Source organism: Trachurus trachurus, assembly GCF_905171665.1.
Source record: "Trachurus trachurus genome assembly, chromosome: 12".
NCBI lineage: Eukaryota > Metazoa > Chordata > Actinopteri > Carangiformes > Carangidae > Trachurus > Trachurus trachurus.
The window spans coordinates 3,435,738-3,507,006 of NC_139908.1; the positions used below are offsets into that span (position 1 = coordinate 3,435,738).

The following is a 71,269-nucleotide window of genomic DNA, read 5'->3' on the forward strand; positions in this document are numbered from 1 at the left end:
TAACATAAAACAGATGCTGTGACTGTAAAATATTTAGATTTATTCATCTCTTTAGTCGTTTGCTCCCTCTCTCTCTCTTTCTCTCTTTACATCTTCATGCTTCACACGGCGCGGCGGCAAAGAGGAAATGAAGCCAACAACAACACGACTTCCTGTCCTTCGCTGTCAGACGTAGAAACCCGTCTCTCTCATGACATTAAAGTGATGCACAACGGTGTTGAAATAAAAGAACAAATAGAAACTTCCTCCTCCTCTTTGCTCACTCACATCGCTCCGTTCAAACAGAGTCGTGATGAGTTATATTATTATTATATCAGTGTTAAAGTCAACACTGGTGCATGTGCACGTCTGAAACGACCTAATAATCTCCTATACGTCCTCCACCGGCGGCAGCAGGAGATGATTTGTATGTAAATTACAGGATCTCCTCCCCTCTGAGACTCGGCTCTCAGCTCCGTGATAATCTCTCTCCTCTCTCCCTCTCCTCTCTCTCTCTCCTCTCTCTGCCGTTGTTTGTCGGCTGCTGGTTGAGTGACAGTCGGGGACATTTTCCCTCTTGATCCTAAATAAGATTTAACTGAGGGGAACAGATCGTCCTTCACTCGCAGACTAGTCCTCCCAAAACTTTATTTATTTATTTATTTATTTATTTCTCTGAGTCTCTGAGTTCCGCAGCGACTCTTCTCACACTCAAGAGTTTTAAACCTCGTTATAACGTTCACATTGTGTTTTTATATGATGAGTGAAATAATCACCAGCGTCTCGCCACTCAGTAGCTGAAAAAAAACTAATTATGGCCTTGATCCATCTCTAACTGGACAAGTTAAGTGCCTCTAAACGCGTTAGTACAACCAGTGCTTTAATAAAATGAAGAAAAAAAACAAGTGCCAGTAGCCTACTCCTCTTATTCAACAGTTGGCTGGTATATTAGGCGGTGGGCGGTCGGTACCAGCGGATTATTAAGTGATACATTTAAATAGTAGAACACGATGCTGATTCTTTTTTCCTTTAAAAAATAAAAAGTAAAATAATTTTACTGAACTATCCATGGAACAAGTGTTTTCTTGTTTAAATCCATCTGTGAAGACAAATGAAGTTTACCCACTTCATACAAGGTGTCTCTGTCCTTTCTCAGTGTTGTGCACTTGAATACTGGCCCAAGGGAGGTCTTCACTGGGGGGGTCCTCAAGTAGCTGCACTGCAGGAGGCTGATGGACATGGGAACTTGAACTGGCACTAACCATTCATTCCCTGTGGACATGGACACATTAGTAGATGGATAAAAGATGGAGAGCAGACATGGAGAAAATTGGAGAAGTAAGCTGTGCAGTTGGCAAGTAAATCAATCAAATGACTCCTGTGTTTGTTTCTATTGTAACAAAACAGTAGACAATGACTGTCTATTATTTAGTGTAACTTTAAAGGATAGTTAAACATTTTGGCATATTCGCCTATTGCCATAATCCCTATAGTCATAGCAGTCGGTTCATTACCTTTAATCGTCGGTGCATGTTGTTTTGTGATCAGTGGGGCAGAGACGCTAGCTGCATGGTAGGCTATTTCTACGTTTCCCTCATCAAATACACAATCCAATAACTCCAAAACGCTCTGGTGGACAAGTTGTGACCTGCACATTCACCACGCTAGGAGATAGGCCTAATCATGTAGCCTAACATTATGTAACATTATGACACATGAAGCAAATACTCTGAGGTGTACTTGTGCTTTTGAAATCACTCCGCCCAGCAGCCGTGTCTGGAATGTAGTTCTGGCTGCATTTGCCTCGAAAACAACTCTGTCTCGTAATGTTACATAATTATTAGCTAGCTAACGTTAGCTACTAGCTAATGCTTATTCTCCGCCGATCTCCCGTTTCTCATTGTACATTTTCACAAAGAAATGTCCAAAAGACATTAGCAACGGTAACGTTACGTTTGCTAGATGGTTGAAGGTTACCGTAATATAAGTAACCCTATCCAAATGAGACATTTCTCATGTCTTGGGTTTGGGGAATGGGATAAAAATGACTCTGGGAATACGTTCTGGATATGGTGAGTCGCTGTTGCAGGAACCCCAGGCACATCTTAAAAAGTAGTTTTTGCCAAAATAATTACTGTCTACCTAGCTTTTTCCTTCGGCTTCCTCCCAGGGTTTTCCAGCCTTAGAACGTTGCACACCTCGTGACGTGGGGAGAAGCGCTCTGATTGGTGGATCAGCAGACCAATCAGAAGGCCAACAAAGGGTCGATAGCTGCTTATGCTGTGTGTAGGAATAACAAAACAGACAAACTGCTCCTTTTGCATTTAAAACACACACCTGAGGAGGTGAACATGAAGATGAAGATGAGCTGGTGCAGATGAGGGAGATTCAGCAGCAGAGACGCCGCTGCAGCGCCGCATGTGTGATGATGAACCTGTGAAATTAATGATGCGTGTGATAAATCCTCACGCTCGTGTTGTGACTGGACACAAACACAGAGAGGAGGTCGACATGTGGTGTCAGCGGGGGAGGGGGGGGGGGCTGTCAGAAACACATCAACCTCCCCTGCATTAGCCGCCGGAGCTCCACGGCGCCGTGACCCAGAAGAAGATCGGACTGGACGGTTTGATCTGCAGACGGCTCAGCCTGAGGGCGAGAGACACAGAGAGAGACAGAGAGAGAGAGAGGAGGGAGTGAAGGATGCTGGGAGACGAGTGAAGAGGAGGAGCTGGTTAAAGGGGTAGTTCACCCAAAATTCAAATTTCACTCATTATCTATCTATTATCTCTAGGGCTGGGAGAAGTTTCAGAGTCCTCCGTGGCTTCTCTGAGTTACGGGTGGGTCCGTGCAGCAGTATTTGTCCATATCCCAAACAGAATTAAAGATGTTTAGTGCTAGAGCTAAACATTGGCTTAAGCAGCAGCAGAAATGTGAACATTAACTTCTCTCAAGTCACTGTCAATACAGCATTTTACTAATGTTTAATGTATTTAATCTGTGCAATTTCTTAATCTAAATTTTGTAGCTGTGTTTATTTATTCATGTTACCTATTCACTGTATTATTCACTGTATTTGTATTATTGCACTTATTGTATTCAGTATCTTTTATCCTTCTTTAGCCTGACCAGGGACAAAGACTGCAAATTAGCTGAAGCTAGACGTCTTGTATGCATCGCATTTTTCATTCTTTGTGGCAATGTTGTATGTATCGTCCGTTAAATAAACATTAAAATAAATAAAAAATATATAATGGTTGTGAATGGATACCAACTTTCAGACAACAATTTCTCATGTCGGGGCTTCAATACAAGAGGGACACTACATACGAGCAGCATGGAGGTATTTGGATGTTTTTTGGTGTGTCTTTTTGTTACGAAGACAGTTGGTATCCATTTGCAACCGTCCTATGGACATGCACTGCTACGCCGAGACCCCCTGTAACTCAGAGAAGCCACGGAGGACTCTGAAACTTCTCCCAGCCCTTAGTCCACATGAGGGGGAGGAGATAATGAGTTGAGAAATTTCAATTTTGGGTGAACTATCCCTATTAAGGCTGAACTCTGTGTCTCCGTGTGTCGTACCTGTGTCTCTGCAGAGATGTGGAGGTGTTTTATTTTGAAAGGCCGGTGTGTGTGTCTGACGTGAGGCTAATTAAAGCAGCAGCAGCAGCTTGGAGACAGGAAACACTTCTCGCTCCCGTCAGGACAGGAAGTCCCGGGTCACACGTGTTCGGGGCGGTCAGCGTCTTATCAGCTTCGCTCTGTGTTCACAGGAAAAACTCACAAACTCATTTGCACTTCATGCTTTTTTTTTTCTTCTTCTTATTACATTTTGGGAGAAAGCCAGAAGCTCCGTGACTCCGTTAATTAGATGGTTAAACGAGCAGCTGCAGGTCGACTGCTCCCTGGATATTTTCTAATTGGAAAAAGAAAAAAAAAAAGAAGTTTGGTCTCATAGTTTGAAGTTGCAGAACAGAACGATTTAAGATGCAGTTGGAGAAATGAAACCTGATGGGTTTTTTTTTCTTCTTTAGGCCACAACAGTCAGGTCGAAAACATTAAACCTGGACTTAAAGGGATAGTTTCAACATTTTGGCAAATTGGCCCATTGCCATAATAAACCCCTATAGTCATAGCAGTAGGTTTGTTACCTTTAATTGTCGGTGCAAGGTGTTTTTAGAACGGCGAAGCAGAGCCATGAGCTGAGGCTCATGGGATTTCTTGGTTTCAAACTCATCAAATACACAATCCAACAACTCCACAACGCTCTGGTGGACAAGTTGTGACCTGCACATTCACCACGCTATGAGATAATAACACAACGTTACCAGACAGAGTTGTTTTAGAGGGAAATTCAGAGACTGTTGATGAAAAACTGTCCCTGCAGGCAACGTGCATCAGCGGTTTTGCATGAATGTGAGTGGAACTAGTTTAAGTGGCGGAGGGATATGACCACGAGCAGGAGGAGGTAACTCTATTATCTCTTTGTAGCTAATGAGCCTTTACATTACTGATTAATCTGTTGATTATTTTCTTGTTTAAGTGACTGACCAGTGACCTCACTAAACGAAAGACTTAAAACAGAGATAGATAGATAGATAGATAGATAGATAGATAGATAGATAGATAGATAGATAGATAGATAGATAGATAGATAGATAGATAGAACGATAGAACGATAGATAGAAAGATAGATAGAACGATAGAACGATAGGTAGAACGATAGGTAGAATGATAGAACGATAGATAGAACGATAGATAGAACGATAGATAGATAGATAGATAGATAGATAGATAGAACGATAGAACGATAGAACGATAGATAGATAGAACGATAGATAGATAGATAGATAGATAGATAGATAGATAGATAGATAGATAGATAGATAGATAGATAGATAGATAGATAGATAGATAGATAGATAGATGTTTTTTAAAAGGAAAGAAGAGTTGAAACACTTCAAAAGGAGTTCTGTGAAAATATTGATCGCCTGTAACCTGGGAAAATGAAATAAAAACACATGAACACACAAAATGAATAAATAAAGCAGAAAGACGAGTATGATTTTAATAAAACCTCATCATGACCTGTCTGGAACTAGTTTCAGCGGCGGAGGGATACGACGAGGTTGTAGTAGTAGTAGTTCTTCAGCCAAGGCCTCAGCTCTGTGATGGATGTCGCCACCTTGGTCTGACGGCAGCGTAAATTGGGTGGAACAGGAAACTGTTGAGCTCCTCAGGGTCGTCGGGGGGGGGGGGGGGGGGAGGAGGAGGAGGAGGAGGAAGAGGAGGAAGAGGAGGAGGAAGAGGAGGAGGAGGAGGAGGAGGAGGAGGAGGAGGAGGAGGAGGAGGAGGAAGAGGAGGAGGAGGAGGAGGAGGAGGAGGAGGAGGAGGAGGAGGAGGAGGAGGAGGAGGAGGAGGAAGAGGAGGAGGAGGAGGAGGAGGAGGAGGAGGAGGAGGAGGAGGAGGAGGAGGAGGAAGAGGAGGAGGAGGAGGTGTTGTGGTCTGTGATGTGAACTGACCTGCACTGATGTCACACAGCTCAGAGGAGACGAGACCATGTCGCTGTTTTTATCTTTACAGCTTCGTGTTTCCACTGAGACAAAGAGTTTATTTAATAATCATTAATAATTAATAATTAACAGTCAGACATATATAGAGAATAAATGAGCCACTATGGAAGACAAAATATGGCTGAATTTAAAAAAAAAAAAATGTAAAAAATGAATCCAGTATTTCTGTTTTTATACATTTATACTTTTATAAATGAATAAATCCTATAAAAAATAATGCAACCTTTTTTAAGTCCACATTTGTTTCTGTGTTTCTTGGAAAACGTTACACCTGTTTCATTTATTCACTTATTTATTTTCCAATTTGTATTTGTTTATTTATTCACTTCCACATTTCTGCTTTAATTTATTCATGCATTTCTTATTTTTATTGATGAAAATGCTATTACAGTTTTATTTATTCCTATATTTATTTATTTGTGTGTGTGTTTATGTATTTATTTTCCGATTCCTGGTTTTAAATATTTATTTAGTTATTCATTTTCATATTTCTGCTTTCATTCATTTCTGTACTTCTGTGTCTGTGGGGTAATTAGCAGAAATGTGAAAATGTTTATTTCTTCATGTATTTAAACTCTTGTCATGTTTTATCTTCCGTACGGTGTTCGACTTTTTATTGAAACCTGAATCCTCTCAGTTTTATTTTTTTGTTTTTTTTTGTTTCACGACTTTGAGCTGCTGCAACTTAAGAGCTTCCTGAAACACTGAGGTCCCTGCTGAGGCTGCGTTTCTATGGCGACCAAGAGGACAGTGATGTTCGATTACCCGTGTTGCCAAAACCAACCTCCCCTCTTCCTCCTCCTCCTCCTCCTCCTCCTCCTCCTCCTCCTCCTCCTCCTCCTCCTCCATGCATTAGTGTTTCTTGTGATCTCACATGTTTGTGTTTAACTACCCAGAATGCCGTTCTGCTCCAGCCCGGTGGCGTGCGCTCACCTGCAGCAGCGAGAGCAGAGACTGAGGTTTGAACCTTCAGTAGATAATGTAACTGCACTTTCCTAATCGCACCAGTACCACACACACACACACACACACACACACACACACACACACAGTCGATCACTAAACACAACTGAGACAGTGAAGAGGCTCCGACTGACAGATCAACTACAGATAGAAGAACTTGTCACTGTTAGAGCGGAGGAAGAGGAGGAGGAGAAAGAAGAGGGGAAGGGGAGGAGGAAGAGGGAAGAAGAAAGTAGAGGAGTAGAAGGGGAAGGAGGAGGACAAGGAAGAGGGGGAAGAAGAGGAGGAGAGGGAGGAATAGGGGGAGGAGGAAGAGTTGAAGGAGGAGGAGTAAGGAGAGGAGGGGGAGAAGAGAAACAAGAGGAAGAGGAGACGGAGGCAGAAGAAGAAGAGGAGGAGAATGAAGAGAATGAGAGGGAGGAGGAGGAGGGAGAGGAGCGGTGAGAAGGAGGAGGGGGAGAAAGAAGAGGAAGAGGGAAGGAGAGGAGGAAGAGGGGGATGAGGAGGACAAGAAAGAGGAGGAAGAAGAAGAGGAGGAGGAAGAGGAAGAAAAAAAGGAGGAGGACAAGGAAGAGGATGAAGAGAAAGAAGAAGAGAAGAAGGAATAAGGAGAGAAGGAGGAGGAAGAAGAGGAAGAGGAGGAAGAAGAAGGAGAGGGGGGAGAAGAGAAACAAGAGGAGGAGGAGAAGGAAGAGGAAGAAAAAGAGGAGGAGGGGGAGGAAGAGGGGAAGGAAGAGGAGGAGGGGGAGAAAGAAGAGGGGAAGGGGAGGAGGAGGAGGGAAGAAGAAAGTAGAGGAGGAGAAGGGGAAGGAGGAGGACAAGGAAGAAGAGGAAAAAGAGGAGGAAAAGGAGGAGAGGGAGGAAGAGGGGGAGGGGGAGGAGGAGGAGGAAGAAGAGGAAGAGGGGGAAGAGGAAGAAAAAGAGGATGAAAAGGAGGAGGAAGAGGGGGAGGAGGAGGAGAAGGAAGAGGAGGAAGAAAAAGAGGAGGAAAAGGAGGAGGAGAAGGAAGAGGAGGAAGAGGAAGAAAAAGAGGAGGAAAAGGAGGAGGAGAAGGAAGAGGAGGAAGAGGAAGAAAAAGAGGAGGAAAAGGAGGAGAGGGAGGAAGGAGGAGAGGATGGGGAGAAGATAAACAAGAGGAAGAGGAGGAGGAGGCAGAAGAGAATGAAAGGGAGGAAGAGGAGGAGGAGGAAAGAGAAAAAGGAAGAAGAAGAGGAGGAGAAGGAAGAGAATGAGAGGGAGGAGGAGGGAAAGGAGTGAGGAGGAGGAGGAAAAGAAGAGGAGGAGGAGGAGGAGGAAGTAGAGGAGAACGAGCTGTGAAGTGAAGCAGCAGCGTCAGAGGAACTAAACTGATCCGTCGTCTGTTTTTACTTTACCTGACAACTGATGATGTCACACACCTGTTGTCATGGGAGACGACGACATCAGGAGTTCACTCAGCTTCTGTTTCTAGTTTTACATCACACCTCCACTAAAACATCTGGCTGGTTGTAGACACGGCCAGATGTTCACGATGTTTCTTCCTCTTCTCCTTCCTCTTCATCCCTCCCTCTTCTCCTTCTCCTCCTTTTTTATTCTTCTTTTCTTTTAATGAACAGAGAGAAAAGTTTAAGTTTTCTTTCCTGAAGACAAAGAAGACGGTGGCGATGTCCCTGAACGCCTCGCCGTCTGCACAAAGGAGGAGGAGAAAGAAAAGAAAAGAGAAGAGAAGAGAAGAGAAGGAAAGAAAAGAAAAGAAAAGAAAAGAGAAGAGAAGAGAAGAGAAGGAAAGAAAAGAAAAGAAAAGAGAAGAGAAGAGAAGAGAAGGAAAGAAAAGAAAAGAAAAGAAAAGAAAAGAAAAGAGAAGAGAAGAGAAGAGAAGGAAAGAAAAGAAAAGAAAAGAAAAGAGAAGAGAAGAGAAGAGAAGAGGAAGAAGAGACCCGGTCGTCTGATCTCAGATCAGTTCACAGACAGAAAATTAATTGGCCACAGTTAATTATATTAATGAGTGTTTCCATGGAGATAAGAGCGGAGACGTCTGTGAGGATGAAGGAGATAAGAGACAAAGAGACGCTACACAAACCTGGACACACACACACACACACACACACACACAGAGAGAGACACACACACACACACACTCTGGATGTTGTGTTTGTTTGTGTTTGTTGTTGTTGTTAACAAGCTGATGTGTGAAGCTTCAGTCAATGATTCATTAAACATCAATACAACCATTTATTACACACACACACACACACACACACACACACACACACACACACACACACACACACACACACACACACACACACACACACACACACACACACACACACACACACACACACACACACACACACACACCTTCAGGCTGCAGCTTCACTGAGCTCAGATCAGCTGGTCACGACCTCCACCAGGACGCCTCCTCCTCCTTTTCTCCTCTTTCTCTACCTCCTACTCCCTCTTTTCTTCTTCCTTCTCCTCTTCCTGTTCTTCTTTTCCCTCCTCATCTCTTCTTCCGCCTCTTCCTCCCTCTTTTCCTCTTCTTTTTCCTCCTTCTCTCTCTTCTCCTCCTCCTCATCTTCCTCCATTTTCTCTACCTCCTCCTGCTTATTCTTCCTTCTCTTCCTCCCTCTTCTTCTCCCTCCTCCTCCGTTTTCTCTACCTCCTCCTCTTCTCCTCCCACTACTCTTCCTTCCTCTTCTCCTCCTGCTCCTTTTTCCTCCTCCTCTCTCTTCTCTTCCTTCCCTCTTTTCCTCCTCCTCTTCATCTTTCTCCCTTTTCTCTACCTACTCCTCTTCTCCTGCTTATTCTTCCTCCCTCTTCTCCTCCTCATCCTGCTCTTCTTCCACCTCCTCTCTTCTCTTCCTTCCCTCTCCTCCTCCTCTCTCTTCTCCCCCTCCTCACTTCTACTCCTGCTTCATCCTCCTCCTCCTCTCCATCTGTTCCGGTCTTTTATTCTGAAAGGACGTCACATTTAGAACCTGTTTTATATAAAACATTAAAGCAGGAAACAGTTTATTGTCTCAGACTCACAAGAGTTTAACTGAGTTCATGAGAGAGTGTGTGAGCGGCCGGCGCCCCCTGCTGTTCAACACCGACACACACTCACACACACTTTCATCTATGAACATTAAATCCACAACTTCAGTTCCCTTTCAAATTAAGAGTTTAGGAACTAAGACCTCGAACTAAGACATGAATGAAACCAAACAGTTTAAACAAGTCGATCTGAACCATTAAACTTCACTGACTTTCATATAAAAACGTTTTATTATTCAGATTCTTCACTGTGAAGATTTCCTGCTTTTCCTTTTTAAGTGTTACTGTTTTTTTTTTTACAGTGCTAAAGTTTTACTGTTTCTTGAAGCTTCATAAATTATTCAATCATTTCCAGATTATAGTTTATATTCTATATAATATAGAGAGGAGTGGGATTTAATAAGCTTCAGCTTCTTCCCACTTCTTTTGAACATAAATAAGTGTTACGTTTTGTTTTATTTCGCATCGTTGTTGTCTTATATCTATTTGTTTTTATTTTGTTATTTTATTCTGTTTAAATAAACTTGTATTCACATTCATTCATTCATATCAATCCAGACTGGTGATCATTGGTTTCAGTGTTAAATGCAACCACTATATAATGCTCTTAATACATTTGTTTGTATTTGTTTAATTAACTTTTTTTTTTTTCCAACTGAGCAGCTGTTTCACTATTTTTTAACCAACTGCATGTGTTTGATTTATTTATTGGCAGATCGATTAATTTTTAGATGATTAATGGGTTTTCTGAGCACAGCAGCTTTACAGGAAGTCAGAAACTTTGTATTTGTGATCACTTGTCAACTTAAAAACATTTGATTTATATTAATTTTTGTACAATATATGAATTAAAACACTTTAAATGATCCATTTATGTCCATTTTTGTATGTTTCACCGTAGATAACATAACAGAGGCAGCAGCAGCTTTAGGTTGAAGACTTTATTGTTCAGTAAGAGCAGTAATGGACCGAGTGTAACATGGTACAGTACATGTGTGGATGTAAACTGCAGTTCAATGGAAATGTTTGAAAAGAAAAAGTCGTTGTTGTGTCCCAAACCAGATCTGATCCCTGTGTGAGGTCACGTAACATCATGTAAAGCAAAAGACTGACGAGGTTTGCAAGGTGGGGTCAAGTACTCAGAGTCAGAACGAGCCCGAGGACCAATCAGACCGCGACGGGAACTCGATTAAGACCAGGACGTAGACTGATCCTCCTGGAGACTGGAGACGTCGCGGTCTGATTCTCCTCCGACTCGTTCTGATGGAATATTTCACAAAAAGAAGCTAAATGATGCTGCGCCGAGCCGACGTTGAGCCGACGCAGCAGTGAAACGAACGTCTAATAATAATAATGACAACGGTAACTGATATTATTATAAGTTAGTGCGGGATTTCGCAGTGGACCAGTTTGTAGTAGGAGCCGCAGGACGGGCAGCGCTGGGCGTCGCCCTCGTGGATCCAGAACCAGACCACGGCCGTGTTGTCCTCCTCACCTGCAGGCAGGAAGTGGAACACATTCAAAATAAAAGTCAGCTCATCATCGTCAGAGAGGAAAAATGTTGCAGTGATGATGAAGTGGCTGAAACAACTTGTTTCCAATGTTTTTTTTTGTCATGTGCAACAAAATTACCAATACAAACTAGGTCTTTTATTGTGAAAATCTATTTAACTCATTGAGTGCCGCGCTCCTTTCCAAAGTTTTAGTCGAGTGTACCGGCAATTTAGACCATTTTTGATTTCGATTTTTGTAGAGCCATAGTGTATTCTATATTATTGCCACCAACACATACTGTGGCTCAATTGAAAGGTTTAACTTTATGCTTCAAATGACCACAAACCGTTTGTTTCTACGTGCCTCCGTTCCTGAGAAAAGTCAAGCTAAACATGGCTGGGTTTCACCAAAATCCCTCCTTTTTTTCTAGAAAAGGAGATAGAGCGTCTTTTATGAAAGGTGCTCTGTTTGTGTCTGTCGCTCTTCTGACACTCGCATTTCTGGATCAAAGGGCTCGTATAAGATAAATATACACAATAATGGTTGTTCTATTCACAAAAGCCACAAACAACAATAACACAGACGCACCGTGCCGTAAAAAATGCACTTTTTAAATTATTAGTGTCTCTTGATTGTGTGTTTATTGTTTGATTTGTTTTTTAGCTACTTCCCGTTCTTTTAAATTGCCCCTTTGGGAGAAATAAAGTGATTTGAAATTCAAAACTGAGCTGTTTGGTTGAAAGTTTTATTCTGTGAAAAACTGTTCACCTCTTTTTAATTAATTCAGATTTCATTCTGTTGGATCCTGCTTTTTGTTTGTAAGTTATTTCCTGTGTGATTGAAGCACGAACTGTGCACAACCACAGTCTCATTTGTGTAAAAAATCCTTCTAATGTCAGTCCTTTTAAAGTTTGTCCTTTAATTACAGTAGTTTTAGCTAATTTTAATAAAAAAAGATAAAGAAATAAATCCGATTTGATCTTTTCAGCACCATTTAAACATCTGATCAATAAAAACTTTATCAAACCTGTTCAGCATCGAACTTCTGACACTTGTAGATGATTAAAAGTCAAACACAGAGGTTTAAATCTGACCTAACCTTTAACTTTAATGTCCTGAAGGTTCTGGTTCATATTGGTTCATGTGATTCAACCTGGAAAATCACACTGTTGGTTTTGTTTCATTTTCACAGAATAAAACTTCATTTAACAAAGTTTTCTGTTGGCGAGTTGAGAAATCTGAACTCAGAATCACTTGAACGCATCGTAACCGGCTGCTGTGAGACTGAACCGATCCGGTTACGTCAGATAAGAGGTTTAAACCCGGAGCGTCGTCATTGATCAGCAGCAGATAAATAATCACAATCACACTCACAGATACATCCCACAACCCTCTTGTTGGTGATGGAGGGGACGATGTTGGGGTCGTCCTTGGTGCCGCTGTACGCCTTGGGCTTCAGCATGTTGTAGGGGTCCTGGAACAAGACGTAGAGGCAGTTAATTACACACTCAGTTTAATTACCTGTCCCCCCACACACACACACACACACACACCTGACACTGAGCGATGGGGAAACACCCCGACGGTGAGTAAACAGCTCGTGTGTGTGAGATAAGTGAGCCTCGTCACACAGCTGCTGGGCTCAGATAACGAGCCGGCGACTCGTTATCTCCTCGTTGCCGTGTCGACTCAGAACCGGAACGGACCGCTCGGAGCAAAAACTCTGATTCTGATCGATGTTCTGATCGTTGGTCCATGTCCGAGGCCCGGGTGACGTATTGATCCGTCCACCTGCTGCGATCGTTATCACCTGATGAGCTCCCGCTGAGACGAGATCAACTCACTCTGTGTGTGTGTGTGGTTTAAATCACTGAGCTTCATCTCATCGGTTTAATTTAACTTTTCTCTTTTCAGATCATTACTCTCTTTAATAAGTAATTTACAACTCGAGTCAATCTACGAGTCGTTGAATAAAACAACAGAATAATAAAACACTTGATGCTTCAGCCTCATGTGAAGTTTTCCTTTAGAGTCTCAGTGACTGATCAATTAACTGGTTTCATTTAATTTTCATTTACTCGTTTATTTGTAATGGGACTCTGCATATTCATGAACATACAAAAAATAATTATAAAATAATATGCCAGATTTAGCTCAAGGGCTAATTTCCATCTGTATTGCCATGGTAAATGAATTGATAGTTTCAGACTCTAATTTATTTTCTTGGTGGGTTCTGTTGAGTTTCTGTGAATTCGAACACAGTCTCTATTTGTAAGGTATGTTATGTTAATAGCAATAATGAAACTATGAAATAACGTTGACTTGACTTTATCTGTATTTTCTGCTGCCTTGTAAAGCGTTTAAAAAGTGCTCTATAAATAAAGATTATTATCATTATTTTATACTTTAGTTTCCTCTATTTGAATTGTCATTCTTTCCCTTACAGGGTTTATAAATTACATTTTATTGTTATTTTGTTTCTTCACTGTTTATATGTGTACCGTCTTTTTTAATAACTGTGAGCTGCATTCATCTGTACGACTGAGAGTGTGATTAACTAACAGACAGACGTACCTTTCCCTCTTTCAAGTTATCCATGATGATCTTCTCCAGACCGGTGGCCTGCTCCTCATCGGTGGGGATTCCTGCAAAACATCAGCAAAAACACGTCTCAGGAGGAGGCAGTAGGGATGGGTACCTTTCGCATTTGAATCGATACGGTATCGATACTCGGTACCTGGGAACCGATATCGGTACCAATCGGTACCTGTTTTCGGTACTTTTTATGTGTGTGGTAATTAAAAAAATTAAAAAAAAATAAAAATGTCAAAAAAATGTATATTTACCTCTTAAAAACATCAAAACTCCTCAGCCTTTAAGAGTATTTTATGTTTCAGGGATGGGCAATGATTTTCATATAATGGAATAGTCATTCAATGAAAAAAAAAAAAAAGCTTATGAGACTATAGTCTTGTCTGAAAAAATGTCCGTTTTTACTGTGGGAAAAGGAGAAACATGGAGAGACTCCTACAGCCATCAGAAAGCTCTGTGTGAAACTTTGTCAAATAAAAAAAAAACACTGAAACTGCAGTGCAAACTCTGCAACATGTGGACTTCACGTTTTGACGAGAGGAGAGTGGGAGACTTCATCCTCGTTTAGATGTTTAGATGTGCTCTCACTACGTGACGAGGACTTGAATGGCGCCGCTGTGATGAGAAGCGGGACTCGGGACCGGACCGCTTCGGTACGGATTGTCACAACAGTCCGTTCTTCATTGTTAAATGACGGACGGCTGTTTTTCAGGTAATGATTTAAAACGACGGGCTGGTGCTACCGCTTCTCCGCCTCTCATTTCAGAGAGAGAGAGAGAGGGAGAGAGAGAGAGAGAGAGAGAGAGGGATAGAGAGGAGGGGGGCGGGCGCGAGTGTGCGGGGCTCATGCAGACTGCACTCTCTCGCTGACGCACGGCGAAGGTGCGTTCAGGTACCGAAATGTGGGACCGATTGACTTTATGTGAATCGATACTCGGTACTTTGGTGGGAATTCGGTCGGTACCAAAAAAGTACCGAATTTCGGTACCCATCCCTAGGAGGCAGTGAAGGCAACACCACAATCAATAACCGTCTGTTAAAGCAGAAGTAAGCGATCCGGTCGTTTTGGCTAATGCTGCGTTCCAGGCAGGCTTTTGAAACCGTAAATTACAGCTTCAAGTCACAACTTTGTAGCGTTCCAGGCAACCCACTCGTGTTTTTCCGACCTGTTTTACCTGTGAAAGTCACTATAACGGCCACTTGTAACTTCTGACCTGTGAACTCGTACCAGATCGAACTGGTACGACTTCACAGGTCGGAAAAACACGAGTTACGAGTTGCCTTGAACGCACCATAACAGTCCTCGTCCCTACGTCTCCACATTCACGCGCATCCCTTGGCTGCACACACAGCCCTGCATGCCGTTCTCTCTCCTCATTGGATAAAAACTGTAGGATACGATAAATGTTTTCTCTTCGGCTCAGAGCAGAGCAGAGTGACTGACAGACCCGTGTTTCGGTCCAAACACTCTATGCAAGTGATTGCTGTCGGAAGATATAACTATTTAAGACTTATATTAACACAAATATATCACTTATTTCTGCTTTAACAACTTATCAGGCGACGACATAACTTCTTCTTTTTTTTTTTTACTTTATGGTTCATGTTGAGTTTCTGTTTTTGATCACAGTTCTGTTGATGAAACTTGCTGCTTCTACCATTATATTTTCTAACATACTACAGGTCGACTGTTTCCTGAATCTACTGAGATTTACTTGCATCTATTCTGAGTCTATTCTTCCCTCTGTCTGACCTCAGTGACACATTCACTGCCCCATTTTCAACAACTAGGTCAGTAATAAGAACTGATTTATTTAGATTCCACAGTTACTGGTGATATTCAGTGGGTATTATTGATGAATTAGAAATACAACTCAACATTAATATAAAGAAAAGCTCATAATCTCAGTGTTTCATTTTCAAAAGTCACACATATGAAAAGACTTTTAATCCCTGAACTTCTCACGTTGTTTTCCTCCTTATCACCCTCCGTGTGTCCGTGAACTCAGCACCAGTTCATGACCTTGTTGTAGTGTGAAGGTCTGGGACAACTAAACCCACCTGATACAACTTCAATAGTCTGTAAATTTAATAAAAACAAACCAAAACAGCTTCAGTTTCCTGATCTAAAGGCACATTGTTATCTGCTTTAACACCGCCGTTAGCCCAGTGTAGCTAATGTTAGTTAGCTAAGACAGGTTCAGTTAATATGACTGAAGGTTAACGCGGGTTTCTTCCTGATAAACCTCTGAACACACACACATAACACACTCTAAACTGTGTATCTGCCACTGAAATTGTTAATTAACGTAATTTGTTTATTAAAAATCCCGTTTGACCTTTCGCCAAGATAGCGCTGCTGCTGCTAACGATGCTAATGCTAACCGGCGGCGTCTTCCGCCTGTGACAAACCGCCGTTTTAAAACCTGATTTCTCTGCTTTTTCCCCGGTTCTAGTTTCTCGGTACCGGTTCGGTCCTCACCTCCTGCCGCCATGCCGCGGGTCAGAGCCGGGGCTCGGACAACCGCCCTGCAGGCTGTGGTGGCTCTGACAGCGGAGCGGAGTAGTAACCTTGCAGCCATGTTTCCTTCTTCTCTGACACCGCAGTCTGGGCGCTGCGTGATGACGTCGGGGATTTTATCCATAGAGCGTCGCCACGTATACACGTCACGTCCAACGTAGAGCGTTTAACATGGGAATCCAGTGTAGGCTAAAGCAATCCCTAATGGTCTTTCTCTCCTTATGAGAAACCTTTGTCAATATCAAGAAACACTAAGAATAAAACCCCTTCTGATGTTAAATGGACTTGATGTAATGCATTCAAAATGCAACAACAAACATATACGTAATATTTTTTATGAAAAGAGGAAAATTACTCCACGAGGGAAATCATTTTGGGATAACATCTGACTGGAAGAAGGCCTGGACTTTGCCTTATAAGTTTTGTATTTCCAATAAAATAAAAGAGGTTCACATCAAAATTTTACACACTATATATCCAACAAATTTATATTTCTCTAAATTTTTAGATATTGAAAACAAATGCAGTTTTTGCAATACGGAACCAGAATCCTTAACACATTTGTTCTTCCACTGTGCTCAATCCATCAATTTCTGGACTCAACTTGAACAATATATAGTGTGTAAAATCAAGATAAACATTATAATTGACTGTAAAAGTGTGATTATGTTTTTTGCCCATGAAGAAAATGACATCACCTTTATTACAAACCTACTCATTTTGTATGGCAAATTTCACATACATAAATGCAAATACTCCAAAACTTCACCCAACTTTAGAGGTTTCTTGCATGAGTTCAAAGAATACATGAAATCCCTTACACTAATTGACACTAAACAAAGCATCACATCCATAGATATTTACGAGAGATTTTTCAAAGAATAAAGCTTTTACATTCTGTCCCCTTTTCTTTCCTTTTTCTATTTTTTTATTTATTTTTCGTCTGTGATATTATTTGTTCATTTATTTATTATCCTTCCTTTGATTGAATGTTTACTAACATTGCTAATAATTACCTTATTTTATTGTGATTTATTTATTATTTATGATTACTGATAGATATTGGAGCACCTGTCTGATGTTCTATTGTATAATTGTACGTGCAACCCTGTTCTTTGTACATCTGTTTATATGTACAGCTGTTTTCAATAAAGCTCATTGGAAAAAAAAAAAAAAAAAAGGGAATCCAATGTAGGAAGTGAAAAAATATAAAATATAAATAAATAGAGTACAAAATATTACAGGAATAGTTGTGTCCTAGTTATATTTTACATTTTGAACATTTATTCAATTTAAATGTGTTTTATTTACCATATATATGTTAAAACTGCAGGACTAATTTCACTGTAAAAATTCTCTGATTGTGAGTTTAACTTGTGATTTAAAGCAACACTATGTAGTTTTTCGACCTTAAAATAATGTTTCTAAATGCATTTAAGTGGCAGAAAAACAGTAAATAGGATTAGTCGTACCGGCAACGGCACTCTCAACAATCCCATGCGACCCCACTCAGACTGCAGCAGTGGCACGATTCATCCTATTAACTGTTTTTCTACCACTTTAATGAGTTCAGAAACATTAGGCTACCTTAAGGCTGAAAAACTACACATTATTGCTTTAATTAACGTTCATTTGTACTGAAATTTCTCCTCTTTTCTTGAATTAATTAAAAGATAACAGATGATTTTTTTTGTACGGTGTCAGTTGAAGTATTGTATTTTATCACCACTAGTAACATAAACTATAAAATGTGTTTGTCAAGAGATAATTCATTTACTAACATTTGATATTAACAGACATTCTGAACCCAGACATGATGTTACACAGTATTTGAACTAAGACATGAGAAACAAGTTTATTCCATGGAAAACCTTCCCTTCCCACTTCCTCCTGAGCTTTGAGATGTAATGTGACATCATGACATAAGAAGATGAACATTAAAGAAGCTCCACGTAATTGGCGGGAAACATGCCGTAGTGTCCGTCAGGTCCGTAGCCTCTCCACCAGCCCTCGTCCAGCATCTCTATCTCCGTGATGATGTCATCGGGGTCGAAGGTGATCTCAGAGTCGTCGGCTGTGGAGTGGAAAAGAAAAACAAAATATAAAATACAAATTATATAAACTAACAATAACAGATGCATGTGCACATCTGCAATCTGCACATGCACATCTGTCTTGTTGTCACTATAGTCTATGACTATATCCTCCATTCCTTTACACGTCCACCAGGTGGTGCTTATGACAAACCTGACATTGCCACAGATCGGTGGTTCGATTCCCTGCTCTCCTAGTCCCCATAACACCCCAAATAAGTGTGTGTGTTTACAACATACCAGCCTGGTAGTCATAGAGAGCTTTGGCGCGGATGTTCTCTCCGTTGGTCTCGGCCGGCTGCTCCTCATGTTTGACACAAATCAAAATATTTCACATCATCACCACTTTTTTTAAATTTAAAGTTGATAATTATTAAACTGTGAACTTTTGTGCTCAGACTCACTGTGTTCTGCTGCTGCTGCTGCTGCTCCTCGTAAATGTTCTCATACAGGCTCATGTCCGTCTCCGCTGGCTCCTCGGCCTGATACAGGTCGGTGTGAGGCCGATACTCCGCTGTGGAGCAGCATCAGGTCCATAGTGACGTTAATGATGCGACAGAGAGAGAACAAACGGTAACACTTCATAATAAGTAGTTAAGCATTAAATACTGAATTCATTTATAACACATGAATATTCATTAGTTTGTAGGCTAGTTTATAAACACAGAAAAAATGTTTTAGGCTACTCATCATTGATCAGCAGTAACTGTGTTTATAAACTACATACTAATGAGTATTCATGTGTTATAAATGAAGAATTCAGTATTTATTAATGCTTAACTAATGATTAATAGTGTGTACTTATTATAAAGTGTTACCAAAACAAACAGATCCTCTGATTTCAGGAGGTGAATCAATGAAATGTTCAACATCTGTCACATAGTTCAGTTCAGCACCTAAAAGCCTTAAAGGAGACATACTCTGCCCCTTTTACACAAATTAAAATAGTTCCCAGGTGTCTTAAAGACATATCTGAGACATGCTTCGGTCAAAATACACCAAGGATCAAACATCACAGCTGTTTTCATCCACTCATAACAGCCCTGTTCAGAACGGCTGGTTTCAGTGCCTGTCCCTTTAAATGCAAATTAACCACTGCTCACCAGGCCACGCCCCCTCTACAGGTACCTGTACTCACAGGTAGGGGTGGGATTATGCAAATTTGAAAACTAATGACATCATTGTGAGACAACAGCAGGAACGGCTCATAAAACCACATGGATTTCAACCTAGGGAGCCTGAAAATGACTGATTTTTTCGTCATTTCTCACATTTTTGGGGCCAGAAGGCAAAACAAACATCCACATATATGTTAATGAGCCTTCAAAAAGTGATATTTACATAATACGTCCCCTTTAATCAGGTTAAGTAATTGATTGATTGACAGATCAGGTGTCGTACCAGGAGCCGCCTCCTCTGCGTCGTCCTCGAACTCGTCAGACCACTCCCCCTCCTCGTCCTCCACCTCGTCTGTGGAGAAACAACAGAGACACTGAGTCACGGTGACGATGATTCACCTGATCAGGCTGCAGCTGTGAGTCAGAAACTGTTGTTGTGAAAGTCAAAACCGCCGAGTCTTGTGTGTGTGTGTGTGAGGCCGAGGTTGGGCTCGACGAACAAGTAACAACCAGAGAGAGGTGGCTCAGAGGTTGTTGTTTTTAGTTCAGTAGCCACATGAAGTGGGCTGAACCGGTAAAATAAAAGCATTATGTCCTAATAAGAACCTGAAACTTTTCCCTTTGTTTTAGTGCAAAGAAGTGCATGAGCTATCCTTTTACAAAACCTATCATGACCAACCAGAAATTTCTTGAGAAAAAAAAACATGCAATTTCAACAACTTCTGCCTTCTATGTAATTTCTTTGAATGTATGTTTTCTTTTTCTTGCTAGTTTAGTTTTATATGCCTCTATATATTCTACATTTATAGACTGTTTATTGTCTGCACTGAGGGTCTGAGAGAAATATAATTTTAATCACCTGTATGTCCTGTACACGTTGTAGAATAGACAATAAAGTTGACTTTAACTTCATCACTTTTTAGGTTTAGCTACTCTAGCTATTCTTCAAACAAGGAGGATTCTGGGAGGAAAGCTTCCTCTCATTGGGAGTGAATGAATATCATATAAGTGAAGGGAATTATATTGATGTGCCATTCCCAAGTCAGGAGGCTAAAAGAAGTTCAATATGTAAATCCATTGTGATGTCATCAAGTCATGACGCTGTGTTGGAGGTTTTGTCGTTGTGTGTCTGACCTGCTTCATGGTGAACAGGCGAGTCTGTGGTCACCGGGGGCAACAGGGCCGCAGCAGGCGAGTACGACACCACAGGTGAGGCAGGCGCGACCGGAGAGGGCGGTGCCACGGCGACCGGAGAGAGCGGAGCCACGGCGACCGGAGAGGGCGGAGCCACGGCGGGTGTTGCCACGGCAACCGGAGCTGCAGGACGCTGGTGATGCTCAGCTGGCGTTTCTGTCTGGAAGGACTTCTGGGACATGAAGGGACTCTTCAGCTTCCCTAGATAGATAGATAGATAGATAGATGATAGATAGATAGATAGATAGATAGATAGATAGATAGATAGATAGATAGATAGATAGATAGATAGATAGATAGATAGATAGATAGATAGATAGATAGATAGATAGATAGATAGATAGATAGATAGATAGATAGATAGATTTAAAACACAAAAAAGCCATCGGCTTATTTTCATTGTGGTCCCTGAGTGTGTGTGTCCGTGCGAGTTGTTTACCTGGTCGCTGCGCGGCGGGCGGTGCTCTGTCGCCGCCGTCGAAGCTCTGCTCCTTCTGCTTGAAGACGTCTCGAGGGTTGAACGACCTCTGGGAGATGAGCGACCGCGCCTCCTGTTGAACACACACGTTGAACAAAATACGTTAAATTTACGTAAAGTTTATTTTCATGGGGATTAGTTATTTGTTTCAGACATTTTTGTAACAAAGACAGTTCATTTTTATAGGAGCAAGACATGAGGGTGGAGGTTTAGAATATTGACACTTGTCTAGGTATATATTTTTTAAATAATAATGAGATAATTAGCTTAAAAGGATAGTTCAACATTTTGGCAAATTGGCCCATTGCCATAATCCCTACAGTCATAGCAGTAGGTTCGTTACCTTTAATTGTCGGTGCAAGCTGTTTTTAGAACAGCGGAGCAGAGTCGTGAGCTGCTCAGAGCTACGCTACGGAGGCTCATGGGATTTCTTGGTTTCCCTCATCAAACTCATCAAATACACAATCCAACAACTCCACAACGCTCTGGTGGACAAGTTGTGAGCTGCACATTCACCACGCTATGAGATAATAACACAACGTTACCACACAGAGTTGTTTTAGAGGTAAATACATGCAAAACCACTGATGCACGTTGCCTTCAGGGACAGTTTTTCATCAAGCAGTCTCTGAATTTACCTCTAAAACAACTCCGTCTGGTAATGTTCTGTTTGATGAGGGAAACCAAGAAATCCCATAATGAGCCTCCGTAGCGTAGCTCTGAGCAGCTCGCGGCTCTGCTCCGCCGTTCTAAAAATAGCTTGCACCGACAATTAAAGGTAACGAATCTACTGCTATGACTATAGAGATTATGGCAATGGGTCAATTTGCCAAAATGTTGAACTATCCCTTTAAAAATTCTTCTTTTTCTAAAAAATCTTTGAGGATTACTCCTATTTGCATGTTTTGAAAGGACCAGAAGTCGATGTTTCTGGAACTGGATGATACAAAGTCGTGGAGAGATTTCCACTTTTGTAAAACAGCTGCTCTGTCGCCTCCACGTTCGTTTTTCAAATGTAACAGTTTTCTACAACAAATTTAAATCTTCTTTTTATTAATTAACTTGAGGGATCTTTACACTTTGGGGGAATTGTGAATTTTAAGTATTTTGTTCGAATAGTTGATATTTCAGATTTGTCATAATCTATAATCGTTTACTAGGAAACACCTCAACATGATGACATCATTCTTAACTCACTAGTGTGACCTTTGACCTTACGTTAGCTTTCTGCACCGACGCAGCAGCGTTGATTCCCGTCTTCCTGTTATCTGACTGCATCTCGTTCTGGAACAGACACATGAGGTTTGACACAGTGAAGGCTGCTGCTGCTGCGTTTAGGGACTATTTACAGCGGCGGATTGATACACGTTAGACGTTACGATACACGTTATTGATATACTCTCACCCTCCTCTGCTGCTCCCGCTCTCGTTCCTCCTCCTCCTTCTGCTTCTGAGTGATCCTAACACACAATAAATAATACAATCCTTTTGACTCTTTAGTTCATTTATGGATCGGTTGAGTCAATTGGGAACACATTTGGTAATTTGCCAATCAACTAAATAATTGTTATGCAAAAATAATAAAGGAGAGATCTGAACACTGATGCAATTTTTAAAAAATTGTTTATGTGATAATAAACTGAACATCTTTGTGTCTTTGACCAGAATTAGGCTTAATTACGTAACATGGGCTCCAGTGGCCATGGTACGTTCAGGGACCCCCTTCCCCACCCTGTGATTCTGGACGCTCACCTCTCCTGTTCGATCTGCTGGCCTCTCTCTCTCTCCCTCTTCTCCCTCTCTCGCCTCTGTGTCTCGTCCAGCTCCTTCCTCTCTCTCTCCACCTTCTGTCGCTCCTCCTGCGCTCGTTTCTGCTCCTCCCGTCGACGGACCTCCTCGTCCCTCTGACCAGGAGGAGGAGGAGGAGGAGAGGAAGATGTCCCATGTTAGTGAACTACACATACTCGGGTTTGATGAAGAAGACGAAGGAGAAGAATAGGAAGAGGATGAAGATGAAGGAGAGAAAGAAGGAGAAGAAGTCGCTATCTCTCGTGATGATGTCACTTTTGGTATGATCTTACAAAACAAATATGATGAACTCTGTTGCAATTTAATTCTTTGTCTAGCAAAATTTTTCATCCACAAGAATAGAGTTATGAAGTCATCCCCCAAATGTATTGTCTTCATGTATGAATTTAAATTGTACACGAAATCACTAAAATTGATTTGAATCCCCCTTATGAAATCAATGTTTATTCTATTTTATATTTACTTTATTTTTGACTATTTATTTTGAGATGTTTATTTTAATTTTATTTTTTTACTGCTCTAAATGTATTCTTTTGAAGCACTAATGTGTATGTTCCTATTGTGAGTTAACTTTCACTAATGTTGAATGATGTTCATCTGGCATTCCCTTGACACTTATGGTACTATGCACTATGAAAAATGCCAGTATTGTTTATTTTTGTACTTTTTCACTAAAAAATTTGAAAAAACAAAACAAAGGAGAAGACGAAGACGAAGGAGAAGAAGAAAGAGATGAAGAAGGAGAAGACGAAGAAGAACATAAAGAAGAACCTGAGTCTGGTTCCAGAAGTCGTCCTTCTGTGTTTGTTGAATCTCCTCCACGGCGTTGACCTTCCTGTAGACTGAACCCTGAGGACCAGAGGACCAGTCAGACACCACACTCATCAGTGTGTGTGTGTGTGTGTGTGTGTGTGTGTGTGTGTGTGTGTGTGTGTGTGTGTGTGTGTGTGTGTGTGTGTGTGTGTGTGTGTGTCCTCACCACCGGTCCTCGGGGAACGTCTCTGAACTCGTTCTGTTGTTTGTGGAAGTTGAAGTTCGCTCCGGACGTTTTGGCCACTTTGGACAGGACGGCGTCCGGCTCCACGTCCTGGTCGCCGCGGGCGTTGATGGTCACGTGGGCGCCCTGGCAACACAACGTTTAACATTATCAACATTTATTTAACCTACATACGTTTTGTTGAATCTGCAAAACTCGTTTTACTGTAAATATTCTATAACCAATTACCAATATGTGTTATTTATTCTGTGCTTTTATTTTACATAGGCTATCTTATAAAAATGGGTTAATCATTTATTTTGTCATGTATTATTTGCCATACAGGGTTTAATTTTGCATTTATTTATTTATTTATTTTTATTAGTTTATTTGAAATGGGACTCCACATATTCATGAACATACAAAAACAATTATTTGATGTAAATATGCCAGATTTAGCTAGAAAGCTAGTTTCCATCCGTGGTCCCATGGTACAAATTGCAATTGAATGGGTTCATGTATAATAAAGTTCCATTTGAATAAAGCAGCAGGTTCGTCCATTATTAAAATATCACTTTAATGTTCATTTAGACATGATTAGTTTGCAATTATCCACCACGACAAGATATTTTCATTGATCGACAGCCCTGTATGATATAAAACATGATAAAAAGAAACACACACGTTGAACAAAAGGGGGGAGTTAAGCATACCGACACTTGTGTATGTAACATTTTTTAATAATAATGAGATCATTAGCTTAAAAATTCTTCTTTTTTTTAAATATTTTATCTATTTTTTTTTTTTTTTACAATAAACAGGTCAAGAGAGGGTCAAAAGGTCAAATAATAATAAAGTGAGTCTGACCTTCAGGAAGTTGGCCATAGAGCTGACGTGGTTCGCACAGAGTCCTTTACGAGAATCCTTCACTCCTTCACCTGTCTGATGAGCAGGAACACACACACACACACACACACACACACACACACAGGTAAATACAGGCAGAAACGTGTGTGTGTGTGTGTGTGTGTGTGTGTGTGTGTGTGTGTGTGTGTGTGTGTGTGTGTGTGTGTGTGTGTGTGTGCGTGTGTGTGTCTCACCCAGTTGATGAGGACGAACTTGGACAGACCAGAGTTTGGGTCTGGGACTCGACAGAAGGCGTACATCACCTTCCCACTGCTGAGCTCCTCCACCATCTCCTCCAGACCGCCGGCTGCACACACACACACACACACACCAACAAGCCAGTGAGTAAAAACAGAGAGAAACTCCAAGGCTCTGTCTCTTTAAATCAATAAAATGCTTTTATTAATCTGCCATTGTCACAATATATTGAAAATAACTGCAACACGTTTCAGCATCAAGCCTTCATCAGGGAGTCAAACTGATCAAGTCTTGATGCTGAAATGCGTTGCAGTTATTTTCAATATATTGTGACAATGCCAGATAAATAAAGGCATTTTATTGGTTTAAACTTTAAAGAGACAGTGCCTTGGAGTTTCTCTCTGTTTTTATATATATCCCTCTCTAAAGAGCACCTCTGATTGAGTAATGAGTCCATGAAGTGCTGCTTGTTTGAACATTTTTTTTTAAACCAGTGAGTACCTAACACGAATCTACAGCTATGATGTGTTATGTTTTTTACTAGTTGTGACCGGTGTCTTTATGTGAGTTAAAATATGTATTTCAGATCAAACTAAACTCTTTTTATTCCAGCTTCATCTTTCTATTCTACTGTCTGCAGTAAAATCATCATTCATCAGTTCATAAACTGTTGTTGACTTTTGACCTGTTGGTTTGTTCAGCCGTGACACAGTGTTGATGAGAAAAAGACCTGACGGATGCAAATAGTTATTTGCGGTGACCCTTTAATTTACAGGCCGCTAATTACATGATAATGTGAAGAGATAGCCAAGAAATAACAATTAATTACGTGATAATGTCAAGAAATAGCCAAGAAATAACAAACAACTTCATAGTAATGTCATGTTTTCCATAAAAGTAAAAGATTACACGTGCTTTTCATGCTTTTTTCTCCACCAAGTCTTTGCAATTGACCGATATTTCTGGGCTTTTTCTATGCAATCAATCGTTATTTCCTGGCTTATATAAAACTGAACGCCATTTCTAGGCTATTTCTAGACATTTTGACACAATTACTTGTAATTTCTTGACATTATCACGTAGTTATAGCGGCCTGTAAATGAAAGGGTTTCCTTGTTTGTTTGGTTTGCAGAAGGTTTTAACAGAAGCTAATGCTAATGCTAATCAGGAGCACAGTTTTACTGAAGCACTAATGACTCAGGGTCAATAATTATAATATATAACACACATTAAAAGTCATATTATAATCATAATTTAAAGTTGGTAGCAAGTCGTCCATCAGTTTCTATGTGTCTCTCTCCTAATTGGTCGACTTTATCTCTCCACTTCCTGTTTTCTGTGAGTCTGAATGAAGCTGCAGGTGAAACAGCTTCAACTTTAAAACTTAATAACTTAATAACTTTACAACGTCCACCACCTGCTGTCTCAGTCTGATGACATCATCTCTCACCTCCTTTCTCTGCCAGTCGGATGTCGTTGCTGTTTCCCTCGTAGGTGAACAGCACCCTGGGAACAGAGAGGAAAAGGTGATTCAGATAAACAGGAAGTGGAGTGTGCACCTGTTGTTTTCTAAATTAAAAACTCACCAGTTTGTGTCCGACTTGCCGTCCACCACCTCCTTGTAGGCGGCCATGAGAGCAGGACCGTTCTTACTCAGGTTCACCGCCATGTTGGTCCAGCTAGGTCTCCTCACCCACACAGAAAAGTCCAGCTGTGTGTGTGCGTGTGTGTGTGTGTGACGGAGGAGAAGTGAGTGTGAAGTCTGAAGAGTTCAGAACCAGTTGGGGAAGAAAACCCAAACCTGATGAACCACATTCTGACAGAGTTCCTCCCTCCATCGGAGAAAACACACGTATTCATGAGAGTCCTGGGCGTGTCCTCTGATCAGTGTGTGTGTGTGAGAGTGTGTGACTGTGAGTGTGTGTGTGGGATTATTCATGTTTGTTGTGCACAAAAAGCAGAGAAGATAGAGGAAGAAGAGGAGGTATCACCTGATAGTTCATGATGTGTTCAGGTGCAGTCGCTCACATCAGATCTGTTGTGATGTCATGAACACATTTGATTCTATTCTGACTTTGTTCGATTCCCACGATCATGTGTGTGTGTCATATATTTGATCTCTGTCTGACTCAGTGGACGTGTTTTTGCAGGAAGCAGCAAAAAATAAACTCACTTCCCCATTGGACAACAAGCTCCTCCTGCAGCAGGTGGGGTGGAGGAGGGGCCTCTGATGTAACTCTTCACTGCAGGTTTCTGAATGTGCAGGTCACAACTTGTCCACCAGAGCGTTGTGGAGTTGTTGGATTGTGTATTTGATGAGTTTGATGAGGGAAACCAAGAAATCCCATCATGAGCCTCCGTAGCGTAGCTCTGAGCAGCTCACGGCTCTGCTCCACTGTTCTAAAAATAGCTTGCACCGACAATTAAAGGTAACGTACTGCTATGATAGGGATTACCAATTTGCCAAAAATGTTGAACTATGCCTTTAAACATCAGTTATTCATTTATGGAGCAAATCAATCCTTTTAAAAAACAAATTACTACATCTCTGTGCTGTCTCAAATGCAATATGTGTATTTTCAGATTTTTGTCTTGATAACTATTTTTGGTTTCAAATCTGCCTGCATGACAGTGAATGTCTTACTCAATTTATGAAGCCACTGAGTTGCCACTTGCCAATTTGGTTGCAGAAGTTGTGGGTTTGAGCTTCAACTGGTGCAAAATGAACATTATAATGTCAACTGTCTTGTCTTCCTATTCTCTTGTTTGTTGCTCAGTGTAACCCCTTTAATATATTAGGCTATATAAATAAATTAGAAAAGAAAAGAAATGGAAATTAATGTATTATTAATCGTTTAGTTGAATAAGAAAACTGCATAATGTTCTCGTCCAGTATCGAATTTTCCCATGTTTTCTGTCCCCTGAATGCATCAGGTCAGATTGGCCAATCAGAGAACTGTATACACAGTTAAGCCCCGCCCACCGGTTTGTTTCGAGTGTGTTGTGTGTGTGTCAGTCACAGACATATTATATTTAAAATATCCAAGTCCTGTAACATACCTACATGTCTGACGTTTTTAACAAATCAAACCGTTTGGAAATCGATCCAAAATTCAGCAAATTCAAGGTTGAGGAGTTCCTCTTTTCCCCATAGCTGCATGTACTGCTGCCTCTGTCAGTCCTGTTCCAATATGGCGGCGCTGTAGGCACGTCGCTCCACAGCCAATGCGGCATCTATGGTCACAGACACAGACAGCATCAGGTTGGAGCAGAGTTTTGAGAAGTGAGCCAAGTGAGAAAGAAAGGAAGAAAACGACAAATTCAGTGAAAACGGAGTCTACTGAAGGTAAACGAGCTGCCGGCGAGTGTTTGCTGAAAAAAAAAGCAACAGAAAGCGAGTTAATGATACGGTAGGTAACGGCTGTTGTTTTTAGCCGTTACTGCCATTAGCCGTTACTACTGTAGCCCGTTACTGCTGTTGGCTCTTACCGTTAGCTTGTCTGCTAGCGCTTAGCTGTTGTTCCCTTCTTTTTACAGTCTATGGTTGTTCCCAGCTCTCCTCTGTGTGTCTGTGTGTGGACAACTCCTCCCCCTCCTCTGTTACTGCAGCAAGGTAAAGGCATAATCCACAAACTATGTGTTCCCTTGTAATTGTAACCTATCTTTTTGTTGTGGCAGCCCTGAGTAGACTCGTCAGGTATTCATCACACAGGATGGGTAGTTTTATTGTGAAGGGGTCACCGGAAGTATTGTTGTTGTTGCCGAGCGGAAGTTGACATGTGAAGAGAGGAATAAAGTACGGCACTGTTGCCGCTGAAGACGGCCATTCGTGTCCTTTTGTTATTTTATTATTCACCCAGTATAGGCGCCCTAAACACTCGGTTACATTGGTGGCAGCGGTGGGATTTTCCCTACGTGGATAGCAAGCGTTAACGACCGCCGAAACAGTTCGCCGAAGTTTAGCTAAGTGGCTAGCTACCGCTAGCATCGTTAGCTTAGCTGCTCAAGTGTAATTAGCATAACGTGTATGCCGTGTCGTCAGACCTGCACTTCGCGGTTATTAATTAGCTCGGTTCCAAGAAACAAAACGACTGAAGCTGCAAATATGTGGAAGTTTGACCAGGACCCACTGCGTGACAGAGAGCGACGCGGTGAGAGGCCATTAGCCAGCGGAGTGAGGATCGAACTCCCGCCGCCCTTCACCGGAGAAGACAAGCAAAGTTTCCCCTGCTGGGCCCGACAGTATGAAGTGGCTGTGAGGGCGCTCGTGGGAGGCACCAGCGATGACTATGACTTTGAACTGGTGAGACTTTTGCCAACACGGCTGACCAAGGCTGCTTTTCTCTTGTGGGACAGCCTGCCAGCGGTCGTTCAGGCTGATTATCCTGCGGTTAAAGAGAAGCTGCTTGAGGCTTTTGGACAGAGACATTTTCTAGATTGTTTCAGGGCTAACCTCTCTGCTCGCCCCCGCGCTCCAGGGGAGAGCTTGGACGTTTATGCAGCAGACATAAGCCAGCTAGTGCAAGAAGCCTTCCCAGGTTATGGTGACATAGCCCAAAAAGAGGAGAAATTTCGGAGGTTCCTGGCGGGGCTTGACCCAACTCTGCGAGCTAAATGTCACGAGCAGGGCGCTACTGACTTGGAGGAGGCCCTGATCATTGCTGCCCGATGTGAAATGGCCAGAGAGACTTTGAAACTGGACTATGTTAACATCCAAGCACGTCACGCTTCCCCTGGGGGGAGTGCAACTGCCATGGTGCACTCCATTTCGGATGGAGGAGGTGCGTACAAAGCTATAGAGAGACTTACTGAGGACATGAGAGAAATGAGGCTGGAGATGAGACGTATGACGGAAGAAAATAAGCGTCTGAGAGTCAATAGCTGGAGGGATGAGTGGAGAACCTCTTCCCCAGGTTGTCAGTGTGTGTGTGGGGAACAGGGCTGCCAGTCACGTCGCCCTCGGGTCGACCCGAGAGGGCGGTCACCGGACCGTCGCTGGCCTGAGCAGAGAGCAGAGGGGGGCCCCGGGGACAGACCGCCTCCCCGTGCTACCTATGATGATAGAGCGCCCTCTCCAACCTGGCGTGGTCCTCGACCTCCCAGGGGCCCCTTTAATGATGACACACAGAGACGCCGAGGAGTACGGTTCCTCTCGCCCAGAAGGGAAGACACCTCCAATCAGTCGGGAAAAGAGGTGTAGCTGGTGTTGCGGCCCAGACATCAGCTACATCCCCTATGGGCCCCCTGGAGGAAGAAACAGGTACTTCCCCCACAATTAATACACTGACACAGTACACTAAAGGGCAGCAGCACACCTCCTATGTGAGGGGGAGCATTGAAGGGACTGAAGTCAACATCCTGGTGGACTCAGGTGCAACAGAGTCATTTATAAGTGCTGACTTCCGCAAAACAGTTCCAACACTGCACAAGCGCCCCCTAAAAGCTGACTTTGTTGCTGCACGGGCTGTGAATGGACAGATGCTGGATACCTTGGGGACCATAACAGCCACGTTACATCTGGGAAATAATTCTTGGCAGCATGTGTTCCACGTGCTTCGGGGGTCCACACAGACAGCCCTGCTGGGCCTGGACTTTCTGGTTCCAAACCGTGCCCTTCTGGATTATGCTCATGGCACACTGCAGCTATGGGACACGATCGTCCCGCTCCTGTGTGGAAAAGACTTGATTCCAGAGTGTTGCAACGTTTCTATAACCACTGCCACGACACTGCCCCCCCTCAGTGAAATGCTGGTGCCGGTCTGTGTGACACCGACCAGGCCCGTGGACCAGTCTCCTGACTTTGTGGGCTATTTAAAGCCCAACATCCAGAACAAATGTGAGTGTGTGGTGGCTCATGCGGTAACCTCTGTGAAGAAAGGGGTTACACTGGCCCGTGTGTTAAATCCCACACATCAGGACATTACACTGAGAGAGGGGACACATCTGGGGGAGTTTTTTTCTGTGGACGAATCAGAGATTGTGCCACTCACACATGCTCCGGTCAAGACAGTCTCTGCTATTTCATCCACTGAACTGCCCTTGGTGTCCCTGCAAGAGTCTCCTGCCAGCCAGCAGCAAAAAGAAAAAATAGCTGTTCTGCTGGCAGAGCACCAGGAGATATTCAACATGACAAAAGGAGTGGCTGGTAAATGCACCCTCATCAAGCACAGCATCAAAACAGGCGACCATCCTCCTGTAAGACAGCGGGCCTATCGTGCCTCTCCGGACAAGAAGGAGGAAATTGATAGGCAGGTGGAGGCCCTATTGGAGGATGGGGTGATAGAGGGAAGCTTCAGCCCCTGGGCCTCACCTGTCGTTCTTGTTAAGAAGAAGAACGGTGAGTGGAGATTTTGCATTGACTATCGCCGCTTGAACAGTGTAACTGTGAAAGACTGTCATCCTCTCCCCAGAGTGGATGACACGTTAGATGCACTGGCCGGCTCCCTGTGGTTTAGCACCTTAGATTTCTCGAACGGCTATTGGCAAGTGGAGGTCGCAGAAGAAGACCGCGAGAAGACAGCCTTTACCACCGGCCGGGGTCTCTACCAGTGGCGGTCGATGCCGATGGGCCTCACCAACTCACCTGCAACGTTTCAGCGTATGATGGAGCTGGTGCTGAGGGGACTTCCCTGGCAGGTGTGTATGGTGTATCTCGACGATGTCCTGATATACAGCCCTACGTTTGAGGACCATCTTTGCAGCCTCCGCGAGGTTTTCTCCAGGATTCAGGCAGCTGGCCTCAGACTTAACCCTAAAAAGTGCCACCTCGCTAGAGACCATGTAGTGTTCCTGGGACATGTGGTGTCCCGCCATGGCCTGCAGCCTGACCCCCGAAACACAGACAAAGTGAGGAGTTGGCCCACTCCCAAGAATCCAACTGAGGTGAGGGCTTTTGTGGGACTCTGTTCATACTACCGCCGTTTTGTCAGAGACTTTGCACAGCGCGCTGCTCCCCTACACCGCTTAACTTGTAAAGATGTGTCTTTCCAGTGGACGACAGAATGTGATGCAGCCTTTGAGTACTTAAAAGGGGTGCTCTCCGCTGCCCCTGTGGTCACTATGCCGGACTTCAACCTCCCCTTTAAAGTGTACACGGATGCCTCCATGGAAGCGGTGGGGGCTGTGTTAGCTCAGGATAAAGATGGACTTGAACGAGTGGTGGTGTATGCCAGTCAGTCCCTGTCGGCCACTGAGAAACGTTGGTCCACATTTGACAGAGAGCTGTGGGCTGTAGTGTGGGCTGTGCGCCAGTTCAGGCATTACATTGGTGCTGCAGCCTTCACCATTATAACTGACCATAAGCCTCTGTTGGGCCTGCGTGGCATGTCCATTGACAAAGATCCTACAGGAAGGAGAGCAAGATGGATATTGGAAATGGATCCTTTCAACTGGGTCATGAAACACAAACATGGACATCAGCATGCTAATGCTGACGCTCTTTCGCGGAGACCCCCTGAGTATGAGTCTGAGGCCACAGATAGCCATCAACAGGAAATGGCTGCTCATGTCAACACCATAGACTCAGAACAGGAGTCACCTGCTCCCCCCTCACACATCCCTGGGCCGCACCTACCAGCCGGCAGTCTCCAGGCCGCTGAGGCCGCCACTGGAGGGCAGTATAGGGACATGAACAGTGAGCCGGATGACTTGTCTTTCTTGTCTTCACTCTCACAGGATGGAGCTGGCGTCGCAGAGCTGCAGCGGGCTGATCCTGACACTAGCAGAGTACTGGACTGGATTGGAAGTAATGGTTCTCGGCCTCCTCGGGACCAGATGAGAGGTCAGCCTCGGCGGCTGCGTAAATTGTGGACTGAATTTCCTCGTCTTTCTGTTGTGAATGGACTTCTCTGTCGGACGGTGAACTCCCCCACCATGGGGGATGCGATTTGTCAGGTGGTTGTGCCCTCCTCGCTTGTCCCAGAGGTGCTGCAGCATCTGCATGGAGGTCCCATTGCGGCACATTTCTCAGCAGACAGAGTATGGGAAAGAGCGAGACAGACTTATTTCTGGCCATTCATGTTTGGAGATATTCAGCAGTGGTGTGAGCAGTGTATCCCCTGTCAAACCCGCAGGGCCCCGGTGCCCAAGCACAGAGCACCGATGGGGGGGGTTCAAGCAAGCCGACCATTTCAGAGAGTGGCCACAGACATTCTAGAACTGCCAATGACTTCTAAAGGTAACAGATATGTGTTAGTAGTTGAAGACTACTTCACCAAGTTTGTAAATCTGTATGCCCTCCATAACCAGACAGCTCAGTCAGTAGCACAGTGTTTGTTTGATGACTATGTCCTGCTACATGGCATCCCAGAGGCGCTTCACAGCGACCAGGGCCGGCAGTTTGAGTCGGAGATTGTGCAGAGACTATGTCAACTTTTGGGGATCACTAAGACCCGCACAGCCCCTTACAATCCCAAATCAGATGGCATGGTTGAACGTTTTAATCGGACTCTTATTAGTCAGCTGGCCAAGGCTTTGCTTGCCACTGGTGGAGAATGGGACGACTACCTGAAATCTGTGGCTTTTGCCTACAACACGTCTGTTCATGCCAGCACCAGTCACACTCCATACTATCTGGTTCATGGACGCGAAGCCCGAGTCCCAGTGGATGTTTTGGTGCCATCACAGCGGGGGCGCTGGGGGGTCTTTTCATCTCAAGGGGACTACGTGACCTCTTTGGTGGAGAAACTGGAGACAGCCTTCGGTGCTGCCAGACGGTTCAGCACCTGTGCACGGGAGAAACAGAAACTGTATCATGATGGAACAGCTCGTCACAGGCCCTATGCTGTGGGGGATCTGGTCTGGCTCCGTAATCCTACGGAGGACCGGATGAAACTTGCGCCTCATTGGAAGGGCCCGTTCAGGATCCTGGCTGTGTTGGGCTCGCAGGAGGACGCTGGTCTGACCTATCGCATTGGCTATCCTTTGGACTCTGACGGACATGAGCAGGTCGTTCACTACGATCGGCTGAAGCCATACACACTGCCTCTGCCTCCCGGTTCCCCCAGCAGCTCTTCCCCTCCTGCGGTCCTCTCACAGCTGGACGATGGACTGTTACATGTGTCTGAGGAACCACTCATCGCTGGTGGTGTAGGGACAGAGTCTGCTACGGGTTCGAGTGAGCCCCCACTACGGCTGTCTCGGTTTGGGAGAGCTGTGAGGCAGCCTGTTCATTTCAAGGACTTTGTTACTGATCAGTGAATGTCATACTTTAAATGTATGCATAATGTGTGAATCAGTGTTGTGTTTTCTTGGTGGGTTCTCATGCTGTTGGTTTTTTGATTCAAGAGCTAAGGGTTATCTGTATGTGCAGTTTGATTAATGCCTATAGGGATCTATGTTTTTTTGTTTTTATTATGCAGGCTCAAAACAGTACTGTTAGGTTGTGAGGAAGGATGTGCTGCTCTTTACTGTTACGTCTTAAGGGTTTGAAGGTGTATGTGTCTTACATTTGACCTGTTAATTGATGCTGTTCATGTGTGAAACGAGGACGTTTCTTTTTGGAGGGGGGGAGGTATGTAACCTATCTTTTTGTTGTGGCAGCCCTGAGTAGACTCGTCAGGTATTCATCACACAGGATGGGTAGTTTTATTGTGAAGGGGTCACCGGAAGTATTGTTGTTGTTGCCGAGCGGAAGTTGACATGTGAAGAGAGGAATAAAGTACGGCACTGTTGCCGCTGAAGACGGCCATTCGTGTCCTTTTGTTATTTTATTATTCACCCAGTATAGGCGCCCTAAACACTCGGTTACATAATGTTACCGAAAGTACATTTGTTTTATTAGTTTACTTTTTTTTTTAGAACCCCTGTGGCTATACCGGGTACCAGCGCCATTTTGTGCCAGTTGCCTCCGAACACAGAGGTCGGTGAGCATAATTATTGGTTTTTAATTAATTATTTTGTTTTATTTTACACTTAAATAATTTAGGCTAGTTCATGATTGTATCATACTGAATATAGCTGTTAAAAATTGTTATTTAAAAGGAACGGTTTGACCAAGATGTGCAATCATTGCTCATTGTTTTGTTACCATGGTTTGAATGACAAACTGTATTACTGAATAACTGATGCTATTTCTCTGACCCTGTCTTTTGAAAGGTCAGGTTTTCTTTTTTTTTTTAATCTTTTGGATTTTGTTTTGTTTGTTTGGACCTTCCAGTGAAGTGACGCGATGGAGCCACCCACTTGACGTAGAGTGAAGTGAACCCCAGATATCCCGTGGTCACCGGGCAGTGTGGTAGGCCAGCATCTGCCACACCCTCACACTCATCCCTGTCACACAACTCCACCTACCCTCAATTCCCCAGACTTACATTTTCTCCATCCCTGGAACACTGGACCTACACTCACCTTTTGGCTTTTCTTGGACCTTTTGTTGAAAACAATTCAGATTATTAGGGTGCAGTGCACCCAAATCAGAATATTTAGCTAAATTAGATATACTCACCTGATATTATTGTATGTAATATCTATTTAATTGTTTTTGTCAGAGAATTTTGTTTGGATTGTTTTAACTATTTATTTATCTATCTATACGTTTATCTATTTATCTGTTTACTCTACTCTATTCAATTCATTTTTTCTAACTTAAGCCGGCATTACTTTTACATTTTCACCTTTGCCTCCTGAATCTCATTCTCACATTCCACGGTGCTCCAGTAGTCGAACCTATCTGATACACTAATCCACAAGTCCTGGTATTGTGAAATCCCTCATAAGTATGTAAATTTAGAATTGTATAAATTTGCCCGGACCCGACCTATCACTGTGCAGCAGCTACGATCATTAGTAGTTGAGCCTGAATATGAATCCAAGTCAAGACAACATTTTATTATGTTGTTGATAAATGTACATTCAGCTTTTGTGATGAACTGACATGTTGATACATTTTAGATCATTTCATATGAACAGATACAAACTTTTCACGTATGTAATTAAACCAGAATCACTTTTACTGTTTGACATATTTTCATCTGGAGAAGAAGAATCAAATGTTAAGCAATTTTTAAACTCATCACTCCACACAAAGTCATAATAACAAATGTAATGTGAAATGATTCATAAAGATAAAAAGAGTGAAAATATTTTACAAATGAAAAAAAGAAGATCAAAAGGAAAAGTGTAATAATGAGGCAGCAGGAGGACAGGTGCAGTTTAACAGGTTCAATTCAATGACTTTTCCCTTCAAGAAATAAACAACATTATAAAGATGATCGTCCTCTTTATCTCTAACTGCTCTGCTCCACTGTCACTGACACCTTCACTGGTAACAGCTTCAATGGGAGGTTGTTATTATTCTGAATGTATGGAAGCATCTTCTGAGTGAAAGTGTGTGTGAAGGTGTGTATGTGTGTGTTAGTATCAGGATCAGAGAACGACAGTTTTCCTCTGTTCAAGTCCAGATTCACTCTGATCCTCTGGTGCTTCTTCTGCTCTGGGAGATCAGTCCATCCTTGAGTTGATGGTGAAGTTGCTCTGTATTTATCTCCATCGAACCATATCAGCCATAATCCAGACCATATGTTGCCTACCTTCCTCTGCACAGACTCTGCTAACACACCCAGTGTCCAGTATTTATTGTCTCCAACCTGGACATCCCAACTGTGAGTCCCTGAGTTAAAACCCTCAGAGCCCAGGACACAGTAGATAAAACCATCAAATCTCTCTGGATTGTCAGGAAGCTGCTGATCTCCTCCTCTCACACTGGTCAGATCTTCAGACAGGATGAGTTCTGGATGAGCAGTGTTTGGGTCCAGAACCACAGGACTGTAGGAGACCATGTCCTTCATCTTGTTCCAGATGTTGAAGGTCAGGTTGCCCAGGTGTTTGGCCTGGTCTATCAGAGCTCCTGAGTCCAGCTGTGGATCCTCCAGCAGGGGGCGCTGCTGGACTCTTTCCACTGCAGCCTTGTAGTTGAGCAGGAATGAGACGTCTTCAGCTCTCAGCTCGTCCTCTGTGGCTCTGACTGTGTGTGAAAGAGCTGCTATCTCTCTGCTCAGAGCCTCCATCTTCTCCTTCATCCTCTGACTCTTCTGCTCCTCTTCCTCCCTCAGTGCAGCCATCCTGGCCTCCTCTTCCTCTTCTAGAAACTGGTGAAGTTTCTTAAACTGCTCCTTAATCTGCCTCTCTGTGTGTCGGGCCTGGACCTTAATGTGTTCTGCTGTTTGACCAAACTCCACTTGAACTTCTTCAAAACCCTTTAACTTCTTCTTTAAGGGCTCCAGAGTTTCATCAAGTTCCTTCTTGAGTTGTGAAGCAGCTTCATCGATGGGACTGATTCTGTGGTTTTTGTGTGTTTGTGAATGGAGACAGATGAGACACACTGGCTGCTGATGGTCCAGACAGAAGAGTTTGAGTTTCTCAGAGTGCAGACTGCAGAGAGCCCCTGAAGATCTCTGCTCTCTCTGCTGTAAGAAGCTCTCACACAGGTTCTTCAATGCCAGGTTACAAGGTGGTTGGTCTCTTGAAGATCTTCTCTTACAAACTGGACACAGTGGATCTCGTTTCTCCTTCCACCAGCTCTTCAGACAGTCTTTACAGAAGCTGTGGCTGCAGGACAGAACAACAGGATCTCTGAAGACCTCCGTACAGACCGCACAGCAGAGATCCTCCTCTGGTCTGGAAGCCATTTAGTCTGTGAGTGAAGCTGAAAACACAGCAGACAGGAAGTAGAGTCAGTCATGGCTCCCCTCCCTCCTCTACTGACTTCACTGAAGTTTACTGTGACTCTGAGTCCAGGTTTTAGTCCAACTCACCTTCAGTGTGTGGAGTGTCAGCAGGTTGAAGCAGCAGTGTTGTAGCTGGACTCACTCACAGGAAGTTGTTGGTTTGGTCTGAAGCTGAATCTGATCGTCTCTTCTTCAGTCTGCGTCTCTGGGACTGACAAAGTCCAATACAGTTGTTCCTGGGACTTTGTCCTCAGTGTTAATAACTAACCTGGTTTATCTCAGGTGAGTCATGTGAGGGGGCGGAGCTTTGATAAGTGACTGAATGAAGAACAGGTCGGTTCAGGTAAATGTAGAGGAGCAGTTCTAGGCTCGTTCCTCATTGAAAAGGGCCTTTTCATGTGTTTTTTAATAAATAAATAAATAAATTATTGTTGTGCATAGGGATGTAAGAAACAAAGGTTATCTACTGTACACATTTCCTTGTAAAAACCGTATCGTGTGTGTGGGAGTTAAGACATATAAAATCACGTAGATTAATAACACAAGCTCTGACAGCTTTGAAACTTGATATAATTGTGGTCAGAACATTGCTCTACCTTTTAGAAAAACCTGGGTGTGAATACCTTGATGTGTGTAACATATAGAGACCTATAAAGAGATACACATTTTTAGTTACTTTTACTTTACTTTCATGTATTTTTGTGTGGAAAGGAGCAATTGTTTAATAAGCAAAAATAAAGAACTTTTGTGGGGAAAATAAAACCTCAGATTCCAAATGCTCGTGTAATTTTATACATCCATATTATAGGGAAATAAATTACACGCAATAATTGTGTGAAAGCAAAAGCCATTTTTGCTCAGGCAATAATTGTACCATCAAACTCTATCTCTGTATCCGTAAAGGGATATTCCGGCGTAAATTTAACCCATGGTCCAACGCACTGTGACACTGAGCAAGACCCCCCCTTGAGAGATGAAGTCTGCTAACCGCTACCTTCTCTAGTTGTAGCAATTTTAGCAATGACTGCATCATAACAAATAGCGCAGTCTATTGATCCACGCGCAACCGATCAAAAAGCCACTTATAGTCACAAATAAAACTCAGAACAGCACCAAACGTCATTAACAGTACAAACAGGGTCCCAGCACATAATATGAGGCATTAAACATCTGTTAGCTTTGTCTGGTTTCTATTGAAAAGAGAGGACAACAACTCACCTCTCCTTTATTAGTTATATGCTATGCAGCAACTTTCCGCGTCCAGGCACTGACAACACACGTCCGAGTCCGACTGGCAGCACAAACATCTGGTTTCAGACCGACCACTTGATTCCCCCAGGTCCAGCACATAAACTCCACTGGCAGCTGCCCCTCTTTCACTTTTCGCCTCCATTTCCTTCAGTTTGTCTTCAGTAAACTCAGTCTCAAACTGATAGTGGCACCCATCGAAATGAAACCAGTCGTTGTTATTCTCAAACTCCATGAACTCAGCCGTGTTGTCCCTATACTGTGATGTCTGCTTAAGGCTTGTTCGAGATCCGGCAACAAACGTCGTCCTGATCACACGTGTGACGTTGCGCCTAATCTCGCGCTTGTTTACGTGATTCTCTCCCGCAAATATGAGTTAGAAATGCCCAATTCCATTAATTTCCCTGTGAACACTCGATAATGACTTTTATAAAGTGATAGGCAAGATACATAGGAACTTTGGCTGCATTATATGGAGTTGTACACACATTTTCATCCTTGAGCTGCGGGACTCTACTTCACTCGGTAATCGCCTCCACGCCAGCTGACTACCTGAAACCATGGCAGTAACAAGCAGACATCACAGAAGGGACAACACGGCTGAGTTTATGGAGTTTGAGAACAACAACGACTGGTTTCATTTCGATGGGCGCCACTATCAGTTTGAGACCGAGTTTACTGCTGAAGGAAATGGAGGATAAAAGTGAAAGAGGGAGAGCTACCGGTGGAGTCTATGTGCTGGAAATGGAGGAGAAAAGTGAAAGAGGGAGAGAGCCGGTGGAGTCTATGTGCTGGACCTGGGGGAATCAAGTGCTCAGTGTGGTCCTGCCAGTGGCCTGCCAGTGAAACCAGATGTTTGTGCTGCCAGTCGGACTCCGACGTGTGTTGTCAGTGTCTGGACGGTATGCTGGACACGGACTGGATGCTGCATAGCGTATAACTGGAGGAGAGTGGGTTAGTTGTTTTTGTCTCTTTTCAATAGAAACCAGGCAAAGCTAACAGATGTTTGATGCCTCGTATTATGGGCTGGGACCCTGTTTGTACTGTTGATGATGTTTGGTGCTGTTCTGAGCATTATTTGTGGCTATAAGTGGCTTTTTGATCGGTTGCACGTGGATCAATAGACTGCGCTGTTTGTTATGGGGCGGTCATTGCTAAAGTTGCGGGGAGCATACAACAGTCCGACTGCCCAAAAGTCCGACGGCTCATTTCTCCGACTACCCATATTCTACAGTGTTAAGGTTAGGTTTAGGGTAAGGTTAAGGGTTAGGGCTAATTAATTCAGAGAAGTGAGAGGTCGGACTATTGGACGCAAAAATAAAGAAATGTATGGTCGGAGAAATGGGTAGTCGGACAGACGTCATGCGCCCAAAGTTGCTACAACTAGAGAAGCTAGCGGGTAGCAGACTTCATCTCTCGATGGGGGGTCCAGCTCAGTGTCACGGTGCGTTAGATCATGGGTTAAACTTACGCGGGAATATAATGTATCTGTTCACATGTAATGCACCAACATATTCCTGTCAGGTGACCTAAATTTGCCAAAAAAATAGCCTGGACCCGACCTATTGCTGTGCAGCAGCTAGTTGAAGCCATATACCAAGTTGTTAAACCACTTTGACCAATGACAACAGTAAAATGCTGCTTCAGCACTGACATGATCAGCCAATACTTTCCTGATTATATATTTAAGCAATATCACATGAGAGGGAGTACTGTTGTACTGTATATCAGCACGGGTGTGATTCGGTCGTAGGGTTAGGATAGAAGAAGAATCAAATGTTAAGTAATGTATACATTTTTAACTCATCACTCCACACAAAGTCATAATAACAAGTTTAATGTGAAATGACTCAAAGATTTTTAAAAAAAAAGAGTGAAAATATTTTACACATGAAAACTGTAATAATGAGGCAGCAGGAGGACAGGTGCAGTTTAACAGGTTATATTCACTGACTTTTCCCTTCAAGAAATAAACAACATGATAAATATGATCGTCCTCTTTATCTCTAACTGCTCTGCTCCACTGTCATTGACACCTTCACTGGTAACAGCTTCAATGCGAGTTTATCAAAAGTGTAAATGTATGGAAACATCTTCTGAGTGAAAGTGTGTGTGAAGGTGTGTATGTGTGTGTTAGTATCAGGATCAGAGAACGACAGTTTTCCTCTGTTCAAGTCCAGATTCACTCTGATCCTCTGGAACTTCTTCTGCTCTGGGAGAACAATGTCTGGGGCTGATGGTGACTTTGCTCTGTATTTATATCCATTGAACCATAACACCCATAATCCAAAGCATATGTTGCCTTCCTCTGCACAGACTCTGTTAACACACCTAGCATCCAGTTTGTATTGTCTCCAACCTGGACATCCCAGCTGTGAGTCCCTGAGTTAAAACCTTCAGAGCCCAGGACACAGTAGTAACCATCAATCCTCTCTGGATTGTCAGGAAGCTGCTGTTTGTCTCCTCGTCTCACACTGGTCAGATCTTCAGACAGGATGAGTTCTGGATGAGCAGTGTTTGGGTCCAGAACCACAGGACTGTAGGAGACCATGTCCTTCATCTTGTTCCAGATGTTGAAGGTCAGGTTGCCCAGGTGTTTGGCCTGGTCTATCAGAGCTCCTGAGTCCAGCTGTGGATCCTCCAGCAGGGGGCGCTGCTGGACTCTTTCCACTGCAGCCTTGCAGTTGAGCAGGAATGAGATGTCTTCAGCTCCCAGCTCGTCCTCTGTGGCTCTGACTGTGTGTGAAAGAGCTGCTATCTCTCTGCTCAGAGCCTCCATCTTCTCCTTCATCCTCTGACTCTTCTGCTCCTCTTCCTCCCTCAGTGCAGCCATCCTGGCCTCCTCTTCCTCTTCTAGAAACTGGTGAAGCTTCTTAAACTGCTCCTTAATCTGCCTCTCTGTGTGTCGGGCCTGGACCTTAATGTGTTCTGCTGTTTGATCAAACTTCACCTGAACTTCTTCAAAACCCTTTAACTTCTTCTTTAAGAGCTCCAGAGTTTCCTCAAGTTCCTTCTTGAGTTGTGAAGCAGCTTCATCGATGGGTTTGATTCTGTGGTTTTTGTGTGTGTCTGAATGCAGACAGATGAGACATACTGGCTGCTGATGGTCCAGACAGAAGAGTTTGAGTTTCTCAGAGTGCAGACTGCAGAGAGCCTCTGAAGATCTCTGCTCTCTCTGCTGTAAGAAGCTCTCACACAGGTTCTTCAACGCCAGACTAAGAGGTGGTCGGTCTCTTGAAGATCTTCTCTTACAAACTGGACACAGTGGATCTCGTTTCTCCTTCCACCAGCTCTTCAGACAGTCTTTACAGAAGCTGTGGCTGCAGGTCAGAACAACAGGATCTCTGAAGACCTCCGTACAGACCGGACAGCAGAGATCCTCCTCTGGTCTGGAAGCCATTTAGTCTGTGAGTGAATCTGAAAACACAGCAGACAGGAAGTAGAGTCAGTCATGGCTCCCCTCCCTCCTCTACTGACTAGACTGAGGTTTACTGTGACTCTGAGTCCAGGTTTTAGTCAAACTCACCTTCAGTGTGTGGAGTGTCAGCAGGTTGAAGCAGCAGTGTTGTAGCTGGACTCACTCACAGGAAGTTGTTAGTTTGGTCTGAAGCTGAATCTGACCGTCTCTTCTTCAGTCTGCGTCTCTGGGACTGAAGAGGAAGTGCAGCAGTTTCCTGGTTTACGAGTCATGTGAGGGGGCGGAGCTTTGTCAAACTGAAAGTTCAGCAGGATGATGCAGCAGCTCTGTTAAGTTTCTGTTTGTGGATCATTTAACGTCTAAAGAGTCTTAATTCATTATTGGAGAACTTCAAACACAGGCCTGCAGTGAAGAAATGAGTTCAAGACACCATGATGACAGAAAAGCAGCATTTATCAAACATTTGCAGGATGTGCTTCAGTTACAACTTAAAGGAACTACATTTATACTAAATACGAACTTTCATTCCAGCTCAGTTTCGGGGAACTTGTACTGAAACTAGTCCACAACATTTATTGTTGTGTAGATGCAGGAGACGGAGCTGAATCCAAGTCAAGACAACATTTTATTATGTTGATGAAAAACAGGAATAAATGAACATTCAGCTCTTGTGATGAACTGACATGTTGATACATTTTAGATCATTTCATATGAACAGATACAAACTTTTCACACATTTAATCAAACGAGAATCACTTTTACTGTTTGACATTTTATCATCTGGAGAAGAAGAATCAAATGTTAAGTAATGTATAATTTTTAAACTCATCACTCCACACAAAGTCATAATAAAAAATGTAATGTTAAATGACTCATAGAGATAAAAAATAGGTGCAGTTTAACAGGTTCATTTCAGTGACTTTTCCCTTCAAGAAATAGACAACATGATAAATATGATCGTCCTCTTTATCTCTAACTGCTCTGCTCCACTCTCACTGACACCTTCACTGGTAACAGCTTCACCGGGAGGTTATCACTGATGTTAATGTATGGAAACATCTTCTGAGTGAAAGTGTGTGTGAAGGTGTGTATGTAGGGCTGGGCGATATAACGATCTCGATACGGGATCGCGATAAATCTTTGATCGATTTCGATAATAAGCTATGGCCCTATTCCTCGATATCACATGAAAGTAAATATGCGCGACAGCAGCCGGCCATACTTCCGTCTGATACTCCGCCTCCTGTCCTGAGCATGCAGAGCTTGTTTGAGCTGCTGCAGCTAAAGGGAGGAAGGACAAGATGGATAGATAGATATACTTAATTGATCCCAAGCTGTGATAAAGTGAAAGTTGTAAAAGAGGGAGGAAACGAGTGGAGGTGGAGCCGATGGCAACTGAAGCGATTGTGAACGTGTGGAGCATCAGTTCGTCTGTCCCGGCTAAAGAAGCCTGTCAGTGTGGAGTCAGAGCGACCTGATGATAGCCAACCACGGCCACAAAGTGGAGGAAACAAGGAGCTGCTTGTGACGTTTATTCTGCGGTAACATGTCTGTTTGCTCATGTACAGTGTGAAGAACATGCGCTAGGCTCAGGCCCCAACATACTCCGGCGTATTTGACTCCGCGGACATCCGCGCGCACTCGAGGCAGACGAGGACCCAAAGCGGGCGACCGCCGGTCCCTTCCGCGCAAAGCTCAATTTTTGACCGCGCGGACTCGATCTGTTTCGAATGTGACACTGTATGCTCGCCTATGAAACCGCAAAAAGTCCGCGGACAGTGCGCGCGGAGTCAAATCCACTCACAGTATGCGCCGACAGTCTCTCTCCCTCCCTCTCTCTCTCTGTGTCAGCGCCGCGCGCGCGCGCGCACACACACACACACACACACACACACACGGAGCGTCGCGTCAGAGCGGTGAAGTGAAACAACAACCTGCAGATCACTTGAGTTGACGTGAACTGCGCTCGTGGTTACCGAGTCAGATCAATAAATAGGCTTTATGCACAGCTCCACTACTTCCTGAGCTCAAACAGGCTCCTTTCCTTCCTGTCTTACATTATTGGACAAACTGATTAATCCAGGTGTGTCTGACAGTTTTTGTGACTACTGAGGTCAGAGTCAGACACACCTGGATTCATCAGAGCCTGTTAAGTTCGAGTAGTAGTGGGGCTCGGCATAAAGCCTGTTGTCAGAATAGCTAAATAGCTAAATATTTGTCTACAACCTGTTCAAATAACTAGAAAGACCTCGTGATTGACACATTTTAGAGCTGGTGTATGGTAGAAAAAAGACAACAGAAAACAACAACAACAATGTAAATCAAATCAAACTGTGGATTATTAAACTGTTCCACCCTTAATGAACATTAAAGTGAACTCATGTCATCCTCCCAAACTGAACACATTCTCTGGTTTCTTCAGGATTCAGTCAGGATGCTGCTTGAACTGGCAGCGTCAGCAAAAAAATACATATCGAGACGATATCGAGAATCGATCAATATGGAAAAACATATCGTGATAAAGTTTTTTGCCATATCGCCCAGCCCTATGTGTATGTGTGTGTTAGTATCAGGATCAGAGAACGACAGTTTTCCTCTGTTCAAGTCCAGATTCACTCTGATCCTCTGGAACTTCTTCTGCTCTGGGAGACGAGTCCATGAAGTTGATGGTGACCATGCTCCGTATTTACCTACACTGAACCATAACATCCATAATCCAGACCATATGTTGTCTCCCTTCCTCTGCAAAGACTCTGGTACCACACCCAGTGTCCATCCTTTATTGTCTCCAACCTGGACATCCCAGCTGTGAGTCCCTGAGTTAAAACCCTCAGAGCCCAGGACAGAGGGGTAATGATCAATCCTCTCTGGATTGTCAGGAAGCTGCTGTTTGTCTCTTCGTCTCCCGCTGGTCAGATCATCAGACAGGATGAGTTCTGGATGAGCAGTGTTTGGGTCCAGAACCACAGGACTGTAGGAGACCATGTCCTTCATCTTGCTCCAGATGTTGAAGGTCAGGTTGCCCAGGTGTTTGGCCTGGTCTATCAGAGCTCCTGAGTCCAGCTGTGGATCCTCCAGCAGGGGGCGCTGCTGGACTCTTTCCACTGCAGCCTTGTAGTTGAGCAGGAATGAGACGTCTTCAGCTCTCAGCTCGTCCTCTGTGGCTCTGACTGTGTGTGAAAGAGCTGCTATCTCTCTGCTCAGAGCCTCCATCTTCTCCTTCATCCTCTGACTCTTCTGCTCCTCTTCCTCCCTCAGTGCAGCCATCCTGGCCTCCTCTTCCTCTTCTAGAAACTGGTGAAGCTTCTTAAACTGCTCCTTAATCTGCCTCTCTGTGTGTCGGGCCTGGACCTTAATGTGTTCTGCTGTTTGACCAAACTCCACTTGAACTTCTCCAGAACGCTTTAACTTCTTCTTTAAGGGCACCAGAGTTTCCTCAAGTTCCTTCTTGAGTTGTGTAGCAGCTTCATCGATGGGTTTGATTCTGTGGTTTTTGTGTTTGTCTGAATCTCTGCAGATGAGACACACTGGCTGCTGAAGGTCCAGACAGAAGAGTTTGAGTTTCTCAGAGTGCAGACTGCAGAGAGCCTCTGAAGATCTCTGCTCTCTCTGCTGTAAGAAGCTCTCACAGAGGTTCTTCAAAGCCAGATTAAATTTTAATTTTTGGTCAAAAAAAAAAAAAAATTTGGTCAAAAAAAACGACAGGCGCGTACCTGTCGTCTTTTTAAAATCGCCTGTTTGGTTTTTGGTCATTTTCTCCAAAACCACCGGCCCGATTTCAACCAAACCTTCTGCGTTGGACTCCCCTCGGACCCCCAGATGATATATCCGAGTTTGGAGAAATTTGGAGAAATTTTAATTTTTGGTCAAAAAAAAAAAAAAATTTGGTCAAAAAAAAACGACAGGCGCGTACCTGTCGTCTTTTTAAAATCGCCTGTTTGGTTTTTGGTCATTTTCTCCAAAACCACCGGCCCGATTTCAACCAAACCTTCTGCGTAGGACTCCCCTCGGACCCCCAGATGATATATCCGAGTTTGGAGAAATTTGGAGAAATTTTAATTTTTGGTCAAAAAAAAAAAAATTTTGGTCAAAATAAAACGACAGGCGCGTACCTGTCGTCTTTTTAAAATCGGCTGTTTGGTTTTTGGTCATTTTCTCCAAAACCACCGGCCCGATTTCAACCAAACCTTCTGCGTAGGACTCCCCTCGGACCCCCAGATGATATATCCGAGTTTGGAGAAATTTAAATTTTTGGTCAAAAAAAAAAAAAAAATTTGGTCAAAAAAAAACGACAGGCGCGTACCTGTCGTCTTTTTAAAATCGCCTGTTTGGTTTTTGGTCATTTTCTCCAAAACCACCGGCCCGATTTCAACCAAACCTTCTGCGTTGGACTCCCCTCGGACCCCCAGATGATATATCCGAGTTTGGAGAAATTTGGAGAAATTTCAATTTTTGGTCAAAAAAAAAAAAAAAATTTGGTCAAAAAAAAACGACAGGCGCGTACCTGTCGTCTTTTTAAAATCGCCTGTTTGGTTTTTGGTCATTTTCTCCAAAACCACCGGCCCGATTTCAACCAAACCTTCTGCGTTGGACTCCCCTCGGACCCCCAGATGATATATTCAAGTTTGGAGAAATTTTAAATTTTCGTCAAAAAAAAAAAAAAATTGTTAAAAAAAAAAACGACAGGCGCGTACCTGTCGTCTTTTTAAAATCGCCTGTTTGGTTTTTGGTCATTTTCTCCAAAACCACCGGCCCGATTTCAACCAAACCTTCTGCGTTGGACTCCCCTCGGACACCCAGATGATATATCCGAGTTTGGAGAAATTTGGAGAAATTTTAATTTTTGGTCAAAAAAAAAAAAAAATTTGGTCAAAAAAAAAACGACAGGCGCGTACCTGTCGTCTTTTTAAAATCGCCTGTTTGGTTTTTGGTCATTTTCTCCAAAACCACCGGCCCGATTTCAACCAAACCTTCTGCGTTGGACTCCCCTCGGACCCCCAGATGATATATTCGAGTTTGGAGAAATTTTAAATTTTCGTCAAAAAAAAAAAAAATTTGGTAAAAAAAAAAACGACAGGCGCGTACCTGTCGTCTTTTTAAAATCGCCTGTTTGGTTTTTGGTCATTTTCTCCAAAACCACCGGCCCGATTTCAACCAAACCTTCTGCGTTGGACTCCCCTCGGACCCCCAGATGATATATCCGAGTTTGGAGAAATTTGGAGAAATTTAAATTTTTGGTCAAAAAAAATTGGTCAAAAAAAACGACAGGCGCGTACCTGTCGTCTTTTTAAAATCGCCTGTTTGGTTTTTGGTCATTTTCTCCAAAACCACCGGCCCGATTTCAACCAAACCTTCTGCGTTGGACTCCCCTCGGACCCCCAGATGATATATCCGAGTTTGGAGAAATTTGGAGAAATTTTAATTTTTGGTCAAAAAAAAAAAAATTTTGGTCAAAATAAAACGACAGGCGCGTACCTGTCGTCTTTTTAAAATCGCCTGTTTGGTTTTTGGTCATTTTCTCCAAAACCACCGGCCCGATTTCAACCAAACCTTCTGCGTTGGACTCCCCTCGGACCCCCAAGATGATATATTCGAGTTTGGAGAAATTTTAAATTTTCGTCAAAAAAAAAAAAAAATTGGTAAAAAAAAAAACGACAGGCGCGTACCTGTCGTCTTTTTAAAATCGCCTGTTTGGTTTTTGGTCATTTTCTCCAAAACCACCGGCCCGATTTCAACCAAACCTTCTGCGTTGGACTCCCCTCGGACCCCCAGATGATATATCCGAGTTTGGAGAAATTTTGAGAAATTTTAATTTTTGGTAAAAAAAAAAAAAAAAAATTGGTAAAAAAAAAAAACGACAGGCGCGTACCTGTCGTCTTTTTAAAATCGCCTGTTTGGTTTTTGGTCATTTTCTCCAAAACCACCGGCCCGATTTCAACCAAACCTTCTGCGTTGGACTCCCCTCGGACACCCAGATGATATATCCGAGTTTGGAGAAATTTGGAGAAATTTTAATTTTTGGTCAAAAAAAAAAAAAAATTTGGTCAAAAAAAAACGACAGGCGCGTACCTGTCGTCTTTTTAAAATCGCCTGTTTGGTTTTTGGTCATTTTCTCCAAAACCACCGGCCCGATTTCAACCAAACCTTCTGCGTTGGACTCCCCTCGGACCCCCAGATGATATATTCGAGTTTGGAGAAATTTTAAATTTTCGTCAAAAAAAAAAAAAATTTGGTAAAAAAAAAAACGACAGGCGCGTACCTGTCGTCTTTTTAAAATCGCCTGTTTGGTTTTTGGTCATTTTCTCCAAAACCACCGGCCCGATTTCAACCAAACCTTCTGCGTTGGACTCCCCTCGGACCCCCAGATGATATATCCGAGTTTGGAGAAATTTGGAGAAATTAAAATTTTTGGTCAAAAAAAATTGGTCAAAAAAAACGACAGGCGCGTACCTGTCGTCTTTTTAAAATCGCCTGTTTGGTTTTTGGTCATTTTCTCCAAAACCACCGGCCCGATTTCAACCAAACCTTCTGCGTTGGACTCCCCTCGGACCCCCAGATGATATATCCGAGTTTGGAGAAATTTGGAGAAATTTTAATTTTTGGTCAAAAAAAAAAAAATTTTGGTCAAAATAAAACGACAGGCGCGTACCTGTCGTCTTTTTAAAATCGCCTGTTTGGTTTTTGGTCATTTTCTCCAAAACCACCGGCCCGATTTCAACCAAACCTTCTGCGTTGGACTCCCCTCGGACCCCCAAGATGATATATTCGAGTTTGGAGAAATTTTAAATTTTCGTCAAAAAAAAAAAAAAATTGGTAAAAAAAAAAACGACAGGCGCGTACCTGTCGTCTTTTTAAAATCGCCTGTTTGGTTTTTGGTCATTTTCTCCAAAACCACCGGCCCGATTTCAACCAAACCTTCTGCGTTGGACTCCCCTCGGACCCCCAGATGATATATCCGAGTTTGGAGAAATTTGGAGAAATTTTAATTTTTGGTCAAAAAAAAAAAAAAAATTTGGTCAAAAAAAAACGACAGGCGCGTACCTGTCGTCTTTTTAAAATCGCCTGTTTGGTTTTTGGTCATTTTCTCCAAAACCACCGGCCCGATTTCAACCAAACCTTCTGCGTTGGACTCCCCTCGGACCCCCAGATGATATATCCGAGTTTGGAGAAATTTGGAGAAATTTAAATTTTTGGTCAAAAAAAAAAAAAAAAATTTGGTCAAAAAAAAAAACGACAGGCGCGTACCTGTCGTCTTTTTAAAATCGCCTGTTTGGTTTTTGGTCATTTTCTCCAAAACCACCGGCCCGATTTCAACCAAACCTTCTGCGTTGGACTCCCCTCGGACCCCCAGATGATATATCCGAGTTTGGAGAAATTTTGAGAAATTTTAATTTTTGGTCAAAAAAAAAAAAAAAAATTGGTAAAAAAAAAAAACGACAGGCGCGTACCTGTCGTCTTTTTAAAATCGCCTGTTTGGTTTTTGGTCATTTTCTCCAAAACCACCGGCCCGATTTCAACCAAACCTTCTGCGTTGGACTCCCCTCGGACCCCCAGATGATATATTCGAGTTTGGAGAAATTTTAAATTTTCGTCAAAAAAAAAAAAAATTTGGTAAAAAAAAAAACGACAGGCGCGTACCTGTCGTCTTTTTAAAATCGCCTGTTTGGTTTTTGGTCATTTTCTCCAAAACCACCAGCCCGATTTCAACCAAACCTTCTGCGTTGGACTCCCCTCGGACCCCCAGATGATATATCCGAGTTTGGAGAAATTTGGAGAAATTTTAATTTTTGGTCAAAAAAAAAAAAAAAATTTGGTCAAAAAAAAAAACGACAGGCGCGTACCTGTCGTCTTTTTAAAATCGCCTGTTTGGTTTTTGGTCATTTTCTCCAAAACCACCGGCCCGATTTCAACCAAACCTTCTGCGTTGGACTCCCCTCGGACCCCCAGATGATATATTCGAGTGTCGGGGTTCGATACTTTGTAGCGATGGATGGAAAGATGATGGCCCAGTCGGGATAATGCACCTGGCACACACCTGGCAAGGTGTGTGCCAGGTGCATTATCATCGGCCGACATGACAAAGGAACCACAAGGCGTTTGACACCATCCGCCACTGCATACAAAACATCACTGTCAACAACAAAACATTCTTTCTCCCCTTTTGACATATCCAGCCCCCCAACCACCTTGGCGAACAAGGGCTTCAGAGTCCCATCCCCCTTTTGCAGGGCCCCAATGTCCTCTGGCACCTCCCATATGCCCTTTGCACAGTCCGGCTCCCGGGACTTCAGCCCCTTTTCAAACCGCCGCTGGCGGCGAGACTTCCTGGGCCCCTTCATGGCCCCCTCAAACAAACTGCTGTCCAGGGTTGAAAATATTTCTTGATCGGGCCCTTTTTCCGGCCCTGGGTCAGCCGTCACCCCCGCCCTGGCCTGGGCGCGGGTGATGACCGGACAAACCCTTCCCCAGGTCACTGTCTTTGGGGCCGGCCTCCAGCAGCACGTCCAGCAGCACAGGTAAGTCCCACCCCAGGATAGCAGCCACGGGTAACCTTTCCACTACCCCAACAGTCAGCAGGTACGGTTGCTCATCCACCACCACCGTCACCTCAGCTGTGGGGTAGGAATGGCTGTCCCCGTGCACACACACAATGTCTTCCCTTCTGCTATAATCCACCATGCCCGTTGGCACCAACTCCCTTTGGACCAGCGTCAGGAAGCTCCCCGAGTCAACCAGAGCAGTCACAGCCTCACCATTAATGATAACATCCTTAAAGCGCTGTTGCCCACCCCCAGTACTTGCAACCTCAACCCGAGGAGTGTAACATGCCCCGCTAAGCTTAGCTTTTCTAATGGGGCACAACGAAGCCTTGTGCCCTGCTTGCTGGCAGTAAAAACAGATGAACTCCTTACCGGGGCTTCGCTGGCGAGGTGCAGGCCGGGGTTCTCCAGGCAGATGCTGGCCGGCTCTGGCTGCTGGTCTGGGCTGCGACGGCACCTGACGACTGGGACCACCGTGGTAGGCAGGCGGGCCTCCCCTCCGTGCGTTGAGGTACTGCAGCGCGAGCTTGCCTGCAGCTAGCCCGTCCGTCGGCTCGTGCTCCTTCACCCAGGTGCGGATGTCCGCCGGGAAGACTCGCAGCAGCTGCTCCAAAATGACCTGCTCACCGATCTGCTCCTTGGTATGCTGCTCTGGCCGAATCCACCGACGGTAGAGGCCCTTTAAGCGGTGGTAAGTCTCTGTTGGGTTCTCTCCCGGCGGAACTGCCATGGCCCGGAACTGCTGGCGATACGTCTCCGGTGAGACGTCAAACTTGGTCAGGAGTGCCGCCTTCAGATCCGGGTACGAATGAGCCCTCTCCTCGTCCATAGCGGTGTATGCCTCTAGCGCCTTCCCAGTGAGTAGCGGCACCAGGCGACATGCCCACTCACCATCTGGCCAACCCCACGTTCTGGCAATCCGCTCGAAGCGAAGCAGGTAATTTTCAATGTCCTCCCCAGCCAGGTACTGGGGAATCTTGGGGTCGCCACAGGGTCTGCTCTCCGGCCTCGGAGGTTCTGACCCACTGTTCACCCCAAACCTTGGCGCCCTTAAGGGTGAACTGCGGCGTGGTGCCGCGGGTGTCGGTAAGTCCATTCTCAGGCTCATCAGCGACCTCTCAGATGGTGATAGGGACCCGATCTCTGGGATAGGTGCAGGAACCGGTGCTACCGGCCTCGGCCCTGCCACTGCCTGACCCAGTTGCGGGGCTGGCCACGAAGCCCGGAGTCCCCGGAGCTCTGCCAGAAACCCCTCCTCTCTTCTCTGCTGTCCCTCCAGGAAGGTCCTCATGACGGCCACCAGCTCCTCTCCTGGACTTGGAGCTCCAGGGCTGGCCTGCAGGAATGGAGCCGCTGCACCCCCTTCGTCCTCCTCGGCTGTGGACCAGGCTCCCTCCTCGCCATCTTCGTCCTGTACTGGTTCCTCCTTTTGCGAGCGCAACCCGGTACGTCTTCCTGTGTACCGCAGGCGCCCTCGCCGACTGGCCATCCCACTTCTGACACCAAATGTCTTACAGAACCCCTTTAAATCAAACTCCAGTACTGTGGCACTAATAACCCCTCATATGGCTACGCCACTTTTCCCCCAGAACACATAAATTAACAATACTTTATAACAATTAACCACATATGGTTTAGTCCGTGGTCACCTGACCCAAGGTAGCGCGCCACAGTGCGCTACTTATGACGTGGACCGGAACTGCCTCGGTTCGGCCAGTGAACCCGAGTCAGACCTCCGCAGCAACAGCAGGTGAGCGTGTGTGTAGGTGTGTGTGTGTATGTGTCACGTAGGCGCCGAGTGTGCACCCTCGACGACCCACAGTGGGGAGAACAGAGTTCAGGGCATGGAAAAAGTTTATGCCACCGCTGGACCGCGAGATGCGGCCGGCGGGGAACAGTTTATAAGGAGCTTGGCTCCGCCGGAACAATGAGGGCGCAGTGCGCGCCCCCGACACCGGCACTCTCTGGGAGAGAGAGCGCGCCGGTCAGGGAATGACGGGGCGTTCAAAGGCGCTCCGTCACATTATCCCCCTCCTCCCAGAGGTTGACGATGTGCGGCAACCTGGAGAGATAATCTGCCACAACGTTGGTCTTGCCAGCTCGATGTCGGATCTCGATGTCGGCAAACTTTTGTTGGGTGATTTTCTTTTTATTACACCAAAAAAACCCAAAGACCAAAATACTCACAGGTGGCAAAGCAAAAAATAACCAGCAGGAATATTTACAACAGGATGGAGGCAAAAGATATTTACAGGAATCAGGCAGCAAGTCTACATGCTCCTCAGCCGAACACCCCTTCAAGTGAGCTGAGCTCTCTTTAAATACCCCCTTGGCCCCTCCCCCGGGCAAACCAATTAACAAAGCACAGGGGTTAAGGAACATAAACTGGGAAAAATACACAAAACTTACAGAACCCCTTTAAATCAAACTCCAGTACTGTGGCACTAATAACCCCTCATATGGCTACGCCACTTTTCCCCCAGAACACATAAATTAACAATACTTTATAACAATTAACCACATATGGTTTAGTCCGTGGTCACCTGACCCAAGGTAGCGCGCCACAGTGCGCTACTTATGACGTGGACCGGAACTGCCTCGGTTCGGCCAGTGAACCCGAGTCAGACCTCCGCAGCAACAGCAGGTGAGCGTGTGTGTAGGTGTGTGTGTGTATGTGTCACGTAGGCGCCGAGTGTGCACCCTCGACGACCCACAGTGGGGAGAACAGAGTTCAGGGCATGGAAAAAGTTTATGCCACCGCTGGACCGCGAGATGCGGCCGGCGGGGAACAGTTTATAAGGAGCTTGGCTCCGCCGGAACAATGAGGGCGCAGCGCGCGCCCCCGACACCGGCACTCTCTGGGAGAGAGAGCGCGCCGGTCAGGGAATGACGGGGCGTTCAAAGGCGCTCCGTCACATCGAGTTTGGAGAAATTTTAAATTTTCGTCAAAAAAAAAAAAAAATTTGGTCAAAAAAAAACGACAGGCGCGTACCTGTCGTCTTTTTAAAATCGCCTGTTTGGTTTTTGGTCATTTTCTCCAAAACCACCGGCCCGATTTCAACCAAACCTTCTGCGTTGGACTCCCCTCGGACCCCCAGATGATATATTCGAGTTTGGAGAAATTTTAAATTTTCGTCAAAAAAAAAAAAAAAATTGGTCAAAAAAAAAACGACAGGCGCGTACCTGTCGTCTTTTTAAAATCGCCTGTTTGGTTTTTGGTCATTTTCTCCAAAACCACCGGCCCGATTTCAACCAAACCTTCTGCGTTGGACTCCCCTCGGACCCCCAGATGATATATCCGAGTTTGGAGAAATTTGGAGAAATTTTAATTTTTGGTCAAAAAAAAAAAAAAATTTGGTCAAAAAAAAACGACAGGCGCGTACCTGTCGTCTTTTTAAAATCGCCTGTTTGGTTTTTGGTCATTTTCTCCAAAACCACCGGCCCGATTTCAACCAAACCTTCTGCGTTGGACTCCCCTCGGACCCCCAGATGATATATCCGAGTTTGGAGAAATTTGGAGAAATTTTAATTTTTGGTCAAAAAAAAAAAAAATTGGTCAAAAAAAAAAACGACAGGCGCGTACCTGTCGTCTTTTTAAAATCGCCTGTTTGGTTTTTGGTCATTTTCTCCAAAACCACCGGCCCGATTTCAACCAAACCTTCTGCGTTGGACTCCCCTCGGACCCCCAGATGATATATCCGAGTTTGGAGAAATTTGGAGAAATTTTAATTTTTGGTCAAAAAAAAAAAAAATTTGGTAAAAAAAAAACGACAGGCGCGTACCTGTCGTCTTTTTAAAATCGCCTGTTTGGTTTTTGGTAATTTTCTCCAAAACCACCGGCCCGATTTCAACCAAACCTTCTGCGTTGGACTCCCCTCGGACCCCCAGATGATATATTCGAGTTTGGAGAAATTTTAAATTTTCGTCAAAAAAAAAAAAAATTTTGGTCAAAATAAAACGACAGGCGCGTACCTGTTGTCTTTTTAAAATCGCCTGTTTGGTTTTTGGTAATTTTCTCCAAAACCACCGGCCCGATTTCAACCAAACCTTCTGCGTTGGACTCCCCTCGGACCCCCAGATGATATATCCGAGTTTGGAGAAATTTGGAGAAATTTTAAATTTTCGTCAAAAAAAAAAAAAATTTGGTCAAAATAAAACGACAGGCGCGTACCTGTCGTCTTTTTAAAATCGCCTGTTTGGTTTTTGGTCATTTTCTCCAAAACCACCGGCCCGATTTCAACCAAACCTTCTGCGTTGGACTCCCCTCGGACCCCCAGATGATATATCCGAGTTTGGAGAAATTTGGAGAAATTTTAATTTTTGGTCAAAAAAAAAAAAAAATTTGGTCAAAATAAAACGACAGGCGCGTACCTGTCGTCTTTTTAAAATCGCCTGTTTGGTTTTTGGTCATTTTCTCCAAAACCACCGGCCCGATTTCAACCAAACCTTCTGCGTTGGACTCCCCTCGGACCCCCAGATGATATATCCGAGTTTGGAGAAATTTGGAGAAATTTTAATTTTTGGTCAAAAAAAAAAAAAAAATTTGGTCAAAAAAAAACGACAGGCGCGTACCTGTCGTCTTTTTAAAATCGCCTGTTTGGTTTTTGGTCATTTTCTCCAAAACCACCGGCCCGATTTCAACCAAACCTTCTGCGTTGGACTCCCCTCGGACCCCCAGATGATATATTCGAGTTTGGAGAAATTTTAAATTTTCGTCAAAAAAAAAAAAAAATTTGGTCAAAAAAAAACGACAGGCGCGTACCTGTCGTCTTTTTAAAATCGCCTGTTTGGTTTTTGGTCATTTTCTGCAAAACCACCGGCCCGATTTCAACCAAACCTTCTGCGTTGGACTCCCCTCGGACCCCCAGATGATATATTCGAGTTTGGAGAAATTTTAAATTTTCGTCAAAAAAAAAAAAAAATTTGGTCAGAAAAAAACGACAGGCGCGTACCTGTCGTCTTTTTAAAATCGCCTGTTTGGTTTTTGGTCATTTTCTCCAAAACCACCGGCCTTCTGCGTTGGACTCCCCTCGGACCCCCAGATGATATATCCGAGTTTGGAGAAATTTGGAGAAATTTTAATTTTTGGTCAAAAAAAAAAAAAATTTGGTCAAAATAAAACGACAGGCGCGTACCTGTCGTCTTTTTAAAATCGCCTGTTTGGTTATTGGTCATTTTCTCCAAAACCACCGGCCCGATTTCAACCAAACCTTCTGCGTTGGACTCCCCTCGGACCCCCAGATGATATATCCGAGTTTGGAGAAATTTGGAGAAATTTTAATTTTTGGTCAAAAAAAAAAAAAAATTTGGTCAAAAAAAAAATGACAGGCGCGTACCTGTCGTCTTTTTAAAATCGCCTGTTTGGTTTTTGGTCATTTTCTCCAAAACCACCGGCCCGATTTCAACCAAACCTTCTGCGTTGGACTCCCCTCGGACCCCCAGATGATATATTCGAGTTTGGAGAAATTTTAAATTTTCGTCAAAAAAAAAAAAAAATTTGGTAAAAAAAAAACGACAGGCGCGTACCTGTCGTCTTTTTAAAATCGCCTGTTTGGTTTTTGGTCATTTTCTCCAAAACCACCGGCCCGATTTCAACCAAACCTTCTGCGTTGGACTCCCCTCGGACCCCCAGATGATATATCCGAGTTTGGAGAAATTTGGAGAAATTTTAATTTTTGGTCAAAAAAAAAAAAAAAATTTGGTCAAAAAAAAAACGACAGGCGCGTACCTGTCGTCTTTTTAAAATCGCCTGTTTGGTTTTTGGTCATTTTCTCCAAAACCACCGGTCCAACTTCTGCGTTGGACTCCCCTCGGACCCCCAGATGATATATCCGAGTTTGGAGAAATTTGGAGAAATTTTAATTTTTGGTCAAAAAAAAAAAAAATTTGGTCAAAATAAAACGACAGGCGCGTACCTGTCGTCTTTTTAAAATCGCCTGTTTGGTTATTGGTCATTTTCTCCAAAACCACCGGCCCGATTTCAACCAAACCTTCTGCGTTGGACTCCCCTCGGACCCCCAGATGATATATCCGAGTTTGGAGAAATTTGGAGAAATTTTAATTTTTGGTCAAAAAAAAAAAAAAATTTGGTCAAAAAAAAAACGACAGGCGCGTACCTGTCGTCTTTTTAAAATCGCCTGTTTGGTTTTTGGTCATTTTCTCCAAAACCACCGGCCCGATTTCAACCAAACCTTCTGCGTTGGACTCCCCTCGGACCCCCAGATGATATATCCGAGTTTGGAGAAATTTGGAGAAATTTTAATTTTTGGTCAAAAAAAATTGGTCAAAAAAAACGACAGGCGCGTACCTGTCGTCTTTTTAAAATCGCCTGTTTGGTTTTTGGTCATTTTCTCCAAAACCACCGGCCCGATTTCAACCAAACCTTCTGCGTTGGACTCCCCTCGGACCCCCAGATGATATATTCGAGTTTGGAGAAATTTTAAATTTTCGTCAAAAAAAAAAAAAATTGGTAAAAAAAAAAACGACAGGCGCGTACCTGTCGTCTTTTTAAAATCGCCTGTTTGGTTTTTGGTCATTTTCTCCAAAACCACCGGCCCGATTTCAACCAAACCTTCTGCGTTGGACACCCCTCGGACCCCCAGATGATATATTCGAGTTTGGAGAAATTTTAAATTTTCGTCAAAAAAAAAAAAAAATTTGGTCAAAAAAAAACCGACAGGCGCGTACCTGTCGTCTTTTTAAAATCGCCTGTTTGGTTTTTGGTCATTTTCTCCAAAACCACCGGCCCGATTTCAACCAAACCTTCTGCGTTGGACTCCCCTCGGACCCCCAGATGATATATTCGAGTTTGGAGAAATTTTAAATTTTCGTCAAAAAAAAAAAAAAATTTGGTAAAAAAAAAACGACAGGCGCGTACCTGTCGTTTTTTAAAATCGCCTGTTTGGTTTTTGGTCATTTTCTCCAAAACCACCGGCCCGATTTCAACCAAACCTTCTGCGTTGGACTCCCCTCGGACCCCCAGATGATATATCCGAGTTTGGAGAAATTTGGAGAAATTTTAATTTTTGGTCAAAAAAAAAAAAAAAATTTGGTCAAAAAAAAAACGACAGGCGCGTACCTGTCGTCTTTTTAAAATCGCCTGTTTGGTTTTTGGTCATTTTCTCCAAAACCACCGGCCCGATTTCAACCAAACCTTCTGCGTTGGACTCCCCTCGGACCCCCAGATGATATATCCGAGTTTGGAGAAATTTGGAGAAATTTTAATTTTTGGTCAAAAAAAAATTGGTCAAAAAAAAACGACAGGCGCGTACCTGTCGTCTTTTTAAAATCGCCTGTTTGGTTTTTGGTCATTTTCTCCAAAACCACCGGCCCGATTTCAACCAAACCTTCTGCGTTGGACTCCCCTCGGACCCCCAGATGATATATTCGAGTTTGGAGAAATTTTAAATTTTCGTCAAAAAAAAAAAAAATTGGTAAAAAAAAAAACGACAGGCGCGTACCTGTCGTCTTTTTAAAATCGCCTGTTTGGTTTTTGGTCATTTTCTCCAAAACCACCGGCCCGATTTCAACCAAACCTTCTGCGTTGGACACCCCTCGGACCCCCAGATGATATATTCGAGTTTGGAGAAATTTTAAATTTTCGTCAAAAAAAAAAAAAAATTTGGTCAAAAAAAAACGACAGGCGCGTACCTGTCGTCTTTTTAAAATCGCCTGTTTGGTTTTTGGTCATTTTCTCCAAAACCACCGGCCCGATTTCAACCAAACCTTCTGCGTTGGACTCCCCTCGGACCCCCAGATGATATATTCGAGTTTGGAGAAATTTTAAATTTTCGTCAAAAAAAAAAAAAAATTTGGTAAAAAAAAAACGACAGGCGCGTACCTGTCGTCTTTTTAAAATCGCCTGTTTGGTTTTTGGTCATTTTCTCCAAAACCACCGGCCCGATTTCAACCAAACCTTCTGCGTTGGACTCCCCTCGGACCCCCAGATGATATATCCGAGTTTGGAGAAATTTGGAGAAATTTTAATTTTTGGTCAAAAAAAAAAAAAAAATTTGGTCAAAAAAAAAACGACAGGCGCGTACCTGTCGTCTTTTTAAAATCGCCTGTTTGGTTTTTGGTCATTTTCTCCAAAACCACCGGCCCGATTTCAACCAAACCTTCTGCGTTGGACACCCCTCGGACCCCCAGATGATATATCCGAGTTTGGAGAAATTTTAATTTTTGGTCAAAAAAAAAAAAAATTTGGTCAAAAAAAAAACGACAGGCGCGTACCTGTCGTCTTTTTAAAATCGCCTGTTTGGTTTTTGGTCATTTTCTCCAAAACCACCGGCCCGATTTCAACCAAACCTTCTGCGTTGGACTCCCCTCGGACCCCCAGATGATATATCCGAGTTTGGAGAAATTTGGAGAAATTTTAATTTTTGGTCAAAAAAAAATTGGTCAAAAAAAAACGACAGGCGCGTACCTGTCGTCTTTTTAAAATCGCCTGTTTGGTTTTTGGTCATTTTCTCCAAAACCACCGGCCCGATTTCAACCAAACCTTCTGCGTTGGACTCCCCTCGGACCCCCAGATGATATATCCGAGTTTGGAGAAATTTGGAGAAATTTTAATTTTTGGTCAAAAAAAATTGGTCAAAAAAAACGACAGGCGCGTACCTGTCGTCTTTTTAAAATCGCCTGTTTGGTTTTTGGTCATTTTCTCCAAAACCACCGGCCCGATTTCAACCAAACCTTCTGCGTTGGACTCCCCTCGGACCCCCAGATGATATATTCGAGTTTGGAGAAATTTTAAATTTTCGTCAAAAAAAAAAAAAAATTGGTAAAAAAAAAAACGACAGGCGCGTACCTGTCGTCTTTTTAAAATCGCCTGTTTGGTTTTTGGTCATTTTCTCCAAAACCACCGGCCCGATTTCAACCAAACCTTCTGCGTTGGACTCCCCTCGGACCCCCAGATGATATATTCGAGTTTGGAGAAATTTTAAATTTTCGTCAAAAAGAAAAAAAATTGGTAAAAAATAAAAACGACAGGCGCGTACCTGTCGTCTTTTTAAAATCGCCTGTTTGGTTTTTGGTCATTTTCTCCAAAACCACCGGCCCGATTTCAACCAAACCTTCTGCGTTGGACTCCCCTCGGACCCCCAGATGATATATTCGAGTTTGGAGAAATTTTAAATTTTCGTCAAAAAAAAAAAAAAATTGGTAAAAAAAAAACGACAGGCGCGTACCTGTCGTCTTTTTAAAATCGCCTGTTTGGTTTTTGGTCATTTTCTCCAAAACCACCGGCCCGATTTCAACCAAACCTTCTGCGTTGGACTCCCCTCGGACCCCCAGATGATATATCCGAGTTTGGAGAAATTTGGAGAAATTTAATTTTTGGTCAAAAAAAAAAAAAAATGTGGTCAAAAAAAAACGACAGGCGCGTACCTGTCGTCTTTTTAAAATCGCCTGTTTGGTTTTTGGTCATTTTCTCCAAAACCACCGGCCCGATTTCAACCAAACCTTCTGCGTTGGACTCCCCTCGGACCCCCAGATGATATATCCGAGTTTGGAGAAATTTGGAGAAATTTTAATTTTTGGTCAAAAAAAAAAAAAATTTGGTCAAAAAAAAACGACAGGCGCGTACCTGTCGTCTTTTTAAAATCGCCTGTTTGGTTTTTGGTCATTTTCTCCAAAACCACCGGCCCGATTTCAACCAAACCTTCTGCGTTGGACTCCCCTCGGACCCCCAGATGATATATTCGAGTTTGGAGAAATTTTAAATTTTCGTCAAAAAAAAAAAAAAATTTGGTAAAAAAAAAACGACAGGCGCGTACCTGTCGTCTTTTTAAAATCGCCTGTTTGGTTTTTGGTCATTTTCTCCAAAACCACCGGCCCGATTTCAACCAAACCTTCTGCGTTGGACTCCCCTCGGACCCCCAGATGATATATCCGAGTTTGGAGAAATTTGGAGAAATTTTAATTTTTGGTCAAAAAAAAAAAAAATTTGGTCAAAAAAAAACGACAGGCGCGTACCTGTCGTCTTTTTAAAATCGCCTGTTTGGTTTTTGGTCATTTTCTCCAAAACCACCGGCCCGATTTCAACCAAACCTTCTGCGTTGGACTCCCCTCGGACCCCCAGATGATATATTCGAGTTTGGAGAAATTTTAAATTTTCGTCAAAAAAAAAAAAAAATTTGGTAAAAAAAAAACGACAGGCGCGTACCTGTCGTCTTTTTAAAATCGCCTGTTTGGTTTTTGGTCATTTTCTCCAAAACCACCGGCCCGATTTCAACCAAACCTTCTGCGTTGGACTCTCCTCGGACCCCCAGATGATACATTTGAGTTTGGAGAAATTTTAAATTTTCGTCAAAAAAAAAAAAAAATTGGTAAAAAAAAAAAACGACAGGCGCGTACCTGTCGTCTTTTTAAAATCGCCTGTTTGGTTTTTGGTCATTTTCTGCTTTGGACTCCCCTCGGACCCCCAGATGATATATCCGAGTTTGGAGAAATTTGGAGAAATATTAATTTTTGGTCAAAAAAAAAAAAAATTTGGTCAAAATAAAACGACAGGCGCGTACCTGTCGTCTTTTTAAAATCGCCTGTTTGGTTTTTGGTCATTTTCTCCAAAACCACCGGCCCGATTTCAACCAAACCTTCTGCGTAGGACTCCCCTCGGACCCCCAGATGATATATCCGAGTTTGGAGAAATTTGGAGAAATTTAATTTTTGGTCAAAAAAAATTGGTCAAAAAAAACGACAGGCGCGTACCTGTCGTCTTTTTAAAATCGCCTGTTTGGTTTTTGGTCATTTTCTCCAAAACCACCAGCCCGATTTCAACCAAACCTTCTGCGTTGGACTCCCCTCGGACCCCCAGATGATATATTCGAGTTTGGAGAAATTTTAAATTTTCGTCAAAAAAAAAAAAAAATTGGTAAAAAAAAAACGACAGGCGCGTACCTGTCGTCTTTTTAAAATCGCCTGTTTGGTTTTTGGTCATTTTCTCCAAAACCACCGGCCCGATTTCAACCAAACCTTCTGCGTTGGACTCCCCTCGGACCCCCAGATGATATATCCGAGTTTGGAGAAATTTGGAGAAATTTTAATTTTTGGTCAAAAAAAAAAAAAAATTTGGTCAAAAAAAAACGACAGGCGCGTACCTGTCGTCTTTTTAAAATCGCCTGTTTGGTTTTTGGTCATTTTCTCCAAAACCACCGGCCCGATTTCAACCAAACCTTCTGCGTAGGACTCCCCTCGGACCCCCAGATGATATATCCGAGTTTGGAGAAATTTGGAGAAATTTAAATTTTTGGTCAAAAAAAATTGGTCAAAAAAAACGACAGGCGCGTACCTGTCGTCTTTTTAAAATCGCCTGTTTGGTTTTTGGTCATTTTCTCCAAAACCACCGGCCCGATTTCAACCAAACCTTCTGCGTTGGACTCCCCTCGGACCCCCAGATGATATATCCGAGTTTGGAGAAATTTGGAGAAATTTTAATTTTTGGTCAAAAAAAAAAAAAATTTGGTCAAAAAAAAACGACAGGCGCGTACCTGTCGTCTTTTTAAAATCGCCTGTTTGGTTTTTGGTCATTTTCTCCAAAACCACCGGCCCGATTTCAACCAAACCTTCTGCGTTGGACTCCCCTCGGACCCCCAGATGATATATTCGAGTTTGGAGAAATTTTAAATTTTCGTCAAAAAAAAAAAAAAAATTGGAAAAAAAAAAACGACAGGCGCGTACCTGTCGTCTTTTTAAAATCGCCTGTTTGGTTTTTGGTCATTTTCTCCAAAACCACCGGCCCGATTTCAACCAAACCTTCTGCGTTGGACTCCCCTCGGACCCCCAGATGATATATTCGAGTTTGGAGAAATTTTAAATTTTCGTCAAAAAAAAAAAAAAATTGGTAAAAAAAAAACGACAGGCGCGTACCTGTCGTCTTTTTAAAATCGCCTGTTTGGTTTTTGGTCATTTTCTCCAAAACCACCGGCCCGATTTCAACCAAACCTTCTGCGTTGGACTCCCCTCGGACCCCCAGATGATATATCCGAGTTTGGAGAAATTTGGAGAAATTTTAATTTTTGGTCAAAAAAAAAAAAAAATTGGTAAAAAAAAAACGACAGGCGCGTACCTGTCGTCTTTTTAAAATCGCCTGTTTGGTTTTTGGTCATTTTCTCCAAAACCACCGGCCCGATTTCAACCAAACCTTCTGCGTTGGACTCCCCTCGGACCCCCAGATGATATATTCGAGTTTGGAGAAATTTTAAATTTTCGTCAAAAAAAAAAAAAAATTGGTAAAAAAAAAACGACAGGCGCGTACCTGTCGTCTTTTTAAAATCGCCTGTTTGGTTTTTGGTCATTTTCTCCAAAACCACCGGCCCGATTTCAACCAAACCTTCTGCGTTGGACTCCCCTCGGACCCCCAGATGATATATCCGAGTTTGGAGAAATTTGGAGAAATTTTAATTTTTGGTCAAAAAAAAAAAAAAATTGGTAAAAAAAAAACGACAGGCGCGTACCTGTCGTCTTTTTAAAATCGCCTGTTTGGTTTTTGGTCATTTTCTCCAAAACCACCGGCCCGATTTCAACCAAACCTTCTGCGTTGGACTCCCCTCGGACCCCCAGATGATATATCCGAGTTTGGAGAAATTTGGAGAAATTTTAATTTTTGGTCAAAAAAAAAAAAAAATTGGTAAAAAAAAAACGACAGGCGCGTACCTGTCGTCTTTTTAAAATCGCCTGTTTGGTTTTTGGTCATTTTCTCCAAAACCACCGGCCCGATTTCAACCAAACCTTCTGCGTTGGACTCCCCTCGGACCCCCAGATGATATATCCGAGTTTGGAGAAATTTGGAGAAATTTTAATTTTTGGTCAAAAAAAAAAAATTGGTCAAAAAAAACGACAGGCGCGTACCTGTCGTCTTTTTAAAATCGCCTGTTTGGTTTTTGGTCATTTTCTCCAAAACCACCGGCCCGATTTCAACCAAACCTTCTGCGTTGGACTCCCCTCGGACCCCCAGATGATATATCCGAGTTTGGAGAAATTTGGAGAAATTTTAATTTTTGGTCAAAAAAAAAAAAAATTTGGTCAAAAAAAAACGACAGGCGCGTACCTGTCGTCTTTTTAAAATCGCCTGTTTGGTTTTTGGTCATTTTCTCCAAAACCACCGGCCCGATTTCAACCAAACCTTCTGCGTTGGACTCCCCTCGGACCCCCAGATGATATATTCGAGTTTGGAGAAATTTTAAATTTTCGTCAAAAAAAAAAAAAAAAATGGTAAAAAAAAAACGACAGGCGCGTACCTGTCGTCTTTTTAAAATCGCCTGTTTGGTTTTTGGTCATTTTCTCCAAAACCACCGGCCCGATTTCAACCAAACCTTCTGCGTTGGACTCCCCTCGGACCCCCAGATGATATATCGAGTTTGGAGAAATTTTAAATTTTCGTCAAAAAAAAAAAAAAATTGGTAAAAACAAAACGACAGGCGCGTACCTGTCGTCTTTTTAAAATCGCCTGTTTGGTTTTTGGTCATTTTCTCCAAAACCACCGGCCCGATTTCAACCAAACCTTCTGCGTTGGACTCCCCTCGGACCCCCAGATGATATATCCGAGTTTGGAGAAATTTGGAGAAATTTTAATTTTTGGTCAAAAAAAAAAAAAAATTGGTAAAAAAAAAACGACAGGCGCGTACCTGTCGTCTTTTTAAAATCGCCTGTTTGGTTTTTGGTCATTTTCTCCAAAACCACCGGCCCGATTTCAACCAAACCTTCTGCGTTGGACTCCCCTCGGACCCCCAGATGATATATTCGAGTTTGGAGAAATTTTAAATTTTCGTCAAAAAAAAAAAAAAATTGGTAAAAAAAAAACGACAGGCGCGTACCTGTCGTCTTTTTAAAATCGCCTGTTTGGTTTTTGGTCATTTTCTCCAAAACCACCGGCCCGATTTCAACCAAACCTTCTGCGTTGGACTCCCCTCGGACCCCCAGATGATATATCCGAGTTTGGAGAAATTTGGAGAAATTTTAATTTTTGGTCAAAAAAAAAAAAAATTTGGTCAAAAAAAAACGACAGGCGCGTACCTGTCGTCTTTTTAAAATCGCCTGTTTGGTTTTTGGTCATTTTCTCCAAAACCACCGGCCCGATTTCAACCAAACCTTCTGCGTTGGACTCCCCTCGGACCCCCAGATGATATATTCGAGTTTGGAGAAATTTTAAATTTTCGTCAAAAAAAAAAAAAAATTGGTAAAAAAAAAACGACAGGCGCGTACCTGTCGTCTTTTTAAAATCGCCTGTTTGGTTTTTGGTCATTTTCTCCAAAACCACCGGCCCGATTTCAACCAAACCTTCTGCGTTGGACTCCCCTCGGACCCCCAGATGATATATCCGAGTTTGGAGAAATTTGGAGAAATTTAATTTTTGGTCAAAAAAAAAAAAAAATTTGGTCAAAAAAAAACGACAGGCGCGTACCTGTCGTCTTTTTAAAATCGCCTGTTTGGTTTTTGGTCATTTTCTCCAAAACCACCGGCCCGATTTCAACCAAACCTTCTGCGTTGGACTCCCCTCGGACCCCCAGATGATATATTCGAGTTTGGAGAAATTTTAAATTTTCGTCAAAAAAAAAAAAAAATTGGTAAAAAAAAAACGACAGGCGCGTACCTGTCGTCTTTTTAAAATCGCCTGTTTGGTTTTTGGTCATTTTCTCCAAAACCACCGGCCCGATTTCAACCAAACCTTCTGCGTTGGACTCCCCTCGGACCCCCAGATGATATATCCGAGTTTGGAGAAATTTGGAGAAATTTTAATTTTTGGTTAAAAAAAAAAAAAAATTTGGTCAAAAAAAAACGACAGGCGCGTACCTGTCGTCTTTTTAAAATCGCCTGTTTGGTTTTTGGTCATTTTCTCCAAAACCACCGGCCCGATTTCAACCAAACCTTCTGCGTTGGACTCCCCTCGGACCCCCAGATGATATATCGAGTTTGGAGAAATTTTAAATTTTCGTCAAAAAAAAAAAAAAATTGGTAAAAATAAAAAACGACAGGCGCGTACCTGTCGTCTTTTTAAAATCGCCTGTTTGGTTTTTGGTCATTTTCTCCAAAACCACCGGCCCGATTTCAACCAAACCTTCTGCGTTGGACTCCCCTCGGACCCCCAGATGATATATCCGAGTTTGGAGAAATTTTAATTTTTGGTCAAAAAAAAAAAAAAAATTGGTCAAAAAAAAACGACAGGCGCGTACCTGTCGTCTTTTTAAAATCGCCTGTTTGGTTTTTGGTCATTTTCTCCAAAACCACCGGCCCGATTTCAACCAAACCTTCTGCGTTGGACTCCCCTCGGACCCCCAGATGATATATTCGAGTTTGGAGAAATTTTAAATTTTCGTCAAAAAAAAAAAAAAATTGGTAAAAAAAAAACGACAGGCGCGTACCTGTCGTCTTTTTAAAATCGCCTGTTTGGTTTTTGGTCATTTTCTCCAAAACCACCGGCCCGATTTCAACCAAACCTTCTGCGTTGGACTCCCCTCGGACCCCCAGATGATATATCCGAGTTTGGAGAAATTTGGAGAAATTTTAATTTTTGGTCAAAAAAAAAAAAAAATTTGGTCAAAAAAAAACGACAGGCGCGTACCTGTCGTCTTTTTAAAATCGCCTGTTTGGTTTTTGGTCATTTTCTCCAAAACCACCGGCCCGATTTCAACCAAACCTTCTGCGTTGGACTCCCCTCGGACCCCCAGATGATATATTCGAGTTTGGAGAAATTTTAAATTTTCGTCAAAAAAAAAAAAAAATTGGTAAAAAAAAAAACGACAGGCGCGTACCTGTCGTCTTTTTAAAATCGCCTGTTTGGTTTTTGGTCATTTTCTCCAAAACCACCGGCCCGATTTCAACCAAACCTTCTGCGTTGGACTCCCCTCGGACCCCCAGATGATATATCCGAGTTTGGAGAAATTTTAATTTTTGGTCAAAAAAAAAAAAAAAATTGGTAAAAAAAAAACGACAGGCGCGTACCTGTCGTCTTTTTAAAATCGCCTGTTTGGTTTTTGGTCATTTTCTCCAAAACCACCGGCCCGATTTCAACCAAACCTTCTGCGTTGGACTCCCCTCGGACCCCCAGATGATATATTCGAGTTTGGAGAAATTTTAAATTTTCGTCAAAAAAAAAAAAAAAATTGGTAAAAAAAAAACGACAGGCGCGTACCTGTCGTCTTTTTAAAATCGCCTGTTTGGTTTTTGGTCATTTTCTCCAAAACCACCGGCCCGATTTCAACCAAACCTTCTGCGTTGGACTCCCCTCGGACCCCCAGATGATATATCCGAGTTTGGAGAAATTTGGAGAAATTTTAATTTTTGGTCAAAAAAAAAAAAAAAATTGGTCAAAAAAAAACGACAGGCGCGTACCTGTCGTCTTTTTAAAATCGCCTGTTTGGTTTTTGGTCATTTTCTCCAAAACCACCGGCCCGATTTCAACCAAACCTTCTGCGTTGGACTCCCCTCGGACCCCCAGATGATATATCCGAGTTTGGAGAAATTTAAATTTTTGGTCAAAAAAAAAAAAAAATTGGTCAAAAAAAAACGACAGGCGCGTACCTGTCGTCTTTTTAAAATCGCCTGTTTGGTTTTTGGTCATTTTCTCCAAAACCACCGGCCCGATTTCAACCAAACCTTCTGCGTTGGACTCCCCTCGGACCCCCAGATGATATATTCGAGTTTGGAGAAATTTTAATTTTTGGTCAAAAAAAAAAAAAAAATTGGTAAAAAAAAAACGACAGGCGCGTACCTGTCGTCTTTTTAAAATCGCCTGTTTGGTTTTTGGTCATTTTCTCCAAAACCACCGGCCCGATTTCAACCAAACCTTCTGCGTTGGACTCCCCTCGGACCCCCAGATGATATATCCGAGTTTGGAGAAATTTGGAGAAATTTTAATTTTTGGTCAAAAAAAAAAAAAAATTTGGTCAAAAAAAAACGACAGGCGCGTACCTGTCGTCTTTTTAAAATCGCCTGTTTGGTTTTTGGTCATTTTCTCCAAAACCACCGGCCCGATTTCAACCAAACCTTCTGCGTTGGACTCCCCTCGGACCCCCAGATGATATATCCGAGTTTGGAGAAATTTAAATTTTTGGTCAAAAAAAAAAAAAAATTGGTCAAAAAAAAAACGACAGGCGCGTACCTGTCGTCTTTTTAAAATCGCCTGTTTGGTTTTTGGTCATTTTCTCCAAAACCACCGGCCCGATTTCAACCAAACCTTCTGCGTTGGACTCCCCTCGGACCCCCAGATGATATATTCGAGTTTGGAGAAATTTTAATTTTTGGTCAAAAAAAAAAAAAAAATTGGTAAAAAAAAAACGACAGGCGCGTACCTGTCGTCTTTTTAAAATCGCCTGTTTGGTTTTTGGTCATTTTCTCCAAAACCACCGGCCCGATTTCAACCAAACCTTCTGCGTTGGACTCCCCTCGGACCCCCAGATGATATATCCGAGTTTGGAGAAATTTGGAGAAATTTTAATTTTTGGTCAAAAAAAAAAAAAAATTTGGTCAAAAAAAAACGACAGGCGCGTACCTGTCGTCTTTTTAAAATCGCCTGTTTGGTTTTTGGTCATTTTCTCCAAAACCACCGGCCCGATTTCAACCAAACCTTCTGCGTTGGACTCCCCTCGGACCCCCAGATGATATATCCGAGTTTGGAGAAATTTGGAGAAATTTAATTTTTGGTCAAAAAAAAAAAAAATTTGGTCAAAAAAAAACGACAGGCGCGTACCTGTCGTCTTTTTAAAATCGCCTGTTTGGTTTTTGGTCATTTTCTCCAAAACCACCGGCCCGATTTCAACCAAACCTTCTGCGTTGGACTCCCCTCGGACCCCCAGATGATATATCCGAGTTTGGAGAAATTTGGAGAAATTTTAATTTTTGGTCAAAAAAAAAAAAAAATTGGTAAAAAAAAAACGACAGGCGCGTACCTGTCGTCTTTTTAAAATCGCCTGTTTGGTTTTTGGTCATTTTCTCCAAAACCACCGGCCCGATTTCAACCAAACCTTCTGCGTTGGACTCCCCTCGGACCCCCAGATGATATATTCGAGTTTGGAGAAATTTTAAATTTTCGTCAAAAAAAAAAAAAAATTGGTAAAAAAAAAAACGACAGGCGCGTACCTGTCGTCTTTTTAAAATCGCCTGTTTGGTTTTTGGTCATTTTCTCCAAAACCACCGGCCCGATTTCAACCAAACCTTCTGCGTTGGACTCCCCTCGGACCCCCAGATGATATATCCGAGTTTGGAGAAATTTGGAGAAATTTTAATTTTTGGTCAAAAAAAAAAAAAATTTGGTAAAAAAAAAACGACAGGCGCGTACCTGTCGTCTTTTTAAAATCGCCTGTTTGGTTTTTGGTCATTTTCTCCAAAACCACCGGCCCGATTTCAACCAAACCTTCTGCGTTGGACTCCCCTCGGACCCCCAGATGATATATTCGAGTTTGGAGAAATTTTAAATTTTCGTCAAAAAAAAAAAAAAAATTGGTCAAAAAAAAAACGACAGGCGCGTACCTGTCGTCTTTTTAAAATCGCCTGTTTGGTTTTTGGTCATTTTCTCCAAAACCACCGGCCCGATTTCAACCAAACCTTCTGCGTTGGACTCCCCTCGGACCCCCAGATGATATATCCGAGTTTGGAGAAATTTGGAGAAATTTTAATTTTTGGTCAAAAAAAAAAAAAAAATTTGGTCAAAAAAAAACGACAGGCGCGTACCTGTCGTCTTTTTAAAATCGCCTGTTTGGTTTTTGGTCATTTTCTCCAAAACCACCGGCCCGATTTCAACCAAACCTTCTGCGTTGGACTCCCCTCGGACCCCCAGATGATATATCCGAGTTTGGAGAAATTTAAATTTTTGGTCAAAAAAAAAAAAAATTTGGTCAAAAAAAAAACGACAGGCGCGTACCTGTCGTCTTTTTAAAATCGCCTGTTTGGTTTTTGGTCATTTTCTCCAAAACCACCGGCCCGATTTCAACCAAACCTTCTGCGTTGGACTCCCCTCGGACCCCCAGATGATATATTCGAGTTTGGAGAAATTTTAATTTTTGGTCAAAAAAAAAAAAAAAATTGGTAAAAAAAAAACGACAGGCGCGTACCTGTCGTCTTTTTAAAATCGCCTGTTTGGTTTTTGGTCATTTTCTCCAAAACCACCGGCCCGATTTCAACCAAACCTTCTGCGTTGGACTCCCCTCGGACCCCCAGATGATATATCCGAGTTTGGAGAAATTTGGAGAAATTTTAATTTTTGGTCAAAAAAAAAAAAAAATTTGGTCAAAAAAAAACGACAGGCGCGTACCTGTCGTCTTTTTAAAATCGCCTGTTTGGTTTTTGGTCATTTTCTCCAAAACCACCGGCCCGATTTCAACCAAACCTTCTGCGTTGGACTCCCCTCGGACCCCCAGATGATATATCCGAGTTTGGAGAAATTTGGAGAAATTTAATTTTTGGTCAAAAAAAAAAAAAATTTGGTCAAAAAAAAACGACAGGCGCGTACCTGTCGTCTTTTTAAAATCGCCTGTTTGGTTTTTGGTCATTTTCTCCAAAACCACCGGCCCGATTTCAACCAAACCTTCTGCGTTGGACTCCCCTCGGACCCCCAGATGATATATCCGAGTTTGGAGAAATTTGGAGAAATTTTAATTTTTGGTCAAAAAAAAAAAAAAATTGGTAAAAAAAAAACGACAGGCGCGTACCTGTCGTCTTTTTAAAATCGCCTGTTTGGTTTTTGGTCATTTTCTCCAAAACCACCGGCCCGATTTCAACCAAACCTTCTGCGTTGGACTCCCCTCGGACCCCCAGATGATATATTCGAGTTTGGAGAAATTTTAAATTTTCGTCAAAAAAAAAAAAAAATTGGTAAAAAAAAAAACGACAGGCGCGTACCTGTCGTCTTTTTAAAATCGCCTGTTTGGTTTTTGGTCATTTTCTCCAAAACCACCGGCCCGATTTCAACCAAACCTTCTGCGTTGGACTCCCCTCGGACCCCCAGATGATATATCCGAGTTTGGAGAAATTTGGAGAAATTTTAATTTTTGGTCAAAAAAAAAAAAAAATTTGGTAAAAAAAAAACGACAGGCGCGTACCTGTCGTCTTTTTAAAATCGCCTGTTTGGTTTTTGGTCATTTTCTCCAAAACCACCGGCCCGATTTCAACCAAACCTTCTGCGTTGGACTCCCCTCGGACCCCCAGATGATATATTCGAGTTTGGAGAAATTTTAAATTTTCGTCAAAAAAAAAAAAAAATTGGTAAAAAAAAAACGACAGGCGCGTACCTGTCGTCTTTTTAAAATCGCCTGTTTGGTTTTTGGTCATTTTCTCCAAAACCACCGGCCCGATTTCAACCAAACCTTCTGCGTTGGACTCCCCTCGGACCCCCAGATGATATATCCGAGTTTGGAGAAATTTGGAGAAATTTTAATTTTTGGTCAAAAAAAAAAAAAAATTTGGTCAAAAAAAAACGACAGGCGCGTACCTGTCGTCTTTTTAAAATCGCCTGTTTGGTTTTTGGTCATTTTCTCCAAAACCACCGGCCCGATTTC

General features: G+C 43.0%; 3 protein-coding genes and 1 pseudogene across 4 annotated transcripts; all 4 read right to left on the minus strand.

The window, feature by feature from the left end:
* Positions 1 to 10,459: 10,459 nt before the first annotated feature.
* On the minus strand, positions 10,460 to 16,219 carry cox5ba (cytochrome c oxidase subunit 5Ba). Its single transcript, XM_083983689.1, has 4 exons — positions 16,102 to 16,219; positions 13,602 to 13,672; positions 12,402 to 12,501; positions 10,460 to 11,028 (listed from the first exon to the last, which is right to left on the minus strand). The coding sequence occupies exons 1-4, from the start codon at positions 16,199 to 16,201 to the stop codon at positions 10,916 to 10,918; spliced, it is 384 nt and encodes a 127-aa protein (XP_083839815.1). The 5' UTR covers positions 16,202 to 16,219; the 3' UTR covers positions 10,460 to 10,915.
* A 1,858-nt stretch (positions 16,220 to 18,077) lies between these two features.
* On the minus strand, positions 18,078 to 26,581 carry dbnla (drebrin-like a; the record flags this gene model as incomplete). The annotated part of the gene is made up of 15 exons (XM_083983954.1): positions 18,078 to 18,214; positions 18,474 to 18,537; positions 18,638 to 18,747; positions 19,635 to 19,703; positions 20,486 to 20,746; positions 20,985 to 21,096; positions 22,242 to 22,307; positions 22,429 to 22,483; positions 22,776 to 22,927; positions 23,604 to 23,681; positions 23,812 to 23,955; positions 24,676 to 24,750; positions 24,909 to 25,021; positions 26,363 to 26,418; positions 26,499 to 26,581. 15 exons carry the CDS (start codon positions 26,579 to 26,581, stop codon positions 18,078 to 18,080), a joined length of 1,575 nt encoding a protein of 524 aa, XP_083840080.1.
* A 9,556-nt stretch (positions 26,582 to 36,137) lies between these two features.
* LOC310995028 (zinc-binding protein A33-like) lies at positions 36,138 to 37,538 on the minus strand (the record flags this gene model as incomplete). Its single annotated transcript, XM_083983957.1, has 1 exon — positions 36,138 to 37,538. The coding sequence occupies one exon, from the start codon at positions 37,536 to 37,538 to the stop codon at positions 36,138 to 36,140; it is 1,401 nt and encodes a 466-aa protein (XP_083840083.1).
* A 3,293-nt stretch (positions 37,539 to 40,831) lies between these two features.
* LOC310995029 (E3 ubiquitin-protein ligase TRIM39-like) lies at positions 40,832 to 50,582 on the minus strand (annotated as a pseudogene). Its single transcript has 3 exons — positions 50,430 to 50,582; positions 44,938 to 45,657; positions 40,832 to 42,257 (listed from the first exon to the last, which is right to left on the minus strand). The product of its transcript is annotated as an E3 ubiquitin-protein ligase TRIM39-like (transcript).
* Positions 50,583 to 71,269: the final 20,687 nt, after the last annotated feature.

What these genes read in the sequence shown, in the direction of transcription:
- cox5ba (XM_083983689.1), bottom strand. Translation starts at nt 16,201, where the DNA reads ATGGCTGCAAGGTTACTACTCCGCTCCGCTGTCAGAGCCACCACAGCC. An exon ending in CCGCGGCATGGCGGCAGGAG is followed by an intron (nt 13,673 to 16,101) that starts GTGAGGACCGAA and finishes GATGTTTTGCAG; the next exon opens with GAATCCCCACCGATGAGGAG. An exon ending in ATAACTTGAAAGAGGGAAAG is followed by an intron (nt 12,502 to 13,601) that starts GTACGTCTGTCT and finishes GTCTTGTTCCAG; the next exon opens with GACCCCTACAACATGCTGAA.